Raw genomic sequence first — 70571 nt, 5'->3', positions numbered from 1 at the left:
TGTTATGCTCTCAGACTATCACCTAGATAAATCTAAAAACCTAACAGCCTTTTATCTCTCTCCCTTAATCTTATAAAACAATCTCACGATTTTTATTTGAGTGCAACGAAGGGGAGTACAAAAAAACGTCCAGCCCAACCCTTTATATACTAGGTTAACTCTTTTACCTAATAAATAAAGAGATTGGCCTTATTTAAAACTCTTCCTTATTTAAGACTCTATGCAGATTTGTATAGACTTTATACCAAAGTAATCTTTAATTAGGAATACAAATCCTATATGAATGCAAATGATTCTTACCAGAAAAGAGCTTTGCCGTGTAACACTAGTCAATCATGCTCCTCATGTGCCGCAAGCTCCAACGTCGTAAGTTACAATTAATTCTAAAACTAGGAATAACCAACTTACAGACTCTTTACATTTGCTAGGAAATAGCCAATAAAAAAAACTCTTTCAATCTCTCCCTTTGGCATTTCCTAGACAAAATTCCCAATGAGAAAGAAATAATAGTTGTTCCAGAGAATTACATTTATCTGCACAAACACAAACTACCGGTGAAGCACAAAAGATATATTTGCAGAACAGTTTAAAAGATCTACCGAACATATTCTCCCCCTGAATCTAACACACAAAACATATTACTACTCCCCCTTTTTGTCAAGGGAAAGCCAAGGAAACCAATGAACAGAGATCAAAGGCAGCGGATCAATGATCACAAAACTAAGGTATGCCATGCCAGTAAATGGTAGTTCAAATTGCCAGTAAAGAGAGAAAGAGATAGATATGCATGAGATAAAAAGAAGTAGAATGCCAATCCCAAAGTGCAGTACTAGTTCCTCTTAGGCACAGCATACAGGATAGTCCATTTAGTTTAACTAAAACCACAAGAGATAAGAGGAAATTTAAAAACTAGATAACCAAGGGAAAAGTATGGGAATTTTAAACAGCTTGTGTGAGGAAGTGTAAGTGTGTCTCAAGAGTGTGGGATTAAAGAACCATAGTCAACACCCCTTACGAACCAAAAGAGCCCATACAAACTAGTTGTTTTGTCCAAAATCGGGCATTCTAATTGACACAGATGCTATCAGTTGTCACAATGTTTAGACGTTTGCATATCCTCATTGTGTGCCTTGCATCATTTATTGGAGACACATTATTGCTAGCGGTTGTCACAATGGTGAGACGTTCACATATCTTCATTGTGTGCCTTGCATCATGTATTTGAGACACATTATTGCTAGCGGTTGTCACAACGGTGAGACGTTTACATATCTTCGTTGTGTGCCTTGCAACTTGAACTTTCTACTGCAAGGCTTAGACAGGAGACCAAATAAATATTATTGTAATTGCAGTACATGTTTTTTTTTTTTTTTTTTCAGCATAGTGCTTATGGTCAACCAGAGTAGGAAAAAAAACTAGCGTAAGTGCCCCACTAATCAACAAGGTATGATTGATCATGAATTCATACCCCCACAAACACTTGAGATAGTGAGAAACTGAGACATGACAAAACAGACAAAATAGGGAATATCAATATTAGGTTCTTGATAGACAAAATACCACCTTATCTCTAATGGAGTAGTGAAACCACAATAGTAATCCAATCTGAGATCAAAAGAATCGTAGCAGCACAGAGGGATTAACAAGAATTTTATATATGTATATATAGAAAGACACATATGCAGACGAAAGACATGCATTACTGGCATTTTGAGAACTACACAATCAGGCAATGGAGCACACACCAATGGATTGTCTGAGATGTTCATATCGATTATTATCAAGTGGTTTTGTGAAGATATCAGCAAGTTGTTTATCTGTGGGAATATATTCCAATGCAAGAAGATCATCTTCTACAAGATCACGTATAAAGTGATGCCTTATATCAATGTGTTTAGTGCGAGAGTGCTCAACAGGATTCTTTGAGATATTAATTGCACTTTGGTTATCGCAAAAAATGATCAACGTACCTTGTACTATACCATAGTCACACAACATCTGCTTCATCCATAACAATTGTGTGCAGCAGCTACCAGCAGCTATATATTCAGCCTCGGCGGTGGAGAGTGAGACACAATTTTGTTTCTTACTATGCCACGCAACTAGGTTGTTTCCTAGATAAAAACAGCCTCCTGAATTGCTTTTTCTATCATCTATATTACCAGCCCAATCTGCATCCGAAAATCCTGCAATTTCCACATTTGAGTCAAAGGAATAATGAATTCCAAAATATAAAGTCCCACTTATATATCGTATTATTCTTTTAACAGCAGCCAAATGTGATTGTTTAGGACATGCTTGAAATCTTGCACAAACACCAACACTAAAGGAAATGTCAGGACGACTAGCAGTAAGATATAGTAAACTCCCTATCATGCTTCTGTACAACGTTTGATCAATTGGTTCTCCAGTAGGATCTTTGTGGAGCTTCGCTGTGGAGCTCATGGGATTTCTCACAGGTTTGGCACTTTCCAAACCAAACTTAGCGACAAGATCCTTTGCATATTTTGTTTGGGACAGAAACATTCCATCTTTCAATTGTTGAACCTGCAAACCAAGAAAGTAATTCAATTCTCCACACATACTCATCTCAAATTCATTACTCATAATATTAGTAAATTCAGAAACTAGAAAATTTGAGGTGGAACCAAACACAATATCATCCACATAAACTTGAGCAACAACGAAATCACTTTTAACCCGTTTGACAAACAAAGTTTTGTCAATTGCTCCTCTGGTGTAGCCATTTTGAAGCAAATAAGATGACAGCCTCTCATACCAAGTCCGAGGTGCTTGTTTCAAACCATACAATGCTTTCTTTAGTCGGTAAACATGATCAGGATGAGAATGATCTTTGAATCCAGCTGGCTGTTCCACGTAAACTTCTTCCTGCAAGACCCCATTCAGAAACGCACTTTTGACATCCATCTGGTACAGCTTGATCCTGAGATGGCATGCAATTGCTAGCAATAATCTTACTGATTCCAATCTTGCTACAGGAGCAAAAGTTTCATCAAAGTCAAGTCCTTCCACTTGAGTGTAACCTTGAGCAACCAATCTAGCTTTATTGCGAATTACCTTCCCTTTCTCATCAGTCTTGTTTCTAAAAATCCACTTTGTACCAATAACATTTGCATCCTTGGGCCGTGGAACTAAGTACCAAACATCATTCCTTTCGAACTGGTTTAACTCCTCTTGAATAGCTAAGATCCAATCATTGTCAACTATGGCTTCTTTGACATTTTTTGGCTCAATCTGAGAGACATAACACAAGTAGCTTATTTCTTCAACATCTTGACTTCGAGTTCTCATTTTATCATTAAGCTTCCCAATGATGTTTTCTGGCTTGTGATCTCTTTTTACTTGCTTAGCTCCAATTCTAAGTGTTTGAGATGATGTGTCATGAATGTCTTCTGAGTTTGTGATACTTAAAGCGTCATTCGCTGCTTGAACTTGATCACACCTACTTTCTGTTTGTATTCCATTGAGATCATCATCATCATTTATCTGTTTGACATGCTTCAAATCAGAATCATTAATCACAACATTTATGGACTCCATTACAGACTTAGTTCGAGTGTTGTAGACCCTATACGCCTTGCTAGTTAAAGAATAACCAAGAAAAATACCAATGTCACTTCTAGAGTCAAATTTTGCGAGATGTTCCCTATCTTTATATATATAACATGTACTCCCAAAAACTTTCAAATGACTCACATTAGGCTTCTTTCCTTTCCAAAGTTCATAAGGAGTTGCTGTTGACTTTGGTCTTAAATAAACTCTGTTAGCAGTATAGCAAGCAGAACTTATTGCCTCAGCCCAAAAATGTTTCGCCAAATTTGCAGAATTAAGCATTACTCTACTCATGTCAAGCAAAACTCTATTTTTCCTTTCAACCACCCCATTTTGTTGAGGTGTAATAGGAGCAGAAAACTCATGTGAAATGCCATGTTCATCACAAAATTCAGAAAATAGATGATTCTCAAATTCTGTCCCATGATCTGTCCTTAGTCTAATGAGGTTATCATGTTTTTCATTCTGAATTTTCATGCATAAAATAGAGAAAGATTTAAATGCTTCAGATTTATCATGCAAGAAAGCAACCCATGTAAAGCGAGTGAAATCATCCACAAGAACCAGTATATACTTTTTACCTCCCAAACTTAATGTTTGCATTGGACCAACCAAGTCCATATGCATAAATTCCAACGGTTTTGATGTGGATGAGAAGTTGGTGGGACTGTGTGAGCTTTTGGTCTGCTTTCCTATTTGACAATCACCACAAACTCCTTCTTGTTTTCCACTTAATGTGGGCAGCCCCCTTACATATTCTTTCTTTGAAATTTTGAATAGATCTCTGAAATTCATGTGTCCTAATCTTCGATGCCATAGATTAGTGATATTGTTTTCAACCCTGTAGCAAACATTCAAACCATTAGCCATAGTACAATAGCAATTATCATCAGACCTTGGTCCACGAATGACATTTTCACCTGTTTTTGTACTTACGATGCATTCAATTTCGTCAAATGTAACCTTACCAAAATCATCACATAGTTGACTAATACTCATAAGGTTTGCAGTAAGGTTTTCAACAAGTAAAACATTATGCAAAGTAGGTAAACCAGGGGCTGTAACCGTACCTTCACCTGAAACCTTGGTTTTCTTACCATCACCAAAGGTTACTGTGCCTCTTACCTTTTTATCTGAGAATGTCTGAAACCAACGTGTATCACCTGTCATATGCCTTGAACAACCACTGTCAAAATACCACTTGTTAGGGTTGCAAGAATCCAAGGCAGTAAAGGCAACAAAGCATTTGAAATCATTGGACTTAATTGAAGAATGAGCAAGTAAGCAGCAATGTGATTCATTCATTGATTTAGTCCTTTTCTTTTCTCTCCACACAAGTTTCATCTTACGTAACCATGAATTTGGAATATGAACAAGTTTAGACAGCCTATTCGCTTCTCTCAAGAGATTTGAGAGATGTGTACGTGCTGCACCAATAGAAAACTTATCAGAATGTTTCAAATATTTTTTGTCACAAAAAGGTCGAATATGACCTACCTCACCGCAAGCATGACAGGTAAGAACACAAGTCTTAGGCATAGCACACGTACCTGAAGCTTTCACAAATTTTGTTCCTGAAGAACTATTGGTAGAGCCATCAAAACCCAAACCAGTTTTATCTTCACTGGATTTTCCAATACTGAGCATTTTGTCAATCTTTTCTGCGCCAATTGTTAATCTTATGATTTTTTCTTTAGACGCCTCAAGTTGTGAAGTCAGTGACTTGTTTTCTTTCTCAAGTTCAGACAATCGAGATTGAAACACAGTTTCGATCTTACTTTTCTCAGTTTCCAGATTTTTCAATTTTTCTTTCATATCAGAATTATGCTTTCTAATTTTGACAGAGACATGATAAAGTTCATTATATTTTTGAAGTATTTCTTCGGCATCAAGCTCCTGACTATCAGATTCCTCTGTATCAGCAATATTTGCAAATCCCACAAATGCAACTATCTCACTGTCAGAATTTGAATCTGATTCACTATCACTCCAAGTACTCTTCATGGCTTTGTTTTTTTCAGATTTTAATTTCTTCAAGGTATTAGCACATTCTTTTGCCTCATGTCCAAAACCCTGACATTCATAACATTTTCGACCCTCAGTTTGTTTAATAAGTCTGGAACCTTTTTCAGAATTAAAATTGTTGGACTTAAAGGGTTTCGATCCTGAACTTGTTCCTTTTCCCTTAAAGTTTTTACTCTTGAGAAATTTTTGAAACTGTCTAGTGATTAGAGCAAATTCCTCATCACCAATTTCCTCACTTTCTTCACACTCTTCCTTTACAGCTTTTAGAGCAATGTTTTTACTCCTTTTCACAGTAGGAAGCTCCATTTCATAGGTTTTCAAAGACCCAACTAATTCAACAATTTTCATTGTGTTTAAGTCTCTAACTTCTTCAATTGCTGTTTTCTTAGGTTGAAACCTAGAAGGTAGTGATCTAAGTACCTTTTTGACAACTCTAGATTCAGGAATTTTATCTCCAAGATTAGCACAAGCATTGACAATATTATTTAACTTAGCATAGAAATCGGAAAAGGTTTCATCTTCTTCCATTCTAATAATTTCAAACTGAGTGACATACATTTGAAGCTTTGACTCTTTAACAGCATTTGTTCCTTCATATGTGACCTGCAAGATATCCCAAGCCTCCTTGGAGGTCTCACAATTTGAAATATTAGAGAATTGATCAGGAGATAAGGCAGTAAATAGAGCATTCAATCCTTTTTGATTATTCATGGAGTGAGTTTGATCAGCTAGTGTCCATTCTTCATTAGATTTGAGAACAACTTCCTCAGTGACAACATCACCATCTCCCTTACCTTCTTCAGACATTTTCTTTGATTTGTGTATTATAGTTTTGGTTGGAGGAGAGTAACCAAAAACTACCGTGTTCCAAACACAAGCATCTAGTGACCAAAGAAACGCCTTCATCTTTGCTTTCCAAGCACCATAGTTCTCACCATCAAAGTATGGTGGATGTGAGATTGATCCAGCTGCTCGATCCATCACAGTAGTCCCTAGGATCTCTCTAAATAAGTTAAGAGGACTGCTCTGATACCAATTGTAAATGTAAACCTGGATGGATCAATGTTAAAATGCAATATGCAAGATTGATATGTGATTCAATCCTTGTACTACACAGCAAAATAAAAATCAGAACACAACAAACTGAGAAAATAAACGACGACAAAGTATTTGTACGAAATCTCGCACGAGGAAAAAACCCTCCACACAGGAGAGAAAAACCTCAAGGCACACAACCAATTTCACTAAAAACTTGAGGACATATACAAGACTCAATTGATACTGTCTTACACCACAAAAGAAGATTGATCAAATACTCTTGTCTTGTACGAACACGTCCACTTCACTTTCTCTTGGATGAACACCAATTCACGCAGGTTGATCTTCCTCACAAGCAAAGCTTCCACAAAGTTCCACGATGAATGAATGATATGTTATGCTCTCAGACTATCACCTAGATAAATCTAAAAACCTAACAGCCTTTTATCTCTCTCCCTTAATCTTATAAAACAATCTCACGATTTTTATTTGAGTGCAACGAAGGGGAGTACAAAAAAACGTCCAGCCCAACCCTTTATATACTAGGTTAACTCTTTTACCTAATAAATAAAGAGATTGGCCTTATTTAAAACTCTTCCTTATTTAAGACTCTATGCAGATTTGTATAGACTTTATACCAAAGTAATCTTTAATTAGGAATACAAATCCTATATGAATGCAAATGATTCTTACCAGAAAAGAGCTTTGCCGTGTAATACTAGTCAATCATGCTCCTCATGTGCCGCAAGCTCCAACGTCGTAAGTTACAATTAATTCTAAAACTAGGAATAACCAACTTACAGACTCTTTACATTTGCTAGGAAATAGCCAATAAAAAAAACTCTTTCAGACTTGCACTTGAAATACAATGCATTGTCGGATATTATCTTCAATGGAACCCCATAACGGTAGATGATGTGGTTCCTTATAAAGTTTGTAACATCGTCTACTCGTACCTCCTTTAAAGGAATTGCTTCAGCCCACTTAGAGAAGTAATTGATCGCGGCCAAGATGTATTGATGTTAACGTGATGACTTCGGCTTTATGATACCCACAACATCTAGTCCCCAAGGTTCAAATGGCCAAGACAAAGTTGTCGGATGCAATTTTTGGGGTGGCTGGTGCATGAAGTCTCTATGCAGTTGGCAATCTTTACATGTGATTGCAAATTTCATTGAATCTCGGACCATTGTTGGCCAGTAATAACCCAATCTCTTCAGTTGATTTGAGAGTTTTAGACTAGCTTGATGAGCACCACAAGTGCCAGCATGCAAGTGCCAGCATGAGTATCATGAAGGGCTTTAGTTGCGTCTTGTTTCGACAGACACCTTAACAGCATACCATCAAAGGGCCGTTTGTACAAGGTGTCGTTTAAATACAGGAACCGGGCGGCTCTACATCGAACTTCAGCTTTTTTCCTTGAGTCATTTGGCAACTTGCCTTGTTGGAGAAACTCAACTATGGGATGACGCCAATCGAGCTCATCTTTATCTTCCTCACATTCAAAAGCCGTAATGACATTCGAATCAACAACTTCTCCAATTCTCTCTATAGTTGAAGGGTAGTAAATTACATTCCTCAACAGTGATTTAGATATCCTTTTCGTTAGGTAGCGTTAGCGATGCAGCCAAAGTAGCTAGCGCATCAACTTTATCATTTTCTGAACTCGAGATGTGACTAACATGAATGTTTTGAAACTATGACATGAGATATTTTACCCTTTCATGGTATGGGACGAAAGTAGCATTTCTGACTGTGTATTGGCCATTCAACCACCTAGCAATTAATTGTGAATCACTGTATGCTTGTAAACAATGAATATGCATCGCGAGAGAAATTTCAAGGCCAATGATGAGTGCCTCGTATTCTGCCACGTTATTTGAGCACAAAGCTAGTAGAGAGAATGAGTATGGGATTAAGGCTCCAGACGGCGTGATGAACACTAATCCTACCCCAACTCCTTTTCTTTTTTATGCCCCATCAAAATACAACTGCCATGTAAGTGCTTTTGTTGTGAATACCTCTTCGTTGGGCAAATCAACGGGTAACTCCATGTTGTCTGGAGTAGGATTATTAGCCAAGAAATCAGAAAGAGCTTGCCCTTTGAACGCCTTTTGTGGCACAAATTTTATCTCAAACTTAGAGAGGATGAGCGACCACTTGGCTATTCACCTTTTGTGGCACAAATTGAATCGCAACATAGCAATATATTCCTTTTGGAATACAAAAGGCAGTCTTCTCTTGATCCTCAGGAGCCATTTTTATTTGTTTGTAACCTAAGAATCCGTCCATAAACAATAGAGCACCGAAACCGGTTGTTGTGTCTACCAATAATTATGTGATTGGGAGTAGAAATTCATCTTTTGGGCATGCATTATTGATGTCTCTATAGTCCACACATATACGTAGTGCCCCAGTTTTTTTGAGGACTGGACAACCAAGTGGGGTATTGGACTTCTCGAATAAAATCAGCGGCAATAAGCTTGTCAATCTCGATTTTTATTTGGATCATTAACTCTGGCCAAAAAATGACGTGGAGTTTGCTTCACCCCTCGAGTCTCATTAGGTATCCTAAGTTTGTGAACTACAACCTTTGGGTCCAAACCCGGCATGTCTTGATAACTCCATGCAAATACATCTCGGTACTCTTGCAAAAGTTGTGTGTATTCTTCTAACTCTTGCATTGTTAGTGAAGCATTGACAAAGATAGGTTTTGGGTCATCAACTACACCAAGATTAATTTCTTGGAGATCATCAACTGTGGCTTGACCTCCCTCCTTCATTTGTGGTGGAGCTGGTTAGACTATGTCAATGAATTCCTCGATATCTGGAGGGTTATCATCTTGGTCTACTGTGCAGTTGACTTAGACAAGGTCATCCTTTATTTTTACCCTTTTGACTGTTTTGATCACAACTTTCTCTTGACTTTTAACCTTCCATGTCCTTTTATTATGGACTTTCTCTTGTTAAGAATTGGAATGGTTCTTTAAGCATTGAAAGACTGAGATTCGAGCTCGGAAGCTTCTGGACGTGGCCTTGGAAGAGACACTTTGAGCATGCCACTCTTATTTTAAACTGTGATGCCAACATTGCTTTTCTTCCCTTTTCAGCCTTTGAGCTTTATCTTTAGTGAAGCAGTTGTTATTTTTGGCAATGATGACTTTTTGTGGATGACTACTCGTTTACTCGGGCCATCATTTTCGCCAAAAGTGGTCAAAATGACCAAATTGTCCCATGAGATAGACTAATTGATTTTTCGTAGGGGATGAGTGTAGCTTGTTGTCATCAATGACTCCATTGTTTGTTTCAATGAGCCTGTTTCCTTTTCACTAGGCTCCTTTTTTGAAGTCTTGACAATTATCTTTAGCTTGGGAGCCTTTGAAGTAGGGACTTCTTCAACTTTTGAGGATGACGCACCATAAGGTGTTAGCTTCACTCAAATTACTCTTAAAGGTTTAGGTGCTTCTGCCTTCTGCGATTTTCTTGCATCAGCAGTCATTCCTTTATTCTCCTTATCAACCTTTGATGGCTGTGTAAATGAGAGACCAGGTGGACCGTTAAATTTCACATCAGAGTAATTTACCTCTTTGCCTTTGAACGGGTCTGTGTCGGCTGAAACGCTCTTGACATCCCCATCCACCAAGTATTTGAAGCACTAGTGAAGTGTAAAAGGGACTACGCCATATGTATGGAGCCACGAGTGTCCTAGCAAGTCCCCTATTTCCATTTGTAGTGCAATAGAGCCCATGGTTTTTTGCCCAAGTTGGTTGAACCCTTGAATAGTCAGCATCGAGGGAGACAACTGTCAGGCACTCATCCCTATAGCATGGAGCGTCTTTAACGAGATAAGATTCAAGGCCGAACCATAATCTAACAAGATTTGATTAATGGTCATGCCTCCAACTTCGCCAATGATGTAGAGCGGTTGGTTATGCACAAAACTTCGTGGTTTCAGTTGTGTAGACATTCGCTGATTTGAAACATGACTTGTATAAATCCGGGCTCATTAAAGTATTACAAGTGCTTCCCTAAGTTTCTCGACATTTGTAAGGAGTCAAAGTCACTTAAAAGGGTGGGGATGGTTTAAGATGAGCCAAAATATCATACTTAAATGCATGTGATTATAATGACTCCTTCATTTTACCGGTATTGGGTTTAGGGTCCTTTGCTTTTGAGGGGGATGGTGGAACTTCCCCCGCGAAAATCTTTTTCGACAAGGAGACTTTAATCTCTTTCACCTTTGACTTCTTCTCGCTTTTAGAGGAATCAACTTTCTCATTTTGTTGTGCTTTATCAGAAGATGGGACGTTTCAACCAGAGCAGAGGGTAATCTTATTAACCTCTAGGTCAGCCTCATATTCCTCCATAAAAACCATGTTGCAATGAATAAATTCTTCCTCAACTTTGGATTCATTGGAGAAAAACTCAACTGGCGAAAAACTTAGTGAATGTGACAAGGACCTTTACAGGTTGTTCATATTCATCCTCTTGACACCAAGACGAGTAGTAGATCTGTGATTGGGTAGGAAATGTTTGGCCATGTGCTTGGCCCTTTTAACAAATGTCTTCCACCCTTCAGCAGATTCGTAGATCGAAGAATCTTCCCATATCTCTAGACTGGGTGTAGTCATGAGCTTATGAAGAGTGGGAATTTGAAGATCACTAGACCGTGGTGCATTTGGACAAGCATATACAATTGTGACCCCATTGTCAACATTAATACTCGCAGATTATCTCCCTTTATTAATGTAGCGGTGGGTGTGACCTTTTCCTCAATCATGTTCGCTACAGCTAATTGATGTCGGGAAGAAGAGTCTATCTCTAAGCCACTATTATTGAGGAGCTCTTGGATTTTGTCCTTTAAGATATAACAATCCCGGAGCATATGATTGACAAGGCGGTGATATCGACAATACTTAGGGTCATTTGTCTTGTTGGCCTCAGCAGAACGCTTTGGTTCTCATAGGGTAATAACTTTGGAGGCAAGAATTTGGCCAAATATTTCTTCTACATCATCATTGTCAAAAGAATATTTGACCTCTCTGCGTTGTTTAAGAGTGAGCCTTTTTTGGGTGGGTCTTTGCTTTGGCCTTTATCCATTTTCTTTTCTATTTTGACAAAAGTGGCCAACGACTCTCCCTTCGCTGACTTCTTGTCATTTTTCTTTTCCCCAATTTGGATTTTTTGGGTCACATACTTTTTGGGTCGCAGACCTTTGTCATTTTTCTTTTCTCCTCAATCTCATTATAAAGTCATTGCATTTTCCCCTAACTTTTAGGTAGTTTGATCTAGGTCCATGATTGAGACCTTCTTCTTTGAACTGACACACTATACCAAAAATACTTTTTGCATGTCGTCCCATGTCAAGATAGAACCTAGTGGTAGTTGTGTATACCAAGTAAAAGCCAATCCTTTTAGGGATTGGACAACTTTATGCACTAAGAAGGCATCTAACTGGGATGTCTCACCACATGTTGAATAAAAATATGCCAGATGTTCATGGGGTGAGCTATTTATGCCATTAAATTTATCGAATATGGGCCGTTGATAACCCTTCGAGAATGGGATGGCGTCATAATGAGAAGCGAAGGGCCTTCGATATCCAAGAATAGGAGGTGCTACAGACATTTGGAACTCACAAATCCCCTCAGCAATTAATGCCTTTATGTCATTTGGAGAAATTGTGCTCATAGAGCCCTCACCTTTTTCCCTTTTTTCTTTCTTGTTCGTGAGTCACGAATTCATTTGCTTTGCCCTTCTCTTGCTCACCCATGGTGGCTTTTCCTTTCAACTGAGCAGATAGTAACTTTATTTCCGCGTCTTTCTCTGCTAACTTCTACTGCATTTCCTTTCGCATGTCTTGCATCATTTCTTGGATTAAGGGTAATTGGCCCTCAGTATTAGAAGTACCAGTCATCATGACTTGCACGCTTTCCACTCCCTTATGAAGTTTGGCCCCATGGGGAACTATGTAATCATTCTCTTGAGTTTGAGATTCGGGATCCTCATAAAGAGGATTTCATAGCAAATATTTGTCCAAGCAGGTTGAGTTTAGAGTGGATAACTTGGGAATAATCATCCCTAGCATGTCTCGAGATTTGGAACAGGTCAATGGACCCATGTAGGACCTCAACTGATCTTGAGGTTTTAGGAGTGCTCCCTGTGATATGGGAATTTGATTCCTTAAAGCAACAGTCGTGTTCACCTTTTGCACAAGCTTCCTTTATGGATGAGGTATGTTCACCACCTTCCTTTTCATGATGATGGCTTTGCTTTTACTCTTGGAAGAACACGAGTAAGCCTCTTGTGATGTGGATTCCACAACATGGGCTCTAGGGCTTAACGGAGGTTTCTTCACTAGTTTCATTGGTGGAAGTCATCAAGACGGAATTTGTAGGATACAAGTTGACCGAGATTGATCCAGTCATGATTTAGACAAATCGGGTAGTATTACTCCTTTTAGGAGTCGGCACAGTCAGGGTGCTTGAGGTGTTCTCGCTTATGGTCACCATTAGGCTTGTCCCAAAAAGCTCGGATAAAATTGCCTCAATAGACTACTTCTTTGCTTCTTTCTTCCTCAAAGCACGAGCAGCCCTCTTTCTGGCTTTTCAGATAGCGTTCTTGGACGATGTTCTCTTTAGTTGGGTCTTGTCGACCTTAGAAGTGGGCTGAGGCTTAGACCTTTGGACGGGCTTTGGAACAGCGTGCTTGATGAAGTTCTCACCGACAACGAAGGTCTTTTTGAAGCCTACTCCTTTGGTGCATGCATTTCTGGTAATTTCGATCTTGTGATAGAAAATTGTAACTTGTGGTGCCATCGTTTTCTGACTTTTCTTTTTCTTTCTTTTTGCTGACTTCCTTTTTTTTTTTTTCTTTTTTTTTTTCAATCTGTATGCAAACAAACATAACACAAAGCAAACTTCTAAATGGGCCTGTATATAGGCCACTTTCCTTTGTTTTGTCTGTATGCACACAAAAACAATATGAAGAGTTCAAGTACTAGTGGTTGCGCAACGTGACCTCCTCCTTCAAAATGAGTGCCACGGCTTATGGAATGCATGGGTCATGCTTATGTATGCTTAGACATGTTGTGTGGGGACAGACAATTTCTGGGAGCAAAATCTGAAGTTGGTTCGCAAAAAGCAATGGCAAGATATTTTGTCTTTCCATTATGGAACCTTCCTACGCGATGGTTCTGTCTTTTCATTTGAAGTTGAGGCATATACATTAGGTTTGTGAATTATGATCACAGAATTGGAAGTATGTTTCATTTTTTTAAATCGTCTACAATTAGCATTTTAATTTAAATTCTTTTTTTTTTTTAACAAATTTTTTTGTTTCCCACATTTGTAAAACCACGAATAGTGAGGCCATCTCCAGCCACGGGCTATATTCCAAATATGGCCCTAAAATAATACAAAAACCATCTCCAGTCATGGGCTAAACAAAATTTTGGCCAAATTTGGCCCTTTAGCCCTCCAACCAAGCCACATATAGCCCAGCTTTGAGCTAGGCCAAATTTTTAGTGGGACCCATACATGTGCTTTTCAAGAACCCCATTAAAGCATGCTGGACCTTTTTGAATGTTCCAATTCGTACTGTATGAGAAAAAAAGTATAAAAAATTGTTGGTAAATGACCGTTGGATCAGACCTACCCCACTCCCTTTTTAAAAAAATAATAATAATAATAATAAATGTGGTCAGACCCTCAAATCTTTCAAGTGTTGTTTTAAAAAAAACTATAAAAAAATCTTGTTGATGACCGTTGGAGATGAAACATTGAACCCATCCTTTTTTTATTATTATTTAAATGTCTTCACATTTTTAGATGTTTTGTGTTGTTTAAAAAAATTATAAAAAATTTTGGGTCATGACCGTTGGAGGTCAGACCCTTGAAACCATTCCTTTTTTTTTTTTTTAATTGCCTTTGTTGGCTTTATTATTATTAATTTTTAAAATTTAAAAACCTAAAATTTGTCTATAAATATCTCTCCCACTCATTTCATTCCACATTTCTTACAAATTCTATCACATTCTCTACTTATTCACAACTTTCCACTCTTTCTTGTTGTAAAATATTTTCTACACTCATTTCCTACAAATTTATTTTCTTTACACTCTTTCTTGTTGTCTCTAAATAGTAGTTTAATTAAATTCAACAATATATAGTTGTGGAATGTATGAGTATTGTACCATAGTTTTTCTCAAAATAATAAAATATGAAGGATCCTAAAATATAGTCCTGCATGGCTGGAGATGGAAAAATTTAGCCCTGCACTATTCTTTAAAAAATTAATATTTTTGGGGGGCTAAATTTTTAGCCCTGGACTACATTTAGCCCTATGGCTGGAGATGGCCTGAGGGTAACAATAAATATGTATTGAATTTGTATTCATGCGAAACAAGTACTTGTGGCATATTCCAATAAAGTGGATATATCACTAGGCGAAAAATTAGTTGATTTTTGCAGGTCACCATGTACGAGAGAAGTTCGGTTGTGCACCCACCTATAATATAACATGTGAATTAGTATCTAACACAACATCTTCATGGATAAAAGGATTTCCATTAGTTTCTCTTGTTTTTGAAATGTAATTTTCCATATTTTCAAATTAAATGCCCATAAACAATGAATTCCTAACATAAATAAAGATGACGTTGTGCTAGCGTTTGAAAAGACTGTTGGCAAACCATGAGATGTGGTGTGGTCATAGCTCACCTCATTCCTTAACCATGAGGTTGGGGGTTCGATCCCCGCCCATGGGAATGGAGTGCATTTCGTGGCCAGCCGTTTACCTCCATTGGGAGAGCTCCCGCGGCGAAAGGGATTAGTCACTGCTGTCGGCGGTGGATACCCTTGGGTCTCACCTAAAAAAAAGAATGTTGGCAAAAGAGAAGGTTGCATGCATATGCCTCTTTCCAATCCGTTTTCGTGGAAAAAGTGATGTTGTTTAGAGAATGGACAAAGAAGAAAAAACATACAAGGAAAACAAGAAAAGGGCCCATCCGGACAAGGAAAATGTTTCATTGATATCAAACACATGACCTCCCATGATTAATTACTTGCAATTAGAATTTAGGTACTTTCATCTAATTTGTTCTCATATTGCCTAATCATATAGTGGACTGCATTTAGCATGTGATTAAGACCACAATTTTCAAATAATTAGGAAAATAAGTATAACAACCTTGGTTTACTGACATCATTGATACAAAAGCATGACGTGAGGACAACCGTTGGATAATAAGGAGCAAAAGTGAATCAGATTAAAGGTGAAGAGTCCCACTTTCAATAACGTGTAGACTTTTTGAGTTCGAAACCATTCAATTCAAACAGCTAAATCAAATGAGATATATGTGAATCTTGTGGGAAGACATATTTAGGTTGAATGAGATAATTACAAGTGTGGGCGAGCTGGGTACAAACAAAGACAAATTAACACCTCTGCCAAGACGCAGAAAGACAACGCACACCTTACTACATATTAGATCCCTTTTTCCATACATTATTATAAATAATAAATAAAAAAACAAAAAGGAAAACAAAAACACACACATACTAGCTAGGTGAAAATTATGTCACTTGAACGCACAAGAAGGCACCTCTGATGGACTTGCCAACAGGGTCGGTTCATTGATTTTGGAGGTCCTGGGTAGAAATAAAAGTTGAGGCCTTTTATGTTCAACACTTACCTCATTCTGAACCAAAAAAAAAAATCTCAATTTAGGTGCTAAGTTGGTTAATTTACGTAAAAGAGACTCGCTATATGAAAAATAAAGAAAAATACCAAAAACATTTCAAAATAAATCCCAAAAAGCATGAATTACACAAATAAAATGTCGTTTTTGCTACTAAAATTCTTGGGCTAAAAGGGTTTTTTAGGAGGCCTTAGTTTTTGGGGCCCTATGTCATCACCCAACTCACGTATTCTATGGGCGCTCTACATGGAAAGATGTATGGCAATGGGTTGAATTAGGGGTGGGTATGCCATTCCCATCCCCATTCCCGTTAAACTTTTTTCCCCCATCCCCGCCTTCATACCCGCAATATTTATATCGGAGATTCCCCATCCCCACCTTCATTGGGGAATGGGTTCCCCGACCCGTCCCATTATGGAAGAAAAAACCAATATAAAACTACTTTGTTGAAGAAAAAAAATAGTACTAAGGGAAGATAATTTATTTTTATATATATATATATATATATATATATACTTATAAGACAATATAAGAATGTTTACATATGGACCGGAAGTTAACTAAATAAATAAGTAGTGTAGCTTAAGATTTGTATAAATTATATAAATATATAATATAATAATAGAAAATATAAAACTTAGTCGATACAATCACTTTAATAGCATATATATATATATATATATATATATATATACATCATCAAAAAATTACATATATTCTAAATGGGGAGGGTTCGGGTTGGGGATTAAAATACCATCCCCGCCCCTCCTCGAACACCATACCCAAAAAATTCCCCATACCCAGTTTTTGTCCTTCATATCCGACCCATTAGGGTCGAATCCCCTCAAAGTCCCTTAACCGCAGGGAAAATTGCCATCCCTAGGCCATGTATTGGGCTTGCATATACTCTGTAAAACACAAGTAAACAAACATGGAATAGGATGAGCGGGCTGATTCTCTAGCCCAACTTCTTATAACGAGTATTGGAAGATAAGACACAAACATGTACTTTTTTCTTTCTTTCTCAAATTCTATCAAGGGGTTTATATGTAATGATTTGGAAATCTCGAGGGGTGGTCGTGTAATTTTCAAAACCTCAAGGGGTTATGTGAAAACAAGAGAAAGCTCAGGAGATGTATGTGTAATTAACTCTTATTTTAATCTTCTTTTTTTTTGTCTGAACCACGAGGTGATCCTGGATGGGCCCCAATTATAGGTGGCACCTTTAAGCCTTAACCACAACCCAGACTAATCCCCGCTCACACCGGGTCGGCCCGTAAGGGGTAAAGTGCTGGCCAAAGTGGTGACTCCATACAAGAGCAGGGATCGAACCCCTGACCTCTCATAAGGAATGAGAGTGCCGAACCACTCACACCAACCACCTTGGTTCTCTTATTTTAATCTTAACTAATAAGTAATGCATATGAAAGTAATTTTTATTTTTACCAAACAAGTAACTAAACACACTTTCACACAAGGGGTCAATTTTATTCATAATACAGAAAATTACTTCAATATGCCAGAATTAAACACTTTTCATAGCTGATTCATAATACAGAAAATTACTTCAATATGCCAGAATTAAACACTTTTCATAGCTGATTTTTCCACAGTACGATTATAAGTGATTATTTTAGAAGCCATAGAAATACGAGACTAATCCCAGAATCCACATCATGCATGAATATTAACCCCATTACAAATGCATATAGGATTTGAAGATATAATTATCCATCATATCCATAGTAGGGTAAATCTTCAAAGCCTAATTTTTAGTAGCCAGGATTCTACTCTTTGAAGCTTTTCGTTGCTTTTGAATTTCAGTTGGGACCTTCACATCTGTTGCCAATCCAATAGCTTGAAGAAATTTTATTATGTACCAAGTAAAATCAAATTGCCACCATTCCAGCCCTTGTCGAGCTGAGTATTCAAAAGCGTGGTGGTTATTATGCCACCCTTCTCCAAGCGCTAACAGTGCCACCCACCTAAATGATTAAAGATGATGTATAAAACATATTAATATCCCAATTTTACATCTAGCAAGATGAAATATGGCAGAGTGGGAAATAAATGATACAATATACCAACTGTTGCTAGACATATCACCGGTGTTCCATGGTTTCTTTCCCCACTTGTGGCCAGCTGAATTAACTAAAAAAGTGCTGTGGAAAACAAGTACGATCCTCACCCCCTGAAATTATAAGGAATTTAGATTTAGAACATATTTGGATGGAGAAGTTAAACATGGTATTTAGACAAAATTCGTGTTTAAAGGAATGATATATTATGATTTCTTTATTAATTGGGTTGATAAATGAAGAAGTTTTAAATTCAGCATGAAAGAAATTTAGAATATGACAAGGTTGTAAATTTTATGTCTAAATTCCACCTAGATTTTTTTTCTTAAAAATCCCAAAACAATGCGATTTTAATATATAAAAAACCACATATAGCCACAAACAAAACCACCTTCGGCACCCCGACCACCGAATCTTTATAAAAAAAATAGCCAAAATTTGACAATTATTTTCACAAATGTCAATTTTTATAAAAACTTTCAGATATAGCGGAAAATCCATTCAAAAAGACACAAATATCCTCAAAATTAAAACTCACATAAACCTAAAAGTAAAAAGAAATTTAATCTTTCGAAGGCGATCATCTCTTACCAGACTTGACAAGTTTTGTTTGATCATCTCAAAATTAATACATTTTTCTTGCATATTAATTGCTTATGTTTGATCAAGAAAGAGGTTATATAATGATAAATTTGTGAGAAGAATTTGCGAGTAGTTTTTAGAAACTATTGCAAGCACGTACCATGAAATATGAATGTACAAAAGAAAATCGACTTACGTCAACCACATGGATGGTATATACAGTTTCCACTATACTTACTTTTGGATATAAATTTTTAAAGACCATATGTTCCCATTTAAATTTAATGGAAATTAACCAGTAAGTAAGCAATCTCACCATTCCCCAAACCAAGAAGGAAAATCCACCCGCAGCATATAGTAAACCTCCAAGAAGAACTGAATGTAGAAGGTTAGTATGACGAAGAAACCTATAGAAGAGCTGCTTCTTCAAATCTTCAACGTTCTTTAGGCCTCCATACTGCAAATTTCTCATTTAAATAAAAATAACGAAGTATGTATGAGAGAGAGAGAGAGAGAGAGAGAGAGAGAGAGAGAGAGAGAGAGAGAGAGAGAGAGAGAGATTTGTTTTCTACTTGTCCAAACCGATTACTGCTATCAAAGATCCAACCCATGTGACTGTGCCAAAAACCCTTGATGGGGCTGTGAGGGTCTTTCCCTGTATCAGTAAACTGATGGTGGTACCGGTGCGTACTCACCCATTCAATCGGACTACCCTGCAAACCCAAACACACGCACAAACATATTTTTATCTTTCTACTAAAGTAACAGCTAGCTAATACAGTGAAAAAAAAAACATACGAAACGTTCTTGATCACAAGAAATCCTTTTCCAGTCACACCTTTTTTTCTTTTTTTATCGATGGATCAGAATAATTTCATGTATGTACATATTATATACCTGAAGTGACAAAACCCCACAGTAGGCAAAGGAGTACTCGAGCCATTTTGGAAGGGTGAAACTCCTGTGGGCAAGATTTCTGTGGTAAGAGAGAGTCACTCCTAAACCAGTCAAAAAAGAGAGAGCCGTAGCCACCCAAAATGCACCCCAGTTGAAATGAAAGGGTGCAAATAAACAAAGGCAATGCAAAGCCAAAAACACAACCACTATGGATATGTCTTGTATATTCCATTTCCTCCCCCAGAACTCTACACAGGACTTAACGAAAACCGTGCTCAAAAGCCCCATTTTATTACAAGAAGGTTGATCGTTCGTTGCATGATATGAATTTGCAGAAAGTTGGCCATTATATAATGCGCGTCCTAAGTTAATAATGTCTTACTTCAATCATTGCCATTACAATATATGCGCTCAACTGCATGAAAATGACGGTATACTGTATGAGGAGTGCTATCAGTTGTCTCTAACGCGCACACCCGGGAGATTCAAATTGCGCACAGCGCCGACAATCCCTAGTAAAACCCTCACTGTGTTTGGAGAAAGTTGGGCGACCCTTGTATAATATAGCATCCTATCCTAATTTAATACCTCATTGACAGGTCATCTCGATATATAACTGCAAGGAAAATGATCGAATTTATATGATATAGATAACGTTCTAGTCTAATGTATACCCGTGCTTTATATATGGTCCCAATATCTAATATATGGTCCAAACCCAGGACGAAGCCAGCCAGCATAGGCTCACTGTGTGCGGATGCCCCCCACTCATCTCTTTGATTGGTTTAGATTTTTGCTTTTAAAAGAGATGAATTAATTTCACCTTGTGCGCACCATTTGTTATCATATATACATAAAAAAGAGATGTCTTCAGCGTAGAAGTTATAAAATAATCAAGAATTTTGTCATTCACGTCCTTTGTAAATTCGAAAAAACTGTGTCCAATTCCTTTTCTCCTCTTTTTTATGAAAAAACCCATTTTTCTTCTCTTCTAGACATCAAAATGTCATCCCTTTTTCTTGTTTTTTTTTTTTTTTTTTTTTCTCAGCTCTTTCTCTCCTCTCAAGAACCATTGAAAATGTACACTCCTCTTCTTCTTCTTCCTTTCTATTTTTATTTCCATGTTCTTCATATCAACTGAACATAGAGCTTCTTTTTTTTCCACATTTTTTCCTGACTTCGGTGCGGTGTCTCTGGCTATTTTTTTTTTCTATTTTTGCCTGACTTGGTGTGGTGTTTCTGGCCATTGTTTCCATTTTTAACTAACTTGGTGTGACTAGAAACGGCACCCGCAAAAAATTTTGGTTTCACCCATTACTGAAATTTTCTTAGCTGCCACTTATCACAAGCATGAAGTTGATGATTGTGAAGCTTTAATGAGATGCCCCATTGAATATTTTTCCTGGCACCGTCCTGTCCAAACGTTTGAGATTCTCTACCTCATATTTATTATATGGTGACTAATTATCAGCCGACCCACGTTATATGGTTTGGCCTCTTTTCCTATTTCTCTTTCCTTCCTTTTTTTAATAAACCTGCTGGCAGATTTCCACCAAAAGCTCCAAGTCTGGCTTCGCTGCAAACAAAATTGCAGCCAGGGAGAAAAAAGGCCCAACAGCAAGAGAGCAAGAGAAAGAAACATATTCTCTATGGCTCACGGCAAAGCAAGAATGCCTCCCCTTTGAAGGGAGTTAATCTTGCAATCAATTGCAGAAAAAAGAAGAAAAAAAGGTCAAAGAAGAGAGGCCCACCACGTGCTTGTATTTCATTATGGCTTTGAACAAAAAGTAGACAAAACTTGAATGAAATAAAGGCTTAATATCACAAAACGTCCCTAATGTTTATGAAACTATCAGATTGCATCCTTAATGTTTTTTTTGTGTCATTCGTGGTCCTTAAGGTTAGTATGTGTGATCACAAATGGTCCCTACCGTTAGGTTCAGTCAAAAACTCTGTTAGTTTCATCAAAAACTCAGTTAGTTTGCTGACGTGACATATATATATATATCACAAAATATCCCTGATGTTCACACACCTATCACAAATGGTCCTTACGATTTTTTTTTATTTTTTCATTTAAAATTCATAAAATTTTGGTTTTCTTTTTTAAATTCTTTAAAAATATATATTGTATTTTAAATACATGTGACACTATATTTTTGAAGATGTGGGCTCCACATATATGCCACATCAACAAACTAATAAAGTTTTTAAAAAATAATTTAAAATTCATAAAATTTAAAAATGAAAAAACCATTTATAGAAGGATTATAACCTTGAGGACCATTTATAGAAGGATTTTAATCTCCGGCCACTTTTTGGCCATAGTCCAAGAACAAAAGTTGCTCCACTCAATGTCCTGATCATGTAGGTATAAGTCTTGACCGGCGGTTTAGAGATTTTCCAATCACCGAAATCGCTTTGGACACCCACGCACTGCTGGCGCGTGGGCACTGTTTAGGTCTCCCTCATGGTCCTAAAATGTCCCCCATGTCATCCTAACAACAATATGCTCGGATTTGAATTTGGTTATTGTTTGATCGTCGATCGGATATCACATATTAGGTGTTGTCCGGGTTCAATATGTTCGGACCATTGGATCGACTTCATTTTAATATATGTTGATCTAGGCATCTCTAGGATCGTGTAGGAATTCACATATTGTGAATCGGAGCCCTAGATTTTCCGATTCAATAACTTAAAGTTTGCGTTAAACGATAACCGTCCGATCGTGTGATCATGAGCGATCCAACCGTTCGATTCGGACCAAACTTGCAGGGCATGCTCATTAAACCTTGTTGAACCCATAGGAACTTTCGGATCGAAACTCGGAGGTCGTGGGCCCGGTTGACCCAATTTGGAAAGTTTGACCGCCTGGTCGACCGAGCGTCTTTCAAGGCAATTCCAACATTCGAAACACGTAATTGAACCTTAGGAGGTCTTGTTCCTCATGCATATACTTGAAAACCCAGAAAACTAGGATTTTAATTTAAAGTTCTCGTTCGAAGCATTTTATATTAATTTCGTACTCGTATTCTGAAATAGGTGCTACGACTACGCGTATGCAGTAGGCAGGACCCTCTCAAGGTCAAGCAACGTGGGACTATCTGTGAGTGGACATTGCTTTGAAATAACATTATTTTGATTGGTTAAGTTGTCTTGCATCGAAAATGGATTTTCATGACTATAGAATGGTGATATATATATATCGTCCAATTATGAATATTTTTTCAATCTTAATAATTGAAGTTATAATTTTTCGGAATGTGGATTATATGTTTGGACAAGAGATTTTGGGGTACTTTATTGTTTGGTTACGTGAATATGGGATTACACCATGTTAAGTACCCTCCCTTGGTTATTGTATCCACATGTGGCGTTGGATTGTCCGGCGTGTAATGAAGTTGTCTACGCGCGTAGGACTTAGTGTTTGGTTTTGGCCGCACGTGGTGTTGGAATTTCTGGCGTGTGTGCTATAGAGTGTCTGTCCCCCGATTGGACCGCTCATCCCTAGACGCAGGGTAGAAAGTTGAAACCCAGCGGGCTAATCAAACAATCCCCTTGTTGGATTGTTTTCCCCGATACTCGAGTGGTGTGATACTATTTTATATATATATCTAGTTATATAATATATATTATGTATATCATGCACCTTGTAATACTTATAGTATTTGAGGTTTATAATTATATAGTATGAGTTATCGTAGCTTATAGATAAATATAACTATTTATAATAGCATATATATATATATAAAAATGGAAGATTTTAGACTCTTTCTCACATATGTTGATTATAAGTCTACCTTTCGGAAATGTTGGATTGGAGTCTATGATTTTGGTTTGGGATATAATCATATGTTCTCGGGGAAGTGAGAACATTTGGATTTCGCAGTGATTATATATATATGGTATCAATTGCATATTTTTGACATTATTTTCCAAACGGTGGGGTTAGTATGTTGTTTTGCAAATTAAATCAAACTTTGTTTTGTCCACTCACACATTTCCTGTTTTGCGCCCCTAGACAGTAGTTGATCGTGTTGAGCAATTGAGCCAAGTTTGAACTTCCGAATCCCTAGCTTACGTAGGATGAACTTTTAACCCTTTGTTATTCCGTTGAACTTCGTTTTCGTTTGTAAACTAAATTCTATTAGACTGCTCTGATGTCACCCTGTTAGGGTTCGATTGTGAGGCCGGAGGCCATTTATGTAAATTACATGAATATTAACTTGTGCATGCTGCCAGTTGTGATTTATATATATTTTTAACAAGTTAAGAAAATTGGAAAATGTCCATTTTTCAAGGGAGACTCTGCCGAAATTTCGGCAGAAAGTCTCATGTCTTAGTATGTGGGCCCGACATCAGTAAGATGGCAAAATTACGATGGGATTCGTCCCGGGTCCTAGGAATTCGGGGCGAGTCTTGTCATATACCCATCATTCTATAAATCTATGTGTAAAACCCAATTTCAAACTTAAATGACCAATAGGATATAAGAGGTCATAATATTCCTATGTTTTTAAAACTTGTTGATCAAACAGTAGTTTTATACCAAACTTGTTTCCACTAATTGTTGGCATAAATGAGGAAGAGTGTTGGTTTCTTAAAGCAAGCAAGGTGATGTACATCATTTTGAAAATACCTCTACTCCATTACCAAATCTTTCAACTCATTTGGAAGGAAATCAACATGATAGAATTTCTCAGCAAGAGTTTACATATATGCTTAATATTGAATGACTTGAAGGAATTACAATGATCCAATGCTAAGCTAAGAATATGCATATGGACAATCTTGAAGAAACAATGTTTGTAAGCCATTCCATGAATCACGCATATTACTAGCACCATCATATCCTTGACCACGCATGTTTTCCACTAGAATGTCATTATTACCAAGCACTTTGCATATCTCTTTTTTAAGAGTCAAAGCATTAGTGTCTACAACACTACTCACAATATCGAAGAAGCGCTCACAAATAAATCCATCACAATCAACAAATTCTTGGAATAATAGCCATTTGTTCATTACCGGATTCATTAAGTGATTCATCAACTAGAATACAAAATTTGCTCTTCCCAAGTTCCTTACAAATTGTCCTCCTCACCTTGTTAACAAAAATATGTAAGATTTGCTTTTGTATGTCATGCGCAATATATTGAGCATTTTGAGGAGCCTTATCAAGGACAACTTTCTAAACTTCTATATGCATTCTTGCAAAAGATTTTATGATTTCAATGAAATTGCCCCGATTAGATGAGTCAACGGATTCATCGTGGCCTCGAAAAGCCAATGCTTGATTTGCTAGATACCTAATGCCCTCTATTGTGGTCGTAAGTCGCAACTGATTTTTCATCACTTGTTGCTTTGATTACTTCTCTACCACTTTTTCAATATGAAGAGATGGAGTTTTTAAGCTAATCCACTTTTGCATAGCAAGATGATGTGGTGAATTTAACTTGCCTACATGATGTTGAAATGCACATTGATTCCTACCAATTCTCTTCCATTTTTTATACCCATCAACAATAAAAGTTGGGTGTGACTGATTCATGTCAAAAATAAAGCAAGGAAAACAAAATACCTTATTCTTAGCAACTGAATACTCAAGCCAAGTGAATTGGCCAAACCACTTTTTATTAAATCGACGAAAGTCTCACCCTTCTAAGTGGCTTGGATAATCTTCTAACTCGAGTTGACATGGTCCTAAAAGAATATATGCTCTTCGCACATTATCTTGTTCATTCACTGGATATTTGCATATTAAATGACGTAATCCTGGATCACACTCAAGATAATTGATATTAAAATCCTGATAATCATCGACTCTTTGAGATTCAATTCTTTCAACTTGAGGCTTGATAATGGGAGACTCGGGAAGATTTTACTCATCACATATTGGAATAGATAAAGAAGAGCTAGAAGGCAATGTACTAGATGATGACCCATCATTCTTTTTCTTAAAAATAGAGAACAAGTTTTTTGTTTAGGGAATCCGATTGTGATCCGACATGATAAAAGATAACCTATGAATAACATGTAAAATAAATAATTTAAATCAAACATACCAACAAAAAATCAAACAAATTCTCATAAGAATTGCATCTCAACAATATCAACAAACAACAAATCAAACATTGAAACATCTCAACAAAATTCCTAAAATCAAAACCCTAATTAATTTCAAAAAAATCACAAAATTATAATTCAATCTCTAAGTAAACCCTAGAATATTAAATTTTAAATTAAAACTATAATTAAAGATATATAGAAAATGAGAGAATTTGAAAATACTTGTTGTTGTAGAAAGGAGAGGAGAAGATTTTGCCAAGTTGCCCACTGCCCAGCCAATATAATAGGAAGATGCAGCAAATAAAGAGGGGAAAAAGAGGTTGTTGTCGTCAAGTCGCTATAGAATAGAAGAGATAAACAAGATATGTGCCAAAAGAGAAGAGACAAAAGATATGGGACCACTTCCTCTTGGAAGTTGGATGGGCAACGTGTGTATATTGGGTTAGCTTTTAAGTTTTTAAATTTGGGCTGCCCTTATAACATATATAGGTTTTTTTTTTTAAAAAAAAACTTTGGGATGGGCGGGCACCCATCTTGCCCTTTACACAGATCCACCACTGGTCACTCCTAAACCCGTCAAGACATGGAGATCGATAGCCACCCAAAATGCACCCCAGTTGAAATGAAAGGGTGCAATAAACAAAGGCAACGCAAAGCCAAAAACACAACCACTGTCAATATGTCTACTATATTCCATTTACTTCCCCAAAACTCAACGCAAGACTCAAAGAGAATTTTTTTTCCAAAGCCCCATATAATTAGAAGGTTTGCATGATCTGAGTTTAGAAAAGATTGGCCATTATATATATAATGCGGTGGTGTATATCTTACTGCGTTTTCATCGCAATATATGCTCTCAACTGCAAGAAAACGATGATACGCATTGAGTTATCATTGCTTGCGTCCCTAACAAAATCCTCACTCATACAATAGCATACTAATATAAGACCTTACTATCTTGTCATGTCAATATATAACTGCATGGAAAATAATGGACTTTATGTTTAGAAAATAATTCTAGACATAAATTTAGATGTTGGTGCCCATTAATGCGTATTTTTTAGTAATTTCAGTAAAGACATGCAAATATAAGTTAACTTAATTTGCCTCCACAAATCTACAAGTGACTAGTTAATTAAACAAAAAGTGTCTTAATTATTCTTTGTTTGCTGACTTCTCCTCTTCTTCTTCTTCTGTCTGTATGCAAACAAACACAAAGCAATCTTCCCAACACCATATTTTCTTCTTTGTTATTTGCAACAACTAATTTCCTTTTTTTTTTTTTTTTCGCTTTCGATGTAGCATACTCAAACTAAGAGAGAAGGGCTTGTGCAATTTGCTTAGATAGGGAAGAAATTGGTGTGCTTTTTTTAATAGAGAAGGTGAGATTTGGTCAGAGAATTTCAAGAGGTATGATAGAGAGCTAACTTTAGATTTTTATTTGCAACTACAGAAAAGGAATTGGTGTGGTTTTCTCAACCACGGGGCCCATCCCTTTGGAATTAACTCCCAAAACATCACTTCTTCTTTTTTTCTATTTGCTCGGCAAAGCATGAACAAGCATGGTACCCATGGATTTCTTTTGCTCAGCAAAGCTTTATTGAACATGAATCATTCCAGAGATTTATTATCCATTTATTTGATTTAAAGGGTTGCCACCCCACATGATGGATTGCACATCCAAGATCGCTCGGCCAGAGCATTGTGGTTCAAGAATCATACCTATTTAAGATTGAGGGCTTGATATTGAAAAATATGCGATGGATTACCTGAGCTTTCTTACTTTCCTTCAGGCTAAAAAATATGAGAGAGTAGTCTTTTTTCTTTTTCTCTAGCAATTCTCCAACCGTCACTCTTATTTTTTTTTCTTTTCTTTTTTTCTTCTATAGTCATGCTTTCATTGGCTGGATGTGAGAGATCTCTTTTGTGAAGGACTCTTCATTTAATAATCAGCTCCACCAAAATAAGAACCGCCAACCTCTCTTGAGAGTTTTCATTTGTTGTTCAAACTCCCCTCTTTTTTTGAACTATTTTCCTATACATGGTTTACCAAGCTGCAAAGGAGTGAGGGGATTTGTTGAAGCACGCCACTTTTGAATTGCATATCCTTTGTCCTTACAATTTGAAATGCCCACAGGATATATGTATAAAAAATCACTAGTAATTTAGCTAAGGAAATTGTGCTTCACTTGTGCTTTATCTTTGCCTTCAATTTGAGGCTTGCTGGATGTGGCACATAACCTAAGCCAATTTGACTTCTTTGTTTTTTCAATGCATGTGGGTATTAAATCTACTCAAAGTTGTGGAACTTATACAATCCCCCCACGTTTGAATTTTTTTTATTGAATTTTTTTTTAAGGTTCAACAATGCACACAAAGACTCGTACACACTATATCAGCTCAATTGGGTTGTGGTGTTGAGAGAAAGGAGAAATCCTCTCCTCCACTTTTGCTAAAATCAGTCACCAAGAGAATGAGTCCAGCATCTTCACTCTCTTGGTTGTTTCCTTCTTCATCCTTTAAACATTTGGAGTGGTGAACTAGAGGGTATCTACTTTGGTACCTTGTGAAGAATCCATGAAGCAAGATATGGAAGAAGGCCTTTCCAAAGGTGAAAAGTTGGAGACCATCAAAGAGAGCTTCAAGGATAAGAAAGCCTCACAACCTTTTTCCCTTTTTCTTTGTGCATATAAGAGAATAGACCTCAAGACACTTGAAATTGGATAGACTTTAGCTCAATATGTTTTAAAAGGTTAGCTTCCGCTTCTTGAATGTTTGATTCATGATTATTGTGGCTAATAAAATCCAATAAAAGACTTTTAAACATAAGTTTCCTTCAGAGTCTTCGAGGGGAAAGGTAGAGGAGAGGGAGGGCAGCGTTTTGGTACCAATTTGGTGGCCAAAAATCGCCGGCCCAAGTTCTAGAAAAATCTGGTGTTGGCAAGACAATTTTGGGCTTCGATTTCTCTCTAAATTTCCTTAGATTCTTGGGTTAATCTCTGCGATGAAGGGGTGGGTTAGGTAGACGAAAGAGAGAGAAAGGTTTTATGGATAGTGGCGTGGCCTAGAATGACCGGACGATGACAAAATCGCCACTGGAAGTGGCGATGTCGCTCCTCGTAGAGAGAGTGTCGCGAGAGAGGAGAGAGAAAAATGAGAGAGAAAGAGTTCACCTGGGTTTTTTAAAATTTAACTTTCCAAAAATTTACGGTTGTATCACTACCCTTCCATTGACCACAATCTTGTCATTTTAACTCTGTCTATGGAATCGTGAGCATGAGCTCTACGCACTAGAACCAAGTAAATTTTCACTTTAAAATTTTGAAAATTAAATTAATTTCTGGAGGGGATATTACAAGGTCGTCTTGAGTTTATCTTGGTCACATCTAGTCGAGTCGAGAACTACTTAGGCTGACCACGTGGCGTCATATTATTGGCCAATCGGCTCACTGAGGATCACATGTCAACATAAGTCCCCCAACTCTTCGAGCAAGGGTTTGTTCTTGGGTGGGGAGTTCCATAAGTATCTATCTAGATTTGAGACGTGACAGTTGGTTTTTCCACAATGAGTGTATGATATGATTTGCTTGGATCAGGTTGGGTCTATTGAGTGTGACCCCCAAGTCACTAGCCGAGGATGATCTTTTGGGTGAAGGAGCGCGAAATTTTGTATTTTCCGTCTAGTTGGGGTGCTTGGAAGACAAATCATATTTGTGGTATATTTCATTGTTATGTAGTATGTAGTATGATTGTTGACAAAACATCTTTATAACGTAGGCACGATTATTATAAAAACCATAACAAATAATCAATTGAACTAAATGACAGAGGTGGTATTAGTCTTACCAATTCGTACGTTTTGAGTTGGCTATATTAAAACTCTAAAGAGTACTTTTTTTCGAGGAAGACCATTGCATGTTGCTACACATAATTATGTTACATTATCTCCGTAAGCAGGATTATCTTCAAGAATAAGTAATAAATAATATATAGACGTTGATGTTGAAAAACTACCAAGTAGTACGTGCGGTCAACTAATGAACAGTAAAATTTTCCTAAGTTAAAGGACAATAGCAACTTATATGATAATTAGTTTTTTTTAAAAAAATAGTGATTATTGCCCAAAATTCTTCTAGTGTGTTGCTACAATTTATTATATGAAATCAATTTATACACCAAGGGTTAGTTAGATGCTGTCACTTTTGGCTTTTTAAACTTTTACTTCTTAGCTATCTGATATTACTTTATTTGTTAGTTTTTCATATAACGTCCTTCACCATTATTATTTAAATCTGCAAAGCATTGTTGTCAATGGGAAAATCTTGCCAATTGATCCAGCAGCCTTCACATCACACGCCCAAGGAACTATTATCGACTCAGGAACAACATTGGCATACCTTGTTGAAGAAGCTTACGTTCCTTTTGTTAGTGTTGTAAGTTTATTCACTTGGTCTTATTTATGGGTTGATTTGTGATGAAATTTCATGAACAAAAGCTAGCTCCGCTTATTAAGGCACAAAATTAAGCTCACTTGGCATTGGAATTTCCTTTTCTTTCTTCTTCATTTAATTCATCTCTTATTCTAATTTATGTCTATTTGAGTTCAGACTTCCTTTTAGTTAATCAGTATTGGGAGGATTATAATGGTTGTGGTGTTTGGTCTAAAAAAATGAGTATATTATTAAAATAAGATATCTTCTCCTTACTAAAAGCTGATTTTGTGTTGGGATGCGTAGATAACTTTAGCTGTTTCACAATCTGTGACTCCCTTGATTTCATACAAAGGCCCAGTTTGGGATTGCTGTCACTTTTAAAAAAAGTTGCTTATACTGTGCTTTGAAAATAATTACCTGTAAAGTAAAGCAGCTCCATGTTTGGTAAACAATATTTTTAAAGTGCTATTAGTACAAAAAGCAGTGTCAAAACTGTTTGGTAAATTTTAATATAAAATTGTTGTAACTGTGAATAATGACTAAAATAAACATGATGTTAAAAGTGTTATGTACTAATCATGTGGTGGTAGTGGTAGTGATGGAGTGGAGGTGGTGGTGGTGGTGATGAATGTGGAGTTGGTGGTTATGGTAGTGGTGGTGGTGGTGGGGATGGTGGTTGTGGAGGTGGTGGTGGTGGTGGAAATGGAGGAGGTGGTGGTGGTGGTGGAAATGGAGGAGGTGGTGGTGTCGGAGGATGAGGAGGAGGAGGAGGATGTGGTGGTGGCAGTGGTGGTGGAGATAGTGAATGTGGTGGTGCAAGTAGTGGAGTTGGATGAGGAAGTGGATGTGGTGGTGCTTTTAAAATGAATGATGGTATTTTGGGAATTAAAAAAATTCATTAAAGGTTCATCTTTGCTTCTTTTGAAAGCAGCTTTGAAAAGCAACCCAGACCCTCCTTTTAAAAGCTGCTGTCAAAAGGCCATTGCTTTTAAAATAATCGGGATATTTTATTTTTACCAAACACCTTAAACTGCTTAACTTTAAAGTGAAGCGGGTTTTTGAACAAAAAAAGGCAATCCCAAACGGGGCCGAAAACCAATATTATCTCTGCTGTTTTTTTTTTGTCTGAACGATGAGGTGGTCCTAGATGGGCCCCAACTATGGATGGCACCTTTAAGCCTTAACCACAACCCAGACTAATCGCCGCTCACACCGAGTCGGGCCGTAAGAGGTAAAGTGTTGACCAAAGTGATGACTCCATACGAAAGTAAGGATCGAACCCCTGATATTATCTCTGCTTTTGGGTGAAGCATTGAAAATTATTTACTAAAAAAAACGATCGGATTAAAAAGTATAGAAAATTTGGCATAAGTCCAATTATGAGGAGAGATTTTGGGTGCAATCCACACATAAATTGTTGTTGATCCAAGTCCTTTGACTTTTGCACTACATAAGATTACATGCCTATTTCAATTTATTGATATTTACTTTTTTTTATTTTTTTTATTTTTTGTTCCAGTTATGCACCTAAAACATAAATAAGGTAAATTATGAATTCCTAAAACTGGTAAGTTATTGATTTGTAGGATATTAATTATCATATTTGATTTGAATTTAATTGCAAATCTATTTATTGAATTCTGAAATTTTCCCAAGGTATACCGACAAAAATTCATACAAAATTTCTTCGGAAAAAAAAAAACACTATTACATGGAAGACATGTACGCAAGTATATAAATATGAACCTCCAAAAAAAACTGCTTAAGAAAACTCAAGAAAAAAACACTTACCTGTAAGGTAGGTACATATATACTTGTATGTATTAACATTATTTACATGTATGTCAGATACATAATTTAATGTGGGTGCTTGTCTGATCGATTGGTATAATATGTGAGTCTTTACTTTTTATTGATTAAATTGTATTTTATCTATATACTAGCCTCTCTGCACGCGCTTCCGCGCCTGCGAGAGGTTTTTTAAAATTTATTTTAGAATAAAAAAAGATAATGGGTAGTTGTGTTCCATAAAAATAGGATCCATTATCTAATTTTTCTTTTATTTTTAATTTTTTTAAATATGAAAAAGTGTGAATTTACCATATTATCCTCATTTAATTAATAATTTCAATTCTTAATGTTTGCAACTAAGGGCATTTTTTGGTATTTTGAATGTTTCACCATTCTCTGCCTTTTGCTTTATATATATATATTAGGAATATTATTGAGGAAAAAAAATTCAAAATTCAAAATTTGGAATTCAATTTCAAGGAAATAATGCATTAAATTTAGATTTTCAATGTGTTTTCCTTATTTACCTTAAAGGGTAAAATCAACACAACAAAAAAGTAATAAATGTCAAAGGACCTACATCTATAACCAAAAACACGAGGACTAGACCCAATGACAGCTAATCGTTTTGGACCTAGATCTAAGAACCCCTAAAAAGTACTAGCCTCTTTCAATTGATTTTTATTTTTGATTTTATTTATTTAAGAAAAAAAAAGGGGAATTTTTTATTTAGTTGAGTTTATTGTTGTAGACTGCTGTATATTGTTGGATTAAATCAAACGGCTGTTGATTAAGAAGGTCCCTGGTCCCTGGCACAGAGTTGATATCCGGTGATCAGGTCATGAATTCACAGCCGTTAAATCAAATTCAAAACAAGTTCAACGGAGAGATTTGGCTAATGTACGTAGTGCTTTGTGAGTACCCAAGATAAATCGAAATGTTCAAACACGCAAGCAGCTCTTTACCCACTTTGGGCTCTCATCTGCATCTCGCGCCACCACCTCCCTCTCTCTCAAATAAATAAATAAATAAATAAATAATCTCTCAACTTTCTTCAATTTATCCTTGTGTATTTGAGTTTCGATTATTTTACCTGAGCTTGGTGGCTGGGTTTGCCCAAGCATCGCGCGGTTTGTTGCCAAGGTAAGGATTTTTTTTCGCAATTGTTTTGGGTTCCTGTTGATTGCTATAAGGATTTCTCAATACCTGCGATTTTGCACAGAAATTGAAGGTTTTGTTCTTGGGATCAAATTTTTGGGCGTGTTTCTCTGAATTGAGTATCCTATTTGGCGCTTCAATGTTGGTTATATGACATTATTTTTCTGCCGTCGTGAACTTTGATATGGCTATGCCCTTAGGTTTGTTTGTGGCGTCCTTTATGAAATAGTGGTTGTGATTTTTGTCGATTAACTTTCTTGATGGGTTTGATTTTATTTGTACTCAATTGGGTTTTGCTGTCCTACTTTTGCTTCTTGATTTACCCTAATTTTCTGTTTGGATTGTTGCAATTTAATTGGGATGCTTTATTTTTTGTTTTTCCTTGGAATTTTCTATGCCTTCTGCTATTGTTTCGTGGATAGCCTCATGATTTGGACTTGATTTGCTGTTTCATTTTCTTTTCGTCTGTTCCTCATATTGGGACATGCTGATGTTGTGTTGATTGCTATTGACAGAATAGCTTCTTCCGAAAGATCCATCGCCAAACAACTAGAGAAAGGAGGCTCCTGCTGATTGCTGAACACTGTCACATAAGGATTGTCTGTAGACATATCAAATATGTATCATCCCACTAGAGGCGGTGTTCGTGGTGGTCGAGATCGTAAGCGCTCTCTCTCTGGAGAGATTCTTTTCTTTCATTTGCTTCAGGGAAAATAGTGAACATTATGGTAGAGTTGCAACTCAAAGATTAGGTTTTTGTTGAGATTCATGTAGGCAGGGAGGGAATTTTATTTACTTTTAAAAAAAAATTCCCACCAATGGGATACACAGAAGTGTATAGTTAACTTTTTAGTTCTTTTACCGGTAATTTCCTCTGATTAATGCTTAAAAATAATTGCTTCTAAAATCCTATTCTTAGCTAACCATTTGTTTGTTAGTAGAAATCATGAATTTAGTGACTTGGTGAGAAAGTTGCTCGTCTATTCTAGAGAGGTGCATGGAAAAACTTGAACATCTGATGTGGGACGGAAAGGTAATTTAGGGATCAGAAAGACAGGGGAAGTAAGAAAGGAAGGTAGAGAAGAAAAACAAAACATGGGGGCAATAGGATTTTAATGTTCAACATTCAATATTCAACTATACTCAATTAGCTTGGAGTAAGGCCTCATGTATAATAGGAAGTTGAAGCACAACAAGCCAATAAAACCTACAGTGAAACCCTGATAATAGTAGGGGCATAAACCCTACTAGTTAAAGAGATCACAATTGAAAATTATGTGTACTCTAAATAGTAGGAAGATCCCAAAATGGAAAAAAATGTATGTAATTCTTAACAACATAAACAAACCCCCAGTAGATGCCTCTATATGATCTCCATCACATGTTTATGTGTAAACCTCATCGACATGATCAATGAACATAGTGCTCATACATTTAGGTGCATCCTTATGCTTGGAGGCTTATTAATCTTTTTATGTCTAATGAACTTTCTGCTTCTCCTTTGATGTACAGAATTTAGCTGGGATGATGTGAAGGTTGATAAACATCGAGAAAATTATCTTGGTCACAGTATCAAGGCACCTGTTGGGAGATGGCAAAAGGGTGAGACATCTTGTTTTTTAATTTTTAACAAATAACCCAACCATCATACATTCAATGAAGGTGGCCACTTTTAAAAAATTATAAACCTAGATAATTGTTAAATTGAAAACACTAAGATGCCCTTTCCAACCCAACGTTACTCTGATATTTTTTGCTCTTTACTTTGTTTTGTTTTGCCGTTGTCTTCATTTCTGTTGTTGCCAATTGTCCCTGTTCCTACCTTTTTCTTGAGAGGTAGGAACAACGGCAATGAACTCTGTAATGCCCTTGCAATTCTTGTGTCATTGGCAATAATTTGGTCTCATTCTTTGAACCATGTCACAAGTATTGACCTTTCCATATTTTTGGATCACTAATTATTCACACTACTGGAAATTGGGCCAATACATATCAAGTCGGCATACATTCAAATTTGTTCACATTTCTTTGGAACCTATTGATGAAAGACAAAATTCAGTTTCCATAAGCGTTGCAAAGAGCATTGCTGACATAATTTTGGGTGTAGATAGTAGTTAGGAGTCTCTTCTTGTCTGCCAAATTTTTCTGTTGTATGACATGATTGGATTTGGTTCGAATGTAGTGCTTTTGGGAATTTTGTTCTCGCACAGTATCTTAAGTTTGTATTCTACTGGCACTTAACTCTACAAATGATGCTTGAATATATCATTTATAAAAGGGATTGATGCATTTCCTTATTTTATAAGGATAATCCACTGCCATGGGTGAAATGTATGAGAAGCCTCTTTTGTCCAAAATAAAGAAGTCGTGGAGTCTTTTAAATGTCTGCTTTTTATTTTTTTTACACAAGGGTCTAATCTCTAGAAATTAAAGTGTTTATCTGGTTAGACAGATACTAGCAAAGTTAGCGTACATACTGATTTTTATGTAGTGTTTTTTGTTTTTGTTTGTTTACAGGATTTTTTGCCTTTTTCCTTTTTCCTTTCATCCACTTTTAAGTCTTGTGTGCAAAGATTTTACAATTGTTCATTTATTGGTAAAGATGTTTACAGCTGTTCGTTATATTGGTTCAACAGGTAAAGATCTACACTGGTATACAAAAGACAAAAAAACTCAGAATGCAGAAATGGAGGCTGCAAAAGAGGAGATTAAAAGAATTAAGGACGAGGAGGAGCAGGCTATGAGGGAGGCTCTTGGCTTAGCTCCTAAGCGTGCAAGCCGAGGTCAAGGAAATCGGCTTGATAAGCATGAGTTTTCAGAACTTGTGAAGCGAGGCTCTACGGCAGAGGACTTAGGTGAAGGGCACGCTGAAGCAGCACGTGTACATGGTCTTGGTTTTTCAAGGTATGTAACTGAACTGAAAGTGAAAATAATTAATGTTTAAGTGGTGCCTTGGCTTCTTCCTCTTTTTTGTATGTAGTACTAGCTCTATCTAAATCTAGTCATATTGTTGTTGCTGGTTTTGATGTTTTGTCTAGTATAGGTTGGGAGGTGTATTTCTTGCTGCATGATGATCCACTTCGATTGTACTTTCCATTTCTATTAATGCAATTATTCTGTTTACTATACCAAAAAAAAAAAGAGAATACGTTGCATGGTTTTCATAACAATCGTTTTCTGAGTGTTTTAAAGAAAATTGAACAATTTGGACAAGATGTCCACTGGATCAGCAATTTGGAGAGCTCTAAAATAGCACCAACAACCCAGACCAAGCGGGTTGGGTTGGTAGGTTGGCGGGTTAAATGCCCACCACTACCAGAACACCACGCCCAACACTAACCACACCACAATCTACGAGCTCTCTAATATCCATTCAACTGAAAAAATAGTTGATAAAAAAAAATTCACCTGAACAAATGAAATACCATTGCGATGACCCCACATAACGTAGTGATTGAAGTTTTTATGCCATGTTCAGGTTAAAAATCAATAGAGCCCAGTACTCAATTGCAGGTATTCACACTCAATAAGTGGAGATTTAGGAGTTGGCAAAGGTCTTGGACTGTGAGGTGGGAAGCTGGCCTCTAAAGTATTTGGGGTTGCCTCTTGGAGTGAATCCAAGAGCAGCCAATTTTTGGTGCCCGGTAGTGGAAAAAGTGGAAAGAAGGTTAGAGGGCCGAAGTAAGGCCTTGTTTGTCAAGAGGGAAAAGGATGATTTTAATCCAATCGGTGTTGAGCAGTTTCTTAAGTTACTATCGGTCTCTTTTTAAAATTCCTTGTCGTGGAAGGGAAGAACAATTTGGTGAGATGGGAAGTTGTGTCTGAAACCAAAGAAAAAGGAGGTTTATGGGTGGGTAATGTAGTAAAGAGACATGAATCTTTGGTAGGGAAGTGGCTGTGGGTATTCCAGACAAAGACAACTACCCTTTGATATGCTTTAATAAAAAAGTAAGTATAGCTTATCTGAGAGTGGCTGGGATCCCAAAATTGTGGCTAGAGATTCAAGTTGATGCCCATGGACAGATAATTCTAAAGGGATTGCTTATTTTACACCTTGTTTTCATTTCGGGGTGGGAAATGGGGAAAGAGTGAGGTTTTGGGAAGAGATTTGGGCAGGGCAAACAGATTTTTGTTCGCTACATCTTCATCTCATGGATTATCCCAGTCTCTTAATTGGTCTGTTGCAAGAATGTGTGAAAATTCGTCTTCTTTGCCTTTAAGCTGGGATTTTGGGTTTAGAAGACATTTGAATGAACCAGAAGTGAGAGAGTTGTTGTCGTTGCTGTCAATTTTCACTTGATTGTTCCTCATAAAGAAAATAGGAGAGTTTGGATATTGGAGTCTTCGAGCATTTTCACTTGTAAATCATTCTCAAAGCATTTTTTGGATAACCCTGCTTTCTCTATTTTTGCTCCCTCCTTTGTTATTTGGAAAGCCAAAGTGCCTCCCAAGGTACGACTGGTAGCTTGGTTAATTTCTCATATGAAGATCAAAACTTGTGATATGGTTCAAAGAAGGCAACCCTCCGTTTCCCTGTCTCCCCACTTGTGTGTTATGTGTAGAAATGCCATGGAAAGAAAGGCCTTGGAAAGTATGGATTACTTGTTGCTGCACTGTCCAGCGGCTTCTTCTTTGTGGTTTCGGTTAATCAAGGAGAAAGGTTTATGCTGGTCCATCCCCGTGTCATGTAATGTGCTATTATGTGAGAAGTTTAGTTTTTTTGGTGGAAAGAAAAGGGGTGTAGTTCTGGGGAGATGTGCTATGATGGCTATTTTCTGGGTTCTATGGGTTGAAAGGAACAGAACGGTTTTTGAGAATATGTTGAGTGAGGAGGTTGATTCTTATGGGATAGAGTGCATTTTTGGGGTCTTTGTGGGCATCTGTAGTTTCAGAGTTCAGGAAGTTTATCTTTTTCTGTCGTTTTGTCAGATTGGAAAGCATCTGTTTTGTAGCTCTCTGGAATTCTGTTCTTGTTTTGGTGTTCTCCCTCCCCTAGGACTGAGGTGTTAGTGCAGTTTGCATGTTTAGTTTTCTTTTAGAAGTGGACTTCATGTTCACTTTTGTTGTACTGTTTTATTTTTAATAAACATTCACGTTTCATATGTACAAAAAAACAATGGCCATGAAATCAACTTATGATGTAGAAAATATTAGGAAAGGGACTCCAAGGGGCCAACATGAGATCATGAGAAAGGAATGGTTGTGTTCAAAGACTGTCATGCAGCTTACTCTGCAGTTGGGATGAGTATAATAACGTGGGCGAAACACAACAGGAAATGGAACCAACAAAACACATCTTATTTAAGACTTTTGGGATTCAACTCTGTAGATTGCATTATTTAAGACTTGTTATTATCTGGGTCATAAACACGGTGATAGCTGATGTCATAAGCTCAGCCCTAAAACTAATTTTTGAGGACAAGCCTTACCATGGGAAGGTAGTATTGATATATGATAATAAAAACATGTTTTATACATAACGATTTACAATTTATGTTTATTGGTAGTAAATTTACGTTCATATAACCTGCCTGCTGTGTAGTCTTCTTTTTGTTTTTGTTGGTGTGTGTTTAGTACTTTATGTTTTGCCTTCCATTGTCTTTTTCTTTGCGTAGCTTAATTCTTCTTGATCTGTTTTGCCCAATAATTCAAAATTTCGTCTTGATCTCACTGCAGAGCACCTTGCCCTTGGGATGAGTCAAGTTCCCTTCCATCTACAGTCAAGGATGTTCCACCTGAAATGGGAAACATGACTGTGCCTGATTCACCACCAAAAGAAAGAAATAAAGAGGAATTAGATGACGAAAGCAGTCGAAAGAAAAGGAGCCGTGAAGAGAGAAAGCAGGAGAAGCATGAGAGGCGTGAAAAACGCGAAAAGCATGGAAAACAGCATTCCTCGGATGAGAGAAGGAAACACAAGAAACACAAGGAGAAGAGGAGACATGATTCAGACTCTGAATAATATTTCAAGGTTTTGTGAAATATTGTCACAACTTTGAATGGAGATTAGTAAGTTCTTTGTAAACCATACATGAACTATCTACTGTATTTTTCGGTGCTGATTGACCGGAAATTCATAGTTGGTTTTAGATTTTCTGGTTGGCAGATGGTAACCTTGGGTTTAGTTTGGACCCTCTTATTCTGGAAAATAACTGGAATAAATTATTATATTTGCTGTTGGTGTTAGTTTAAATCATGTGCAATGCATGTTAATTTGGACCATCCGTGCCATGTAATCTATGGCCCTGTCGCCTATCCATGCTTGCAAGGGGTCCTATTTCTTTTTTCGTTTTGTTTTTTGTTTTAAGACAATGAAACGTTTCCGAATTGCAGTGGAGAATGCTCAATGTATCAATGTATTAGGAAAACAAAAATTTGGGGACCCTGTGATCGCACCTTTGGCTATAAAAACCTTCATATATATGCTAAGTTATTGAGAGAATCTTAAACACATAGTTATATATATGTCATTGATTTTTGAAAGTTGTGTCAAAGTTTCAATCTCTCCCTTTCCCATTCTCTCTTCCCTCTCTTCCCACCAAAAAAAACAACGAAAAAACCAATAGAGTTTCAAATTCTAAAATCAAAGCAAAATCCTTACTACTTATATTGGCTTGCTATTAGCACCCATAGAATTTCATTTATCTCATTAATCAACGCAAATTCTTTCTGTCTGCGTTCTCAAATGGCAGGCCTCATCTCTGAACTAGACCTCGAAGACCTCGATCAAGCTTCAAAGACCAAGAATTCGGAGGACCCACCTGCCCCTGTTGATCCCAGAGACTTGACGTTTGCAGATTCGTTCTGGGATTTTGCGTCTGGTTTAAGGATATACCAGACCCTGATATGGCAGAAACAGGGGAAGTCAAGGTTGAGGTGGTTGAAGAAGAGTATTGGAGAGGCAAATGGCGGTGAAGGCCAAAGGCAAATTCTTAATGTGTATGACCCAATTGCTTGTGGGTCTGAATAGACTGCCGATGGGTCTGTGCCAATTGGTTGTGTGGAGGAGTGTGAAATATCAGAAAATTTGAGTTGTTCTGTTGACGAAGAGCTGGGGAAGGTCAGTTTGCTTGGAGGGTGCGATCAAAATTCGGTTCTTGATGGTGGGAATTGTATGAAGAGTGAAACAGTGAGTCGTAATTCTGGAGAAGGAGAACAAGAGAATAATGAGAACGGGAATGAAATTTCGAAGTCCAAGATTGAGGATGAGAATGGTGCAAGAAAGAATGCAATCCTATTTAGAAAACAGGAACTTGTGTCTCTGTAGGAAGATTTATGTGATCACTGCGAACATAAACCAGGAATCCTAACAAATTAACAATGTAGGAAAGAAGTATTAGTTACTATCTAAAAAAGAAAGTAAATACAGCCTTGAATAAAAATGGAAACTAAAATTACCTGACCGGAGAAGGGAAAAACCTCTGTATAGACTCCACAACTGAGGGTTAATTCCATAATTTGCAAACCTTTCCTCTTGAGATTCTTGAAACTTCAAATTAATCTCTCTCTTAGTTTTCGTTGCTAGATTAAGCCTTGTGCATTGCCTTTTCTTCAATCTCTCACCCATGGAGAAAACTCGAATCATCCCTTCATTCTCCCACTAACGGAAGTCTCATCACTATTCTTAGTATTGATGGGGGTGGAATAAGAGGGATTAAACCTTTTCTTTTAAGCATGTAAGGCTCGCAGATTATTTTCATGTAGTTGCAGGGACGAGCACATGTGGCCTTGTGGCTGCCATGCTTACTACCCCAGATGAAAATAATCGTCCCTTGTATACTACTAAAGATATCCTCCCTTTTTATCTCAAACATTGCCCTAAAATCTTCCCCCAATTTAGGTGTAGTTAATTGTTGACAGAGAGATCACATTATTGTACTACGTACCTTTCGTATGCAGATGATATTTCTCGTACAATAGCTCTCTCATCGTTAATATCACACATTATTTCGAACTTTTAGGAGGACCCAAATATGATGGGAAGTATTTACATAAATTGTTGAAGGAAAAACTAGGAGACAAACATTTGCACGACACATTGACTAACGTTGTAATCCCAACTTTTGATATAAAGCGGCAACATGCAGTTATTTTCTCCAGCTATCAGGTTTGTTTATTAATTGTCTCTTAATTCGAACACATATATGTATATAATTTAATCCTTTGTTTTGCTCTTTTTGTGAATAAATAATTAATTCCATAACTTCCATAACTTCAACTGATGGTGCCATCAGTGAGATTGAATTCTCTTGATTCACTAGTTGAAGATATGAAATTAAATTGATAGGCTGGAAAGTAGTACGGGGTTGTTGAAGTTCCAATGCATATATCTAAGAGCAAAGCAGCTAGGCTGGGGTTCTTTTTCAACTAAAATCATGACCAACATATATATATATATACAAAATCAAGAATTATTTATTTATTCACAAAAAGAGCAAAACAAAGGATTAAATTATATAAATATATGTGTTCGAATTAAGAGATAATTAATAAACAAACTTGATAGCTGGAGAAAATAATTGTAGGTTGCCATTTTATATCAAAAGTTGGTTAGTCAATGTGTCGTGCAAATGTTTGTCTCCTAGTTTTTCCTTCAACAATTTATGTAAATACTTCCCATCATATTTGGGTCCTCCTAAAAGTTTAAAATAATGTGTGATATTAACGATGAGAGAGCTATTGTACAAGGAAGATCGTATGCATACAAAAGGTACGTAGTACAAGAATGTGGTCTCTCTACCAACAATTAACTACACCTGAATTGGCGAAAGATTTTAGGGCAGTGTTTGAGATAAAGGGACGATATCTTCAGCAATATACAAGGGACGATTATTTTCATCTGGGGTAGTAAGTATGGCCGTCACAAGGCCACACGTGCTCCTCCCTACAACTACATGAAAATAATATGTGAGCCTTATATGCTTAAAAGAAAAGGTTTAATTCCTCTTATTCTACCTCCAACAATACTAAGAATAGTAATAGGACTTCCGTTAATGGGAGAATGAAGGGATGATTCGTGTTTTCTCCATGGGTGAGAGATTGAAGAAAAGGCAATGCACAAGGCTTAATCTAGCAACGAAAACTAAGAAATAGAGATTGAAGTTTCAAGAATCTCAAAAGAAAAGGTTTGCATGTTGTGGGATTAATATTGAGCTGTGGAGTTTATATAGGGGTCTTTTCCCTCTCCGATCAGGAAATTTTAATTCCCATTTTTAATCAAGGTTGTATTTACTTTCCTAGTCCTATTGTAATTAGGACTTCTTTCCTGATCACGTAAATCTTCCTACACAGACGCAATCTTCTATTTTAAAATATTACTGCATTCTTCCCCGCACCATTCTTCTCCAGAATTACCGACTCACTATTTTCACTCTTCACACCATTCTCACCGTTAAGAGCCGAACTTTCTTCATACCTTTCACTCCTCATACAATTCCCACCATCAAGAACCGAATTTTGATCGCACCCTCCAAGCCAACTGACCTTTCCCAGCTCTTCCCCAATAGAACAACTCAAATTTCTGAGATTTCACGCTCCTCATTCTACACACAACCAGACCCACAACCAATTGGCAGAGACCCATCAACATTCTGTTCAGACCTCTCACTCTCTCAGTTTCTTTCCTCTCCAACCATCACCTGCCACGGTGGACGATTCCCACCCACCTCCGCCACGACAGATCAGCCCAAAGGTAACTTTTTTGTTGTTTCTTTTTTTTTGGTTTAATGACACTTAACATGCTTTTGTTTAGTTTTTTGGTGCAACTTTTTATTTTGATCCGTAATATTTGGCAATGCAATTTGTGGTTGATTGTGTGATTTTCTTAGGGCTGAATACATTATAAATTTGATTTTGTTTTGATGTTATGGAAGATTCATTTGCCTAACTTGAATTGCGCTTAAAGTTGAATTGCTTGATAAGTGTGGTGCGTCACTGATAGTCTGCCCACTATGTAGTGGATAGTGGGTTCATCAGTTTAAACCTTACTCCAGCTTTCCACTTGTGTAGGAGGTAGATTGATTCCAACACAATATCCCTTTTTTGTAGGTCCAAATGAGTAACTTGTGTGGCAAGAGGCAAATTAGAATTTTTTTTGCCTGTGCAAATATACATGTGCAGAGGCCAATATACCATTGCTGGTGGCAAATGTACCTGTGCAGGAGGAAAATCAGAATCGTTTGCCTGCACATTTTCGACCTCTGCAGAAGGCAGATTGAGTCACCACAATGTCACTTTTTATTTTTATTTTTTTATAGGGTTAATGTTTTCCTTTCCTCCAAGATTATGCTCTAATGAGCTGTCTTTGCCCCTCTGTTAAAACTTCAAACTTGTTTGTGCCTATATTTTCCCTCTGTTTTTTTTCTGATGCACTATACATTTCTTGTTCCAGTACTGTGCATGTGTATATCTTCTTTCTTTTTTGTGTATGCAGTTGTTCTATTCCAGGCCCTTTTACTTGCGTTGGACAAGACAGTGCCGTCTCACTTCGAGTTCCTTCCTTCGTAGTAAAATCAGATGATAGAGGGCCATATCGTTGCATTGTGCCTATATATATATAATTTGTGTGTTTGTTTATCTTCTTTGCCTGTATTAAGGTATTAACTATTAAGTGTATTCATTACTGTTCAGTTGTATTTCTTTAGATGTGTTTGATATTGTGTATATGTTTGTGCAGGCTAGTAGTAGCACAGAAGCTCCATTTTTTGAAATTTAAATGGCAACTCAAAACATAAAAACAAATAGTCAGGAAAAGTAAATGTCTAGTTGGACAATGGTCAATGGGATAATTTCAGAACAAAAGAAAAATGTGGACTACAATAGATAACCAGTCAATAAAATAGATTGCAATTTAATAATCTCTGAAGTTAATTTGTCTAATTAGTTTATGCAGTGACATTTTTGTTGGTGTTTGACTGGTATGAGTTTTAGTTTATCATTGATTTTTCTGCTCATTCTTTGTCTTGTTGTCTTCAAGTATATTTGCATATCTTGTACTTACCAATTTTTTTTTCCTTATTTTCCTAATTCCTAGTTCTCACTTGTGTGTATTCTAATTTTTTATTTTTATTTAACTTGTCTTGTGAATGCTATAGGGTTAATAAGACAGCTTTTGTTGAAACTACTTGTGGAAAAATTGATGATTGAAGATAGGAGATACTGAGAGTATTGTAAAGTCTAAGAAGACATTTTTTGTGACTGTTGGAACTACTTGTTTTGATGCTCTTGTTAGAGCTGTGGATACGCAGGAGGTTAAAGAAGAGTTGATAAGAAGAGGGTATACCGAGCTTCTCTTTCAAATGGACCGTGGATCTCATATTCCCACAAAGGTAATTTTTAATTTTTAGGTCCTATTTATTTCTGCATGAATTATGTGATTAGTTTTTGTTCTTCACTTTCTATTGTAACATAACCAACTGTAGGGGGGAAAATGTGAATGTTTAAAGAATGCATTATCCAGTTTGCTATTTATATTCGAATTAAAGGTTCTCCGCCTTGACAAAAGCATAGGAACTGTAGTGGTGATTTTTAATTCCTGTAGTGAAAGAGAAAGAAAGTAGTTTTTCTGCACTCCAATGAATATCAGAGTTCATCCAGAAAAAACTTAGGGGTTTAGTTGAAAGATTATTAAAACTTAGGGGGATTAGTTGTATTCTTCACTTAGACTCATTAAGCCTGGCCACAGTCTACTAGATTCGAATTTGGATGGTCACATGAGGAAAATGCAGTTGATGTAGCAGCCCAATGGAGTAGTAATGAACAGTGTTAAGTGAAATGTCTATATCTACTATACATTCTTCTTATAATATATATATATATATATACACACACACAAACAAATACACACATACACATTTTTTTTAATGGGTTTGAAATTGATTTGTACTTATTTGTATTTTCTTTCCCTTCCCCCCACCATTTTTTATAATGCAGCCTGAAGGAGGATATGGGTCTCATTCTTTAGACTACTACACTTTTTCATCCAGCATTGCAGACCATCTGCGAGCAGCATCTCTTGTGATCAGTCATGCAGGTATAATTAAATAGTGTGATGCAGGACGCGTAGGACCTAAATTTATTAGTTTCCTAATGTATTTGTTAGTTTCCTAGATTCTCTAGTTTTCTAAATTCTAGTAGGATTTCAACTTTTCCAGATTTCCAGATTTCTAGTTTTAAGTTTCCTTTTTTATTTGGGTTAGGATTTCTGTTTAAGCAAGGGATTTTTATCCTATTATGTCTAGGATTTAGTTTGCTATAAATACCCCCATGTGGTTCTTTAAAATGCATATTTGAATGTTGAGTAAACCTTTTCCTAGAACTCTCTGATCCCTTCGATCTATATTTCTTCTCCTCAATCTCCAATATTCTTCTTTGTTCTACTGTTTCTGCTCTTTATCTCATCTTATCAATCTATATTTCTTCTCCTCAGTCTCTCATATCCTTCTCTATTCTGTTGTTTAGGTGCCTAATCTAACACCTACAAGCTGTACTACATCAATTGGTATCCAGAGCCAGGCCTCGATTTCGCTTGTGTCTACTCTCTGACATGGCACCCCAAACCGTGGCCAGCCTTGCGGAACAATGTCATGAGTTCCAAGACAAAGTTTCTGACGATATAGCCCCCATTGAAACCCAACTCTCCAAGCTCAGCTCTGAACAAAAAGAAGAGTTGGTACAGGTTCACAAACATCTTGCGACAACGGACCTTGCCATCAACAAACTCCAAGACTCTGTTCAGATGCTTATTAATCACTTTCGGGCTGGAAAGGCGGAGCCTTCTTCTACCTCAGCGGTGCTCTCGAGTTCATCTACGCCGCCGCCGAAAAGTGGCCTTCTGCCCAATCCACCAGTGGATCAAAAACTCAAGGCTGTGCCATATGGCATGCCGCATACCTCAACCGGTCTCTCGCTCAGCACGCCCGAGGCTCAATTGGATCCCCTCTTTTCTTTTGGGTCTATGTCGACGCCCCATTATACCCAACATACAGCGTGCCCTCCTCCAGTGACTACTCAGGCTCCTACCCCGCCACCCGTTCGACATGATCAGTACACTCATCTCCCTTGCCATTTTGACAACGATGCCATCCGCCACATCCAGCCTACCGCTCTGAGCCACATCAAACTCACCGCTCTTACTTTTGATGGTCGTGGGGATCCTACAATGTTTCTTGATTGGGTTCAAGCCATGGAAGATTATTTTGCCTGGTTCAACTTGACGGATGCTCATAAACTTCGTATTGGTAAGATGGCACTACGGGGAGCCGCTAGACAATATTGGAATTCCATGGAGGAGCAACTCTATCAATTTGGACGGCCGCCTGTGACTCTATGGAACGAGATGAAATTGAAGCTTCGCAAACAATATGTTCCCACCTTTTATCTAGAGCAATTGTTTGATCAATTATGGACAATTTCCCAAGGAAATTCGACCGTTACTGAATACCATGCTCGTTTTATTAAACAGAAAGGACGTGCGGGGATTCGTGAAGAACCAGGAATCACTGTGTCTCGCTTCATCCATGGTCTTCATAACGATATTAAACATGAAGTCTGTCGGTTTGATCCTCATTGTTTGGAAGATGCATATTGCCACGCATTGGAAGCTGAAACATATTTTCAGCCTCAACATTCGGGGTATTCTGGCCAGCCTGCAACCGCCAACCAAACTCTTCCCACTACGGGTATGCAGATGGGGTTGACGGGGTTTTCAGAACCATCTAACCCTACTGCACCGCCACCTAACAAAGGACCGGCTGTTTCTACTAATGCTCGCATTGAATGTTTCCCTTGTCATGCCAAAGGACATATTGCCTCTCGTTGTCCGCAGCGAACTTTAACTATCAACACTCCCGATAGTGAGCTTTGTGAGATTGTGGAGCCTCTCAAAGGTGTCTATGATCCAAACATCAATGATTGCGGACCCTAGTCCCCTATTATTCATACTTTCAGTCAGCGTCATCGTCATTAATTTACATTTTGTGGTTGTTTACTCGTCGGAGTCGAGTTCTTTTCGCCGAGGGAGAATGATGCCTTACGCATAGGACCTAAATTTATTAGTTTCCTAATGTATTTGTTAATTTCCTAGATTCTCTAGTTTTCTAAATTCTAGTAGGATTTCAACTTTTCCAGATTTCTAGTTTTAAGTTTCCTCTTTTTTTTGGGGTTAGGATTTCTGTTTAAGTAAGGGATTTTTATACTATGTCTAGGTTTTAGTTTGCTATAAATACCCCATGTAGTTCTTTAAATGCTGATTTGAATGTTTAATAAACCTTTTCCTAGAACTCTCTAATCCCTTCGATCTATATTTCTTCTCCTCAATCTCTGATATTCTTCTTTGTTCTACTGTTTTTGCCCTTTATCTCATCTTATCGATCTATATTTCTTCTCCTCGGTCTCTTATATTCTTCTCTGTTCTATTGTTTAAGTGCTTAATCTAACACCCACGGGTTGTACTACATCACAGTGTCTTCTTATGTTTTGACATTTGATTACCATTTAGGTATACTTGAATTACTGTTACTGTTGTCTTATACAACTGCCATTCTTCCATGTGCACATACAATTAAAATATAATTGGATGAGTTCAATTTTTAGAATCCAACGGTTCAAATACATGTCTAGTATTACCAGTCATCTGAACAATTACATTTTAGAAACCATTCTAATATAAGGGTGCATGATGTGTTGTTATGAGGAAGGCCGACAATACCACAATTTAATTACAAAATTTATTATATTCTATGTATTTTTGTTGTTTGACATAACTCTTAGAGCATATTTGTGCATGAGGGCTTTTCAGTTATGTAGACGTCCTTGTATGGAATGAAAATGGAGCATAACTCTTCTTTTTTCTTATAGCATGTTCGTGCATGAGAGAGTGTCATTCTCTACATTACTGAGGTATATATCAATGTGTGTATACATAGAGTTCTTTTGGGGCCCACTTCACATTATAGTTCCATCATCCAAGCCGCCGTCTATGTTTCAAGTTTTCATTCAAAGATGAACTTGAAAAAAATCATGCAAATTGTAAACCATCAAGTCGTGTAGTTCTCATGAAACAAATAGAAGAAAAAGTTTTTTTTTAAGAGAAAAATTAAAATGACTGCATTCTGATCAAATGGTCATGAATTTTCAGATTTTGGTTTTTTATTTCCTGAGATAATCTATGAATTAAGACTTGAAAATTAGACGGTCGGATCATTGACATACAATGCAAGGTGGGTTCTACAACAGTGTCCCTCATATAAGTTTATTTGAACAATCTCTCAATTAAAGCTCCATATAATTGTTAGAATTGTAAATATTGCAAGGAAGCAATTGTGAAAGGCTATTCCTTATGAGAACTTATTAGCTACAATGCATTACTTTCATCTGTCCTGTTTCTCATGTTCTGAATGTGACACTAGAATTTTTATTTGAGTGCTTTTACTTCTGCAGGAAAGGTGTATCGTTTCCCTTGAGTCTTTTAAATTCATCAATTTCAATGAATTTTCTTTAGGAAAGTTTTGTAAAAATAGAAGTACAAAGGAAGAGAAAAGTTTGCTGATTACGAGTAATTTCTTTGTACATATGTTGATGCTCGATATTTGATTGGCATAAATGTTTTCATGACTGTTTTGCTGTGGCGCAGTGTCAGGGAGCATATTTGAGACATTGCGGCTTGGTAAGCCCTTAGAGCAGTTCCAGCGGAGGGCTGAGCCCAAGGCTGGGGGGAGAAAAACAAAAAAATCTTGTTCCAGCGGACAGCCCAAGTCCGGGCAGGCTGTGGGTCCCAGCAAGTCGGGCTGGCCCGAAGGCCAGTTCAGCCCGAGGTTGAACCCTTGTTTTGGTGCTGACGTCATTGCTACAGTACACTACAGTGCTATGCTACTGTGCCGCTAAAGTCCACGTGTCGTGCTCTAGGCTCTCCGATCAGATTTTTTTCTCCAATCCAACGGCAGCCAATTTTTGTGCAATAAAAAAATGAAAAAAAATCGATTTTTTTTTTAAAAAAATTACTGATTTTTTTTTTCTATAAATGCCAAATGTTATCCGATTGAGATATGAATTTTATAATAAATATTGACACATACGAACCCAAAAATCTTATCCGAAAATATTATCCAAATTAATTGTTTAGGTAAACAAATTTGTGAAAAAAACAAAAAAATGAATAGTAATTGCCCTTTGCCATGGCAACGGGTGGAAACACACAATACTATTTGCAAGGGCAACCACTATTCACATGAATAGTGGCTGCCCTAGCTCCCCCCTTGCCATGGCAAGGGGCAAATGGGTGGAGTTGCTCTTAGTTTGCTGTTCTTTTACATGCAATATAGATGCATGATTTAACCTAGGGACAATCATATGCATATCTATTAAGGGCACGTTCACTTATCAGAAATGAGTGTTGGAATTATTCCAATTCCTTCGTATAATTGGCAGCTTCTTAGGAGTGAATCCGGTGGTGCAGGGACTCGTAGTTGTAGAGGTTGGTTTACGGAAAAGATTGGCCTGGTTGCAGAGGGTTGAAGCAAATGAATTAGTTTGTCTAGGATCTCAAATCCCACTGATACCAGATTAGGAAGCCATGATTTCCTTTGGGTAATTGGAAGAGTATTTAACATAAATGAGTTGGGATGCATCATGTTCAGTTTGGGGTTGGCCCAACCAAACTTTATTGCAAACCTATGTCCATGGTCTTAAATATCGATAATATCCCCGATATTATCCCGATAATATCTGATTTTTGGGGGTCCGATATTTTAACAACTAACCATATAGTTATCGTCAATATATCGATATTATCCCGATATTATCCCGATATTATCCCGATAATATCGGAAAGATATTTTCAACACTTTTATGAATGATTTGGTCAATATATCGAGATATTATCGATAATATCCCGATAATATCCCGATATGAAACTCAAAAAATGTAGAGAACTGAAGTAGCTCATTGAACTGATTTGGGCACTCTACGGAAAGCATGTCTCCTAGAGTAATACAAAAGTAGCTCATTGAGCTAATAAACAAAGCATGTCTAGCCGACAGAATGCTCACATGCTTTTACAAAATGGATAAAATATAAAACTTAGCTTTGGATTCCTGGCTTGGTTTACAAAATGGATAAAATATAAAACTCACCAACATTTTTTCAACTTACATTACTTACCCTACCATTCAACCACTCACCTGCTTTTACTTACCCTACCATGGCAGTAGGCGGGCAGGACCAGGAATTGGTGCCATAGGGAAGAACTATACTAGTAGAGAAAGAGGCAAGGGGACATTGTCAAGTCAAGAAGATGACTCGTTATCTATAACTTCGGACTCTGTTGGAGTAGGAAGTAGTAACTATGGTTATACTCATAACCAACCATTTCCCTACCCTTCATATCCCATTCCTGTTGGGATGGAATCAAGTGACACATGGAAAGAATTCGAGACTCAATCTTCAAATGATTTTGCTTATGGACAACGTCAACCAATCTCGGATCCATATGGGTGGCATGTTAACAATTACATGGAAAACTATTTTGGGGATTTATCATTTGATGACTACTCTTCAAAATATACTTACTCTACACATAGAGATGATGAAGATAGTGAAAATTTTGAACCTCATAGGAACTCTATGTGGTACTAAGTCACTCATGTATCTTACCATGCAATGTATAAAGTGTAAAATATTGTAGTAATTCATTATATATAAATGATTATGGTGTGTTTAATCTTCTTTCATTAATTACTACATATTTCTACACTTACGGTGTTTGCCAGCTCGCTATATAATCAACTTAAATCAATTAAATCCATCATGCAATGCATTTCCTTCCAATTTTTTGTGATAAACTAATAGATAATTGACTAAATAAACATCCTACAAAGTTTCAATAAAAATTTCCAAGTTTTTCTTACAATTTCCGTGGTTTTTATTCAATTTTTTCCGATACCGATAATATCCCGATATTTCCTGCGATATTTCCGTGTTTTTTGACTTCCGATACTTCCGATACCTCCTATATTTAAGACCATGCCTATGTCAAGTAGCAGCTGATTTCTCCCTCTTACACCAGGGACAAGTTCCAACGCATGGAGATAGTGATGCTCCACTGTTTTAGGGGGTCAGGCCTAATTCAATGTCACTCTCAGTTGTAAGAAGGGTAGAAAAGGTTCCATGTATCACCCAAAAAAAAAAGTTTTCACTGTTCTTCCTGAGGGTTCTAGGTTCGATCATCCTTTTCCCCCAATGCGATAAAGAAAAGGTTCACTATATGTTATTAATTTCTTTTTTAATGATATGATTAATGAAGGGATTATGTTACTTATTACTAAATGTTGTTTTTATATTGACTGGGACAATGAATGACACTGGGACGGTGGATTGGCATGCAAATATCTAAGGCATTACTATCTTTCTCCTTGTTCTCTGGTTTGAAGCTGCTGTTTTATTGTTTATTATGCTAGTGCAATTACAGTTGGCACACTTGCCACGTCCACTTCAACTGGTGAATAAAGTCATTATCCACACAATGTCTTCAAGTCATTTGAGGATAGAGAATCAGAAAGTTTCGGAATCTGTAGATTGCTTATGAAAAATGCTACAACTCGCCCACACGCGCCGGTGGACCAATGACACAGTCGTCACGCATGAGCAATTGTCTGTAACACAAATCTTTGTTTATAATTGGGAAATAATGATTTTGAACGGAGAATGGATGTGATATCGTGCAAAAGCTTCCAAGACTTTCTGATATAAAAAGACAGAACAATTCTCTAGAAAATACAAAAGAAGAGACGACTCATGTGAAGAGTCATGTGAAGAAAAGACCAATTTTAGAGAAAGAAGGAGAGATGAAATCCAAGCTAGAAGGGAAATTCAACTCCCTATACAAATTTACACCTCACCATTGCCAAACTCACCTCTCTCTCTCTCTCTCTCTCTCTCTCTCTCTCTCTCTCTCTCTCTCTCTCTCTCTCTCTCATTTCTTCTGTTTTGCATTGCTCTTTCGGTCTTCGTGCTCATGGAAGTTAACACCACTGCTGAAAAACACCACAGTCATCATAAATACCACCTTTCACATTCTCAACCCTATAACCGCCACCACCACCATCACCATAACCATGGAAATTTTCCTTCAAAATATACTCTCATTATCATGTCCACCAGCTCAGTTATGCTCCTTCTTGTTATATTCTTGATCATTTTAATCCTTCGACGGCTCAAGTCCACCAAAAGTTACAATGGCAAAACTTACAGAGAGAATAGCAGCATCAGCAGCAACAAAAGCAGCAGGTTCATTGCTCAAACCTCAATGCCCACCTTCAATTCCAGCCCAGGTAATACACAGAAAAATGAATGGTTCTTCTGCTCAGAATGCTTTGATTATTTATTTATTACAAGCGATAATCTAAAAAAAGGGGAAGTTTCTCACACACACTACTAAGGTGCCATGGAGGTTCGAAACTACTGATCTGCAAGTCTTCCACTAGGCTAGACCAAGTTGGCAGAATGCATTTTTTTTAATTAACAGAAAAAATATGGTTTTTAACAAGCCCATTATGGAATTTGGTTGGACATGAGTTTTTTCTGTTCCTCCAGAAATTCTGATATTGGCATGTGAAAATGTGGCAGATGTGAAGGGTGGGTGCCTAAACCTCCAAGGAGGGGATTCTCGAGGGTCAGTGCTTAAGACACCAGCAGAAATACTCACAGCACCAAGCAGATACAGAAGAGGAGGAGGAGGAGCAGTCCAAGTGTTTTCATACAAGGAACTTGAGGTGGCCACTGAGAAATTTAGTGAAGCAAATGTGATAGGGCAGGGTGTGTTTGGGGTTGTGTATAGGGGGATCCTCAGAGATGGGACTGTGGCTGCAATTAAGATGCTGCATAGAGAAGGAAGGCAAGGGGAGCGTGCTTTCAGGCTTGAGGTGAGTGACTTCATTTATTACTATTATTAGCTTTTTTGTTCCTACTTGCTTTTTATCCAATATCCATCCCTCTTTTTGGTGTATTGTCTCTTCTTTTTCAAGTACATTGGCTTTAAAATGAATGCCCTTTTGTCATTTTTAGGTGTAAGCAATTTGTACTGTCCACACAAACAATTTGAGCACAATTGCATGATATATAACGAGGGCATTGCTAACATTTTTGCTTAATTGCAATATAATTCTCTCTCTCTCTCTCTTCCGTGTATCACACGATGTGTAAAAAAGACACAACCGGTGTATGAGACGGAGATAGGGGAAGCTATGACCTAAGTATTTTACCTAACCACACTAAAAGAATGAAAATCTTGAGGACCTCTTTCTCCAACACACATTATGCTTGCCTTCAAATGTTTTGACAAAAGGATTATTTTTCTATTTTAAAGAATGCGTGTTTGTGGTATATTTTATTAAATTTTTCACATGGGTGTGAGACAAAATATGAAAATAAACAAATGCCTTATTTTCTTCCCCTATTGTAGGTGGATCTACTAAGCCGATTGCATTCTCCATACTTGGTGGAGCTACTTGGCTATTGTGCTGACCAACATCATAGGCTCCTAATATTTGAATACATGCCCAATGGTACCCTACAACACCATCTCCATTCCACAGACAACCATAAGCCGTTGGATTGGGGGACCCGATTGAGGATAGCCCTTGATTGTGCCAAGGCCCTTGAGTTCCTCCATGAGCATGCCATCCCACCTGTCATACACCGTGACTTCAAGTGCACCAGCATTCTACTTGATCAAAACTTCCGTGCCAAGGTGTCGGATTTCGGATTGGCCAAGACGGGTTCTAAGAAAATCAACGGTCAGATTTCGACACGGGTGCTGGGGACCACAGGATATTTGGCACCAGAGTGAGTGCTACCACATCATCTTTAATGGACCTCCCTCTCTCAAGAATTCTCATTAAGATACCAACAAATTTAGAGGCATGCAATAGAAGGATACAGATGGGCTTATATGCTAGGATCACTATTATCCTAGCTGTCATTTTTTATCAGCTTCATATGGGTAAAGCAAAAGAACTACCAAAACCCAAACACCATTTTAGACGAAGGCTGATTATGACATTTTCTTGCTTTGATGCCTTTTGCATGGTCCATATACAAACTGCATATAAAACAACTCTACTCATATAAAATTACAAACGGACCCTTTGATTTCAATTTAAATAGGGAATTACAAGAAGATCCTCGTGTATATAAATAATATTTTTTCTCTTCACTGTGATCTTTTATTTTTATTTTTATTGAGTTTTGGACTTTTTGGTGATACATAGGTATGCCTCCACAGGACAGCTTACTACAAAATCAGATGTGTACAGCTATGGTGCTGTTCTTTTAGAGCTGTTGACCGGGCGTGTGCCGGTTGATACCAAGAGGCCTCCTGAAGAACGTGTCCTTATCTCATGGGTTAGTCAATCATCATGACACACAATGCTACTAAAAGTGAACCCTGCAAATTTCTACTTAATAGTATATAATATTGGATTGAGTCTCTGCATTTACAAATGGTATATTTACGTGCATTTCGTTTAACTTAAATTGTTACAAATATGTAACGATTAGATTTATTGCCACATCAGCTAGGTGGTGTGCAACACGTCTAACAATTACATTGCTATAATAGTTTAAATTAAACAAAATGCATGTAAACGCAGAGACTCAATGTTACGTTTTATGTAGGTATATGTATGCCTACAATTTATGCATGCTTGTTTCTAAGGTGTAAACTGAAGAAGTTGCTAATTTTTGTTCTATGACTCGTCAGGCTCTTCCAAGGTTAACAACCAGAGAAAAAATATTGGAAATGGTTGACCCATCTCTAAAAGGGCAATACTCAGACAGGGATCTAATTCAGGTCAGCTTAGCTAGCTAGCTTCCTATAATCAAACCTTCAACATAATTAAATTATTGGTGCTAGAATTTCAACCAACTCAGATTTTTCTTGCCACTATATTGTTTCACAGATAGCTGCTATTGCAGCAATGTGTGTGCAGCCAGAAGCTGAATACCGGCCTCTAATGGCGGATGTTGTACCGTCTCTAATTCCTCTGGTTAAGAACTCTTGTTATGTTGGTTCCCCTGGCACCTCTAGACTTCAGAATCAAGTAGCAAGTCCGAGGTATTAGCTACGGGCTATACGAAAGTCGGAACTTAAAGGAACCATTCAGAGCAACTAGTTATTCGTCCAGTGGTATATCTTATTTTCAACATTATGAGTGAGTTACAAGTTTCAGTTCCATCAATAATATTTGATGCAAAAGCATACAAAGTACTCTGGATGGATGTGAAGCACATTAAGAAAAATATTAATTAAGCCTCTTTCTTCTTCTTTTTTCTTTTTCCAAAGCAGACAAGATCAGACAGAATTTTTAATTGCCACAATCCGCCACCACCTCCTCCAAGAAAAATGAGAAAATCAATGAGTTGAGACCTCAAATTTCCAACGAATCCACCACCATATTAGTTTCCAGAAAAATATGACAACCCAAATGAGGCCCCGTTTGAGATTGCTTTTTTTCGCCAAAAACCTGCTTCACTTTAAAGTTAAGCAGTTTAAGGTGTTTAGTAAAAAGAAAATATCCCGATTATTTTAAAAGCAATGACCTTTTGACAGCAGCTTTTAAAAGCAGGCTCTAGGTTGCTTTTCAAAGCTGCTTTCAAAAGAAGCGCAGATGAACATTTAATGAATTTTTTAAATCCCCAAAATACCATCATTCATTTTTTAAAAAAATGACACCACCTCCACTTCCACATCTAACTCCACCACTTGCATCACCACATTCACTACCTCCACAACCACCGCCACTGCCACCACCACCACATCCTCCTCCTCATCCTCCGCCTCCGTCACCACCACCACCTCCTTCACCACCTCCACCACCACCTCCTCCTCCACCTCCACCTCCACCACCACCTCCACAACCACCACCACCACCACCACCACCACCACCACATCCTCCTCCACCTCATCCACCACCTCCACCACCACCTCCTCCACCTCCTCCAAATCCACCACCACCTCCACAACCAACACCACCACCACCAACATGCTGCCACTGCCACCACCACCACCACCTCCACTCCATCACTACCACTACCACCACTTGATTAGTACATAACACTTTTAACATCATGTCTATTTTAGTTATTATTCATAGTTACAACAATTTTATATTAAAATTTACCAAATGTTTTTCACACTGTTTTTTGTACTAACAACACTTTAAAAATATTATTTACCAAACATGGAGCTGCCTTACTTTACAGCTGTTGGGGTCTTTTTCTTCCAGTGTCCAGACGAATGGGGCTTGGGCCGCTGTGAAGGATGAGCGGAGAAGGTTGCCCATGTTTCTGAGTTCGAAGACCGGGCTCCAAGAGAGTTTTGAAAGGGTTTGTGAAAACCTTAGAAAACACCTTGGTTCCCTTCACCAATGAACCAAATAAACGTGACAGATTAGCGATAGTATGGCTTGGCTTGAGGAGCTTGTGGCATGGGAGCTAAGCCTTCACAAATTTAGCAATCTGAGAGAGAGAGAGAGAGAGAGAGAGAGAGAGAGAGAGAGAGAGAGAGAGAGAGAGAGAGAGAGAGAGAGAGAGAGAGAGAGAGAGAGACAAAAGCTTGCATTTCTTATGGAAACAAATATTCAGGGCAAGGGGGAGAGAGATCTGAAGAGATTTTTTACTAAGGCAGAGAGGAAGAGATGGAAATAGAGAATGGGGTGTCTTGAGTAAATTCCTAGCCGCTTGACAAAACTTGGTTGCACTCTGGATGATTTACCAGAAGAGAAAATAGGAAGAGATAGAGGAATGGGGCTCGAAATTGCAGAGGTTTCAGGGATGAGAGATGAAGCTTGCTCTCTGAATGTGGTTGTTTTGCTGGGTAGAGAAAGCTCCCTTTTATAGGCGCTTAGAACCCTAATTCTATCGATCCCCCATTCCTACTTTTCCTTTGTTTTTTTCCATTCACTCCCTTTTAGTGAAATTTCTTCAACCAAAGCGCATAGGTCACAGGCTCTTTGGAGTTCCAAGGCTTTCTATGCGGCTGGACCTCCCCATGGGGGTGAGGCGCCACCTGCTTTCTTCTTTGATTTTCAAATTAGAGCTCGCAGAGGAAAAAAGAGAATGGATGGAGTTGTTTGTCCAATGGGTATTCCTCTTGTCCTATGGATTTCCGTTGGTTTTTGCGATGACCTCTGTTTGACTTCGTTCTGGAGCTTTGACAATGGTGGAATACGATGCTAGGTTTTTAACAAGGATCTGGGCTGGGCTTTGTTCACAAGTATCGGGTTATTGGTACTTTCTTTCCAGCAGCCTACATGTTTTCGTCAAGCTGCTGGAAGTAGCCTATTTGCTTTATTTTGGGTGTTTTAACTAACGTGAGATTGTCTAAGTGTGGCAGCAGACTATGAGGTGTTCTCCTAAGGCTTCGGATCACTTTTTTTTCCCTCTCTCATGCTAACCCACGTGTTTGGGCCCGATGAATGGGCTTGAGTTTTAGTGCTCCCAAGTGGCCTAAAACTTTCTATTCCTTTAACTCTCAATGGGCCCTATGAGTGCTCATACCCGTCCATACCACAACCTTCTCAGCAAGCCCCGAGTAATTACGTGACTTGGGCCCACTTAAGTTTGTAGCACGGCGCGTTGCTTGTTTGCTTGGCGTGGCACGTGTGCAAGCTCATATGATGAACTTTTATGTGCTTCAATCGGGTTTTTTCTCAATAAGGTATCGCACTGGGCTAGGAATATTTTTGGACCCAACCTTGGATTTTTTGGGCCTCAACAACAGCTAATTTTTTTTTTTTTTTTTGTCTGAACCATGAGGTGGTCCTGGATGGGCTCCAACTATGGGTGGCACCTTTAAGCCTTAACCACAACCCAGACTAATCCCCACTCACACCGGATCGGCCCGTAAGGAGTAAAGTGTTGGTCAAAGTGGTGACTCCGTACGAGAGCAGGGATCGAACCCCTGACCTCTCTTAAGGAATGAGAGTAACAGCTAATTATTTTCAAAGCACAGCAAAAGCATCTTTTTTTAAAAGTGACAACAATCCCAAGCTGTGAGTCAAATTCCTAGCATCATGAAAAGAGTTCTTCAAAGAACATTAGAAATTTTTATGAGTAAATATCAATTATAATTTTGAAATCACCTTCAATTGTTAGATTTTTGTAATGCCATTTTCTCCTATATAATTAATTACCAAGTTTGCTTCTTAGCAAGAACCATGCCTGCTGTTGTCGAGACTTGATCATGTTATGCCAAAGATCCTAACCCTAATTAGTTAATCGAAACAAATACCTTCTAAACTCCAATAATACTGTAAATGACCAAATTAAACTAGAGAGGCAGCAAAGAAGAGGACCATAAAGTAAACTCCAATTCACAATATACTAATCGAGTCACAAAATAAAATCCGGCAGATGCACACCAATGAAAACCCAAAGAATTATGAAATTTATCAATATTTATATTATTAGATAAAGAACACCATCAGAAGCCCCAAACACCAACTTACAGAATAAGAAGTGAAAAAAACACATCCCACATAACCAAAACCAACCAAAACAACCAGATATATTGTTAAGGCTACCCACCCCCTATATACGAACTTATAATACAGCGGCAAACTAGAGTTAGGCATGATATCCCAAGAGACAACCCATTAGAGAAATTATCATACGGGATCCTGTGAGCACATCTTGACTTTTTCCACTGATTAAGCTGCAAGTACTACTATCACAATGAGAAGCACGATTCCAAATATTACCAAGAGCAAGCAAGTCTGCAAAATACGAAGAGATCAATAAGATTGACAATGTTAAAGAGTATTTAGATATACCTTAAATAAATTGAGAGATGGATATAATAGAGATCATTAATATTCCTCTTAAGTGGGATTCAATGCTTACTTCATGTATTTTAAAATACATGAGTACGCCTACTGAAGTATAACGTGGTTCTGAAAACAGGAATGGACCACATGTTATGCCAGAATCAACTTAAGTAGTGGCTCAAATCAGATTTAGCAACATAAACAACAAAGGGAGTTCTACTGCTGTAATTTTTAGATGTATTACCATTAGGTGTAGATTATATTCCTTAAAGTTTAGGCCTACTTGGGTTAATTTACAGGTTGCTGAGAACTGGGGTATTCCAAGCTAAGCCTGGTCCCCTGGTTCCTTCTTGTTTGCCTCGTTGTGGGGTTTGTTTGGTTTGTATTCTGGGTTTCAGGGTTGTTCCTCACAGTTTGTGTTCTTCGCCTACCGCTTTCGTGCTTAGGGTTTGTTTGTAAATGGCTGTGGCCTCTTTTCTGTATAATTTACTATTTCATTTATCCAAAAAAACAGATACATAAGCATTTTGCGTTGCCAGATAGGCTCGAAAGAGAACATTTCTGAACACATACATAAATTTATTTGTAAAATGTCATTAGACAGTGTTAAAAATTACCAGAGACGAATTTGATCTTTGGGTCTTTGAGGCCTTAACAAGTTGGGACTTTGCCTGGCCTGTGGCAGTGTGGGCACTCTCAATATTGGAGCCTATATCATCTGCAAAGTAGATATGATCACATAAGAAAACATGAGCCAGATAAATAATAGTGCCTTCAAGAGAGTAAAGACAAAGATAAGTTACCAATCATGGTTCCTTGCTCATGAACCAAAATAGCAAGATCTTTAAAAATCTCATTCACTTCACCAATTTGATGCTGGATTTCTTGTATTCCTTGTTCTCTTTCCTCGATGATAGCCTCATTGAAGGAAATCTCATTGTCCAATAGCACGACCTCCTGTCTGCAGCACAACCCATTTAGAACTAAGGATATATGGCAAATCCAACATTGATAAGAATTTTAAACTTAAGTAGATAAATGAAAGAACAATCAAAATTTGGGAAACAGCAAGCATATGATAGTCAGAGCTTCAACTCTCTCGATTGGAAATGGAGCCAAAGACAGTTGATGCTTACAAAAAATTTTGTGCACAAGAGAATAGTTTTCAAGGTGAGAAATAAGCCATTAGCATTTTGATGTAGTGTACAAGGTGGGTGTTGCTTTATGATTATAGTGAGCTTTAGATAGCATACATCTTAGTAATTTCGTGTTAACTCTATTTCTAAGCCTGTCTTCTCTACAACCATACTTCCACTGGACCACTTTCCCTCCAAAGGCCCTCTTACTCCACCATAAACCTAAAACTGGACTTGGAGAATAGTTCATTTACATTTCACACTTCATCAACAATGGAGAATTCAATTCATTAAAGACCTTTTAATCAGTAATACATCTAAAAACACTGTTCTGATTTTTTATGAGATATACATAAATCTACTCTTGTCCGGACATCCGGATTTTTGTCAAGAGATGGCTGTGGTTTTGCAACTAACTTTCTTACTTCTAACTGCTTGTTTTATATAACACACAGCTTCTGCACACTAATCTTCGTTACAGCACAAGAGTACAAAAAGTTATACATTAGAAAAATGTTCAAGGTTTGAATTCCTTATGCATCTGTCAACGGATTGGTTGAAACAAAAAGCAAAAAGTTATAAAAAGTGCATCAGATTATACTTCATATGCCCTGATACAATGTCCTCATGACGGTGGAGTAAGTTAATTTACTAGCAGATCAGACGGAGGAAAAACGACTGAAACAATGAATCTGAGCATCAAACAAAATCTTTTCTGCCGGATAGAAATTTTGGAGAAATATATATGTACATACATATATAAACCACAAGAGATATACTATTGCTCTTGCAAAATCAACTGCTACAATTCAAGTTACCGCTTCCAAATGATAATAGCAGTAGCAAACACGCACACGCACACATTTCACATTGCTGTATCAGTTAGAAGTCCTCCACAAAATCAAGTAAAACTCACCTTCTAGATTCCACAAGGAGAGCACGCTGTTCGGGACTCTTATCTGAGCTTATATCTATCTCACTAGCAGTGTAGCTGCATGAAACAGTAGAATAATCATACAACTAAAAATTGAGGGTCTGAAAACACTAGGATGTAATGCAACTAACATTACGAAAAGATCTTCTGGAAGATATCACATAAAACAGACTAACTTGAAGTACTGTCGTTGAACTACTATGGTCAGGTTCACCTACCGCTACTGGACTCACAAAATAGTGCACATAAATAATAGATTGGATTTACCCTCTGACAAAAAGTTACCTGGACGGAAGAACTGCTTGGGGAACAAAAGGAGCATATGCTGTTTCTCTCTCAGCTGCAAGCCGTTGAGCCTTCTGAAATTCTCTCAGCACTGCTTGAAAATCTTTTGCAAGCTTAGCATCTGTAATCTTCTTGCTCGCCTGCAATTAAGTTGAAGACATTCAAGATCATCACACCGCGCAAAGCAGAAGAAAAAAATTCATGGAATTAAGTTTAACAAGCAAACTATAAAGTTTGAGTTTTTCAAAGGTCAACCCACAATACAAAGCAAGAATGCACCATTTCAACCAATCAAATGTACCTATTTGGCCAATCAGAAATTCCCTAAAGTGGACCCAAATAAATACTCATAATAGCACTTCACCCAAATAAATACTCTAACAAACTTGACATAATCTTTGACTCTGATTTATTTTTATTGTTTCTTTTTATTTTCTGACTCTTGCGCCACAATATATTTCATTTTAGACCAAAAAGGCCTTATCGCTAGATTTGGGACAATGGGGCTTAGACTTAGGCTTTAAAAGAGGATATTTCTTTTCTAACCAAATTGTAGCTATTGTATCATTGAGCACTGGAAGTTATCAATCAAGGTAATAATGGATACATCTGATGGTGGGTGCAAAGATAAAGGCATGTATCTCTACTTTTGGGTGTGTATGTGTGTAAGAGAGGAAGGGATGGAAAAAGGAGGGGAAGAGAGAGAGAGAGAGAAACTTACATTGACTTCAGTATGATGATCTCTTTCACTAACTTGTTTAAGTTTTTCTGAAGTATCCTTCACCAATTTACCAATATGTAGTCTTGTCTTGTGCCTGCAAATCATGAGAAGTGAATATGGGAGCACTAGAAAATGGAATTTATCATGCATGCCGTATCTTGTGGAAATCATTCACAAGAAAGGAAGTGAGTAAGTGAGGGAAGGAGGGGGAGGGGGGGCCCCGAGAGAGAGAGAGAGAGAGAGAGAGAGAGAGAGAACACCAACAGTCATTCCATCTATGCAACAGGAAAATGGGCAGAACAAGCTTAAAATTATTAGAAAATTAGAAATTACTGTCTCCATAACTTCTAATGCAATCACATAAAGGACGAATAGAATCAAATTTCATACACATTATCCAGCTGGAGTGAAGAAAAGAGCATGTTGAATAACCAGAAAAGATACTTCAGAACTTGAATGAACTAATCCGGGCATTGCCCTTAAGCCATTTTATCTTTAAAAATTTCATATCTTGAAATGATATTGCATGTACCTCCAAAACGCTAGCCAAACAGATAATCCTAATCCATCAAATTATACAGCACAAAAGGCTAACACGAAGCGCCCCATCCAAACAATTAAAATTCAGGCAGTCATGATACTAACAATGACAGAAAACCAATTCAGCCTTCACCAAACAAAATTCTCAATAAGTCAACCCTAAATGCAAAACCAAACAATTCAAACAAAATTGATAAGGAAGTAAAGAACTCACAGCTTTTCGCGGAGCTCGGGCGTGTCCTTGGGGGTACCGATGGTGTTGACGAGCCTCTGAAAGGTGGATACGGCGGTGTTGATCTGGAAAATGCCTGAGGCCACCGCTTGGGTCGGGTCCTGCTTGCCATTGACGATGTCACGCCTTGAAAAACCCGAGCCCCTTCCTGCTTCCAGATCCCGAAAGCTCATCTCGCTTCCCTCCCAAACCCTAACCCTTACTTTCCCGAGAAAATCCCGAAGAGAATTTCGAAAAAAATGGAAAGAGGAGCTGGTGTTTGGATACAGGGATCTTGAAAGACCTCGATGCGAATTAAGAATTGTGGCAAGAACGGGGAGATAAGCAGGAGGCGATGATTCGGAAGAGAGAGAGAGAGGGAGGAAGGGAACAGGGGAGAGAGAGAGAGAGAGGTATGCGTACGTCTCGTATTGTATTATTAATATTAATGCGGTGAGGTTGTTTTTTCTGGTGGAAACTATTGGGGACGGAAGCCGCTGCCGGCACGTTGATGTGGACCCATAAATGGAATTTTGTTTAAAATGTCACTTGAACTTATACCATAGTTTTGATTTGTGACATTTAAGAAAAATTTAAGAGAAATATCACCTTAATTTTTCAAAATTCAGGATTTGTCATCTGAGTTTAACACCTTCCAATTTTTCATATATTTTAAGGGTATTTTAGTTTTTCTATTTTCAAAAAAAAATTAAAATGAAAAAATCATTATAAGAAAGTTTTATATCTTTTAAACAATTAAATTTGAAAAAAAAAATATATCACCTCCCCCATCCCCAGTGTGCCACCGACGGCTCCAACCAATCATGCCCATCTTGAAATCTATTCTCCCTCCCCTCTTCCCCTTCCTCCTCTCTCTATCATGGAACACCTACCCTCCACAAACAAATTCCCTCATCCCACCCAAACCGAGTCCACCTTCTTCTTCTTCTTTTTTCTTTTTTAAAATTTTAGACATGCTCAATGAATATCATAAAAACATTTATACATGCTCAAAGAGAAAGAGAAAGAAGAGGAGGAGGGGGATAATGTGCAATGTCTTTGGGGTATCTTTTTTCTCTCTTTTCTTTCTTTGAAAATTGAAAGACTAAAATACCCTTTAAAATGGATGAAAAATTGGATGGTGTTAAAGATAGATGACAAATCATGAATTTTGAAAAATTAAGATGACATTTCTCTTCAAATTTTCTTTAAGGTGACAAATTGAAACTGAGGTATAAGTTCATGTGTCATTTCTACAAGGTCGAGCTTTCCAGGAATGCAAAGTCAATCTTGTGTGCAACCGAGGTGGCAAAAATTTTCATCAAAAGGGTACTTTGATGATGGTGGGCATCCAAACGAGAAACCGGAAAAACTGAGTCGAACTAAATCGGAAAAAATAGAAATCAAACCAAATTAAAGAGTGCTGTTATTTTCACCCTTTGTTCTATTTTTCCACCCACCTTATCTTCACACCCACAATATAAATTTGAAAAAACACAATCTCATCTTTCCACCCACCATTATTCTCTCTCTTTTACCCGATCCCCTCCCCACCAATTTCAACACATGCCACCCATCAAACTCACCCCCCACAACCCAACACCCTAGCCACAGAACCCAACCCAAATGCTGCTGCTGCTATGGCAGCAAATATTTCAATCTCCAATCATGAGACGCCACGTGGATAAGAAGAATATCCTCTAGGTCAATTAATTAAGTCATTTATTTGGCAAGATAATTGACACAATAAATAAGGATATTATCTTTATTTAAAGAGATAATATCACTAATTAAGATATTATCCTTATTTGGAGATATCACCACCAAATTAGGAGATTTGATCCCAATCAAATCCCTAATTGACTCAATCTCTACAATTTGGGGAAAGAATAAACTCCTTCCTAATAAGAGTTTATTCTTTGCAAAAACCTAGATGTCTAGAGCCCTATAAATACATGGCTTCATTCAACACTCAAGGTAACTCTAAACCTAGCTTCGAAACCCTGCAAAAATACCCAAAATCTCTCTCCCTCTCTCTCCCTAGCTGACAGCCCCACCATTGTCGCCAGCCTCATCGCTCTCCTCTCTCCATATTTTTCGTACACGGCTAAGTGCCGCTACACACGGCTCCAGCAACCCGGTTCTCACCATAAATAAATCTTCGTATGCTTTTTAGCTATTTTTTCTCCTAGATTCAATCGAAATAACTTAGGCATCGGAGGGCCTTTGGCTAACACCCCCCCGGTGTGGTATGTTTACTTCGGTCTTTTTTATAGGAAGAGAGGAAAAGAGAGAAAGAAGTTCAAATGGCTAAGGATCTAGAAGCGAATATTCTCCCGAGGGATTATTTGCACAAACAGCTGCTGCTACTTCTCTCTCTCTCTCTCTCTCTCTCTCTCTCTCTCTCTCTCTCTCTCTCTCTCTCTCTCTCTCTCTCTCTCTCTCTCTCTCTCTCTCTCTCTCTCTCTCTCTCTCTCTCTCTCAGTTGAGAGGTGTAGACTTTAAGAACCTAGAATTGCTGGGCTAATTCAAATCTCAATTAAAGGTCCTTTCCTATTATTAACACTAAAAATTTGGGGGTGGATCGGCTTAGGAACTTTTGATTGTGAGGTGGTGACTATTGAAGAAACAATTTGAGATCTTTTATTATCTTTTTCTCATTTTTATAATTGGTTTTAATGTGTTTTCCCTAAGTCCTTAGAAGTCATTTTATAAAAGGGTAAATTTGTCTTTAAAATTTTGAAGATAAGATGGGTGAAAATAGTAGCACTCAAATTAAAACTTTTTATAAATAAAAAAAAATAAAAAAAAAGTAAACCGGACCAGTTCAATCTGATTCCAATTCCAATTTCTTGTTAGTAAAAACTGACTAGCTATATATATATTTTAAATACAAGTGTCCAATTTTTTGGGTCCTCTTCAACATGTCAAAGTGTCCTACTATTTGATAAGTCCAATTCCAAGTTCCACAAGCCCAACTCCATCATACCAAACCCAACTCCATTATAATAAGCCCAACTATCTTTCTTTTTTTTGGTAACACATTCACTCTTATTTAGGCTTGGCACAATTCGATAACCATGCCATCGAAGAGTTGTCATGCACCACACCGACCGTCGTCGGTGTTGCATTTCCAGTGAATGATGCCGAGTTGACTGGACGGGAGACCGACTACAGTCGGTTTGCCAAGAAATCAGGTCCGTTACAGGTAGCACTGATGATGACTTCTTTGGCCTTGGACTATGGGCTGTAGATGACAACGAGAACGACTTCCCGACAATGACGACGACTTTGCAATGTGATAGGAAGCATAAAGAGAGGGAGTAAGAAGATAGAGAGCAGAAAGAAAGGAAGAAGAAAAAGACAACAGTGCTGAGATGAAAAAAGGAGATGTGTTAGGGTTTAACCCTAACACTTTCATATGGGTTTCTTCAAAATATCATCATTATACCATTAAAACACAAGAATACCAGTTACCATAGTGTTCTGCTGACTTTTGAAAGTGTTGGAGGTCAGGGGTTTAAGTCCCACTAACTTCAATTTTTCAAAATATTAGCATTTGTGCAAACCAGTTCAGTTTAGGTAAACTGGCAATTTTTAACCAAAGATCGGGCAGTTCGTTCTGATTCATTGCCAAAATTTAGAAAATTAAAAGAAAAAATAAGACCAACCCACGTAAACTGGTCTGGTTTTGGCGAGTTAGTCAGGTTTTCGGTAGAAATGCCCAGCCTTACTCTTTTTCATCTTCTTCCTCTTGTCCTTTGCAACTTTTTTCTCTCTCTTTTCTTTCTCTTATTCTTCAACTTCTTTCTCATGCATTCTATCTTTCTTTCTCACGCACACTCTCTCACTCCTATTTTCTTTCTCTTCTTCTTCCTCTCTCTTTCTCTCTCTCTAATTCTTTTATTCTCTGTTTTTCTATTTTTCCTCCAACAGCCCCCATTATTATCTAACAAAGTAGATGCGATATGGATGAAAGGCATATAAAGATGAGGAATTTCATACCTCCATTATTACAAAAACTCAATCAATAATATCCATTTGATCTCAAAATGAAATAAAATGTTGTTTTCGGAATCTCATCCAAATTTTATTTTATTTTAGTTAAAATGTTAAAAAGAAAAACTAACATAACATAAACATATATTAACGCAAAATAAGTTCACAACAAAAAAAAATTAGCATGTAATTCAAATGACAACATAAAAAAAAATATAGTCCGGAATATAGAGCCTCCTATTTGGGCTAAATTCCTTTAAAGCCCAAAAAATTTCATCAAAATTCTAAATTGGCACCCCATTTAGAGTCCACCATTGGGCTTTGCTCTAACAAGCAAAATGGAACAACCCGGAAGTTTATGGACAAATTTCTACTTCACGCAAGACAAAAAGTCCATTCAAACGCGTATCGGAACTCCTAATGGGCCCCACCAGTCCAATAAATACCAATCAACATGCTCGCACGTTTCAAAGTTTTCAACAACGATCTGACGAAAATAAAAAATAAAAAATTCAACAACGAAAACCTTACGGTGACTCACGTGCCACGGTCCAGGGCACGTGCCCCTCTAAACCCATCCTTGACGCTTGCGCCAGTATAAAAATATCTCAATCCTGACCCAAAATTGCTTCCATTTTCTTCATTACGACTTTGCTGTCTGAGAAAGTCTCAGTTTCTCCGGCAACTTTCCGGCCAGTCTACGTCTCCGTGGATCTTCATTCTCGCCCCTTGATCTTCTCCAGTAGAACCTCGCCATGTCGGTGAGTACTTTCTCTCTTATTGTCTCTCTCCTTCTGTGTATATGTTTCTGAATTTATTGTTTACATCAAATTGAACTAAGTTTTAGGCTTTTGAAGTGTTTGTTTTGATCAGTTAGGAATATGGGTGTTTTTTGTGTAGCTTTGGTGTGATTGCTTGATGAATAAGTTTACTCATTGACTATCAGTGATTTGGGGCAGCCTTATTAGATCTGTATTTTTATCTCTGTGTAGTTGAATTGGTTGAATTAGATTCATGTTTACAAGTGAAGAATTGCATGTATAGGTAGATGTGATGTTTGTTTGACTCTTTTTTTTGTTCCTCAATGTAACTGATCTTGTGTGTTTGACTTGTTTTCAATGGGGAAAACAAAGATTGAATAAATGAAATGAATCCATTCTTGAGAAAAAGTTTCATTCTGGATTCATACTCTTGTTTTCTACATTATCCCCAGTTTACTTTTGCTAATCAGGATTCTTTATATTCTAATTTTAGTATAGTTATGTTTCAGTTGCAGTTTTTAAAATATGGTTCCTAACTGCAGCTTGAGAAGGGTTTCATAGATCTGATACTTATAAATGAAATCAAAGATAACCCAATACTACACTTTCTCTTTTCTTGTCAAAATACTTGGCCCTGATTTTCTTACTAAGGAAAAGGAAACATTAAGTGCTTTGGGAGTCAAACTTTTTCAGCTTATTATTTCTTTGCACAACCTTTTGATTTATAAGGATCCCTGAAAATGGGCTTTCCTAGAGTAGTTTAAGAATCTGTTTGTAATAATATTTTTCTTCAAATTTGGACACAACCGATTTATAAGTTGTATGTGGATTCTTTCCTTGGAAAAAGGCTGGCGTCAAGTTGCAAAAATAGCTTGGCAGCAGTAAAAGGTGAAGCTCATTTTTCATTTTTCAGTTCATAATAATGTTAATAGTGCATCCAAAGTTGTTTTCTGAACACTATCAATGGGGTATCCTCTCCTTCCCCTCTTAAAAAAATGGTGGAGGAGGTCAGGCTGAGGAATCCTATACACTTTTGGACGGGAGTAAAACAGATTAAGTTATACTTTCTTCCTCATAGAGGATGTAGATTTTCCAAAGGTTATTCCATTATAATTTTGACCTGATATTGAGTTATATGCAAATATTTTAAGTTGTGTTGTTAATTTCTTTGCTTGGTGTCTCTCCAAAATGAATGCACAACCTAGATTCTGAAAATCATATTTTTATGGTCTACCTCATATTGCTCTCTTGCAGGTACAAACCATCAAGGTCAGCAATCTTTCCTTGGGCGCAAGTGAGAGAGACATAAAGGAGTTCTTTTCTTTTTCCGGTGATATTGCATATGTCGAAATGATGAGGTTTGATGATTTATTTAGTTTGATGGATTCCTCATCTTTTATTATCTGTGTATGAATTTAGCTTATTGTATGCTCATGCAGTGATACTGAGCGGTCCCAAATTGCTTATGTTACCTTCAAGGATGTACAAGGAGCTGAGACTGCAGTTCTCCTTTCGGTAATGAAACTTCTTTGATCATAATATATCACCTCCTCATGTGGTCCGTTTATTTTCTTACTCATGATCTTTTAATAATTCAACAGGTATATTTACCATTGTTTGTTGGAGGTTAAACAATAAAAGATAAATATAAACCAATAAAAGATAAATATAAACCTGAAAACCTTTTGTGATCCAGTGATCTAATAATCATTCGGTATGTGACTTCACTTGACACCCTAGGTATATTAGTTAAGCTATGTTGTAAATGATATGAACAGTAGAGGTACAAAATGCATTTGAGATTGATGTACACAATTTGAGGTTGGTTTGTACAATATGGGTCATTAATAGATTCATATTGGAAAATCTGGATGTGGCTTGTTTGCTGGATGAGGTAGGATTCTGGATGGTTTTGCTACATGCAAAAAAACATCAATGGATGTCCTTCTGAGGGACAAGAAGTTGATTTGAGTTATTTGCCAACAAATAGAGCAACTAAGCTTCAGATATTTTGATTGTACACGGGGCTATCTAAGCAATCTTTTTCTCTTTTTTCGGTGAACAAAAGAGCCATTGTTGAGCTAGTACTACACTGCTTGACTTGTTGAGCTAGTAATAAAGTTTAATATTATTTTGAAAAGTGAATCGTTTATGTCCCTAAAATATACCCTTAGAGCTTATTTATTTACTAATTTATTCATTTTGGTCTACTATATTTTTAACTTGGCTCTATCGACATTTGCATACAGCCCCAGATTCAATGTCAAGGTTCTGTAAGGAGGATATACTGGCTGAGGTGGTTAGTACCAACAAGATGGAAAATGGTCTACAGGGGATATGACCCTTTGTTGAGCTAATGTGTCAAAATGAAGTCATGTTTTTAGCTTTAAGTAGTTGGTGCTGTAGGTTTTCATGCATTAAATGTAGGTACTCTCATAGTTTGTGGTCGAGATTTAAGTTTTCATAATATTTAGTTATAATAATTTGTCAGGTTGGTGTTGAGGACACACTGGACCCTAGCATGGCCTATGGTTGCGTATTTCAATTTATTTCTTCTGTTGGAGGTTGGAATTATGTAACTGCTAGTGTTGTCAACATAGGATAGTGCATTACTCTGTTGGAGTTTCATGGGTAATGCGTAAGGAAGCTTTAAAACATAGAATGCACTTAATATTAGTTGGAAGTCGTCTAGTACATGTTGATTATCTCTCTGCTTTAGTTGAGTTCATTATTTATTTTTTACTTCGTAGAGGATGACTTTGCACATAGGAAGAGATGACAATGCTGTTGTATAAAGTCAGGTGGGAAAGATTTTGA

General features: G+C 37.4%; 7 protein-coding genes across 10 annotated transcripts in view; 4 read left to right on the top strand and 3 right to left on the bottom strand.

The window, feature by feature from the left end:
* Window positions 1-3589: 3589 nt before the first annotated feature.
* On the bottom strand, window positions 3590-7236 carry LOC148294387 (uncharacterized). The gene is made up of 3 exons (XM_088253734.1): window positions 5124-7236; window positions 3718-5000; window positions 3590-3601 (listed from the first exon to the last, which is right to left on the bottom strand). Exons 1-3 carry the CDS (start codon window positions 6577-6579, stop codon window positions 3590-3592), a joined length of 2751 nt encoding a protein of 916 aa, XP_088109860.1. The 5' UTR covers window positions 6580-7236.
* Window positions 7237-17822: 10586 nt separating this feature from the next.
* On the bottom strand, window positions 17823-20193 carry LOC110748519 (palmitoyl-monogalactosyldiacylglycerol delta-7 desaturase, chloroplastic-like). The gene is made up of 5 exons (XM_021948494.2): window positions 19894-20193; window positions 19569-19709; window positions 19313-19453; window positions 18421-18527; window positions 17823-18321 (listed from the first exon to the last, which is right to left on the bottom strand). Exons 1-5 carry the CDS (start codon window positions 20179-20181, stop codon window positions 18102-18104), a joined length of 897 nt encoding a protein of 298 aa, XP_021804186.2. The 5' UTR covers window positions 20182-20193; the 3' UTR covers window positions 17823-18101.
* A 12931-nt stretch (window positions 20194-33124) lies between these two features.
* Window positions 33125-39540, top strand: LOC110748297 (leukocyte immunoglobulin-like receptor family A protein). Its single transcript, XM_021948294.2, has 5 exons — window positions 33125-33332; window positions 33863-34008; window positions 34860-34949; window positions 35984-36251; window positions 39024-39540. Exons 2-5 carry the CDS (start codon window positions 33966-33968, stop codon window positions 39307-39309), a joined length of 687 nt encoding a protein of 228 aa, XP_021803986.1. The 5' UTR covers window positions 33125-33332; window positions 33863-33965; the 3' UTR covers window positions 39310-39540.
* Window positions 39541-42387: 2847 nt separating this feature from the next.
* On the top strand, window positions 42388-47626 carry LOC110748279 (uncharacterized). 4 transcript variants are annotated; one of them, XM_088252905.1, is made up of 5 exons: window positions 42388-43038; window positions 43780-43942; window positions 44441-44674; window positions 45279-45378; window positions 45807-47626. In XM_088252905.1, exon 5 carries the CDS (start codon window positions 45892-45894, stop codon window positions 47269-47271), a length of 1380 nt encoding a protein of 459 aa, XP_088109031.1. In that variant the 5' UTR covers window positions 42388-43038; window positions 43780-43942; window positions 44441-44674; window positions 45279-45378; window positions 45807-45891; the 3' UTR covers window positions 47272-47626. The 4 variants fall into 4 exon arrangements, with proteins under 4 accessions (XP_088109031.1, XP_088109032.1, XP_021803977.2 ...); XM_088252906.1 differs by lacking the exon at window positions 43780-43942 and having other exon boundaries at window positions 44594-44674; XM_021948285.2 differs by lacking the exon at window positions 43780-43942 and having other exon boundaries at window positions 44578-44674.
* Window positions 47627-52110: 4484 nt separating this feature from the next.
* On the top strand, window positions 52111-55672 carry LOC110748268 (putative serine/threonine-protein kinase PBL7). The gene is made up of 6 exons (XM_021948271.2): window positions 52111-52672; window positions 52968-53263; window positions 53803-54185; window positions 54611-54743; window positions 55102-55191; window positions 55301-55672. Exons 1-6 carry the CDS (start codon window positions 52357-52359, stop codon window positions 55460-55462), a joined length of 1380 nt encoding a protein of 459 aa, XP_021803963.2. The 5' UTR covers window positions 52111-52356; the 3' UTR covers window positions 55463-55672.
* A 3108-nt stretch (window positions 55673-58780) lies between these two features.
* On the bottom strand, window positions 58781-63429 carry LOC110748415 (syntaxin-22). The gene is made up of 7 exons (XM_021948399.2): window positions 62998-63429; window positions 62244-62337; window positions 61523-61662; window positions 61220-61294; window positions 59971-60128; window positions 59785-59885; window positions 58781-59116 (listed from the first exon to the last, which is right to left on the bottom strand). The coding sequence occupies exons 1-7, from the start codon at window positions 63186-63188 to the stop codon at window positions 59051-59053; spliced, it is 825 nt and encodes a 274-aa protein (XP_021804091.1). The 5' UTR covers window positions 63189-63429; the 3' UTR covers window positions 58781-59050.
* A 4166-nt stretch (window positions 63430-67595) lies between these two features.
* LOC110748385 (binding partner of ACD11 1) overlaps window positions 67596-70571 on the top strand; it is a 4128-nt gene continuing 1152 nt past the window's right edge. The window contains exons 1-3 of the mRNA XM_021948376.2: window positions 67596-67754; window positions 69009-69112; window positions 69194-69269. Coding sequence (XP_021804068.1) covers window positions 67749-67754; window positions 69009-69112; window positions 69194-69269 — 186 coding nt within the window. The 5' untranslated portion in view covers window positions 67596-67748. The remainder of the gene's footprint in view (window positions 67755-69008; window positions 69113-69193; window positions 69270-70571) is intronic.

This window comes from Prunus avium, chromosome 5 (genome assembly GCF_965620075.1).
Source record: "Prunus avium chromosome 5, drPruAviu1.hap1.1, whole genome shotgun sequence".
Lineage (NCBI taxonomy): Eukaryota > Viridiplantae > Streptophyta > Magnoliopsida > Rosales > Rosaceae > Prunus > Prunus avium.
Note: the sequence above shows the minus strand (reverse complement) of the source record. Positions and strands in the feature narration are given on the sequence as shown.

Bases quoted from the DNA above. Each gene is read 5' to 3' on its own strand.
- LOC148294387 (XM_088253734.1), bottom strand. From the start codon at position 6,579: ATGGATCGAGCAGCTGGATCAATCTCACATCCACCATACTTTGATGGT. The intron at 5,001-5,123 runs GTACGTGTGCTA...CTATTGGTGCAG, and splicing joins AAAATTTGTGAAAGCTTCAG to CACGTACACATCTCTCAAAT.
- LOC110748519 (XM_021948494.2), bottom strand. From the start codon at position 20,181: ATGGGGCTTTTGAGCACGGTTTTCGTTAAGTCCTGTGTAGAGTTCTGG. The intron at 19,710-19,893 runs GTATATAATATG...TTGGGTTTGCAG, and splicing joins GTGGGGTTTTGTCACTTCAG to GGTAGTCCGATTGAATGGGT. The intron at 18,528-19,312 runs GTGAGATTGCTT...TTATAATTTCAG, and splicing joins CCTTCTTGGTTTGGGGAATG to GGGGTGAGGATCGTACTTGT.
- LOC110748297 (XM_021948294.2), top strand. From the start codon at position 33,966: ATGTATCATCCCACTAGAGGCGGTGTTCGTGGTGGTCGAGATC. The intron at 34,009-34,859 runs GTAAGCGCTCTC...TTTGATGTACAG, and splicing joins TGTTCGTGGTGGTCGAGATC to AATTTAGCTGGGATGATGTG. The intron at 34,950-35,983 runs GTGAGACATCTT...TTGGTTCAACAG, and splicing joins TGTTGGGAGATGGCAAAAGG to GTAAAGATCTACACTGGTAT.
- LOC110748279 (XM_088252906.1), top strand. From the start codon at position 45,892: ATGGCACCCCAAACCGTGGCCAGCCTTGCGGAACAATGTCATGAGTTC.
- LOC110748268 (XM_021948271.2), top strand. From the start codon at position 52,357: ATGGAAGTTAACACCACTGCTGAAAAACACCACAGTCATCATAAATAC. The intron at 52,673-52,967 runs GTAATACACAGA...AAAATGTGGCAG, and splicing joins CACCTTCAATTCCAGCCCAG to ATGTGAAGGGTGGGTGCCTA. The intron at 53,264-53,802 runs GTGAGTGACTTC...CCCCTATTGTAG, and splicing joins AGCGTGCTTTCAGGCTTGAG to GTGGATCTACTAAGCCGATT.
- LOC110748415 (XM_021948399.2), bottom strand. From the start codon at position 63,188: ATGAGCTTTCGGGATCTGGAAGCAGGAAGGGGCTCGGGTTTTTCAAGG. The intron at 61,295-61,522 runs GTAACTTTTTGT...TGTTTCATGCAG, and splicing joins CAAGCAGTTCTTCCGTCCAG to CTACACTGCTAGTGAGATAG. The intron at 59,886-59,970 runs GTAACTTATCTT...TCTACTTTGCAG, and splicing joins TGAGCAAGGAACCATGATTG to ATGATATAGGCTCCAATATT.